The 58,562-nt window shown below is 41.2% G+C and overlaps 1 pseudogene; it reads right to left on the bottom strand.

Moving 5' to 3' along the window:
• Positions 1 to 1,011: 1,011 nt before the first annotated feature.
• LOC133824942 (probable LRR receptor-like serine/threonine-protein kinase At1g56130) lies at positions 1,012 to 37,551 on the bottom strand (annotated as a pseudogene).
• Positions 37,552 to 58,562: the final 21,011 nt, after the last annotated feature.

Genomic DNA, 58,562 nt, shown 5'->3' with positions numbered 1-58,562 from the left:
TCACAGTGAGTTTCATTCCCATAGCGTTCTCGAGAACATCATCGGGAGTACGTTCATCCATGGCCCTAAGATCCTTGACATTGGCTCCATATGCATGGCACACCATATGGCTCGCCATCTCGTATACATTCCCCCGAAACACTTTGGGGATCTATGCTAGCTTTAGTGGCATTACCGGGATTTGATCAGTTGGGACCTAGGCGGAGGAAGCATCGCCTTGGATCACCTAAGGAGCTAAAGGAGGTACATGTCGAGGGAGAGGAGGAGGAACCTCAAGAAATGTGACCACTGTTACCGGGGCTGAGGGTTAAGTCTGTTGTTGCTGATCCCGGGTGAAGCTGGCACCTTTGCCTTTAACAAGAGACCTGATGGAAGTTCCAGTCTTGAAAACATGTTTCTATGGCACCCTGGGCCTTTTCACCACGGGCCCTGCTCTGATTCCGTCGGCCTTGAAGGTACCCCTTAAACCCGAGGCATCTGGAAAAGCCATATCTTCACTTGAAAAGGAACGAGCAGAAGATTCAGATGCAAGGAATAGTTAGTCAAAATAATGCAAAGACAATAACAAAGCAAGAACCCTACCCTCTGACCTAGGGGAGGAACCTACTATGATCAGCTCCGGGTTATGAATCAGACTAAGTATAATCTATAGCTCTTGGACTACTAGAGGTGGGGGAGAGTCTAGAATTATTACATCCTTGGTCCTAAGTGGTTCAAGCTCTTATTCTGAACTAGATTCATCTATGGACTGCCTAAAGCCAGGGGAAAATACACCCTGACATAAGGAAGGCCATGTCCTGCGATTTGTGCCATATTCATAAAAAATGGAGGACCTAAAGTCGAGGGTGTTGTCAACAACAATGGTGCATCTAGGGTAGCTATGGTCATATCGTATCGCCAGATGATCCATGCACTAGAGAAGTGTTGTGTTCATGTCCAGTTCAAAAGGATGTCGACTAACGAGCTGATTGGAGTTGAAATGACTTAGCCAAAAACTTGAAGCAACCTGATCTAATTTTCTATATTCGTTACCTTGCCCGGAAGTGCCAGCTGCCACCTAGACTTAGCTCGCTCTGGGTCAGTTTCCTGGTTATCCTCAGGAACTCTCCTCTGGCGCATCTGCAATGCCACATCCTCTTCCTCCTCGGTGTCTTCAGTGGCAGGCATGACTTCTTGATGAGGAGGAAGCTCGGGAAGTACGGGAGGTGGAACTCGAATCCTGATAGCCAATGTTTGGTCTTTGCGAATCAAGTTGCAGGCCAGCATGGTAGCACCATTCACTACCTGTCGGAAGTCTTTTTCCTTCGAAGGAAGATGGGACATCGTCTCGTATTGACCCCCAAGGTTCTCAGACCACTCTGTCCTCTTGAATATAGCTGCACAAAGAATGAACTCTGTTAGAAGGATTAATCTAAAAAAAATATGACAAGAGAGTTCGCGTACAATATTCATGAAGTTAGGAGACTTACGATGGTGGTTGAAGTATCGGTGATAGCAATTCTTGAACCCATTTTACATAAAGAACTAGTCTTTATAGTCATTTGGGTGGCGGGGAGGTCAATAACGGAAGTCGAGTTGGGGAAGCGAGTGAGGTAGTAAAAGTCGTCACCTCACCCCTTCTGATCATGACTGGCCTTAAGGTGGAGGAAGTGCATAATATCAGCCAGGGTGGGGACCTCCGACTCATTCCTCAAAAACAAATATTTTAACCCTACCAAAAGTCGATACGAGTTTGGGGGAAGCTGGAACGGTGCTAGTTCGACGTAGTTCAAAAAATCCATGAAGTACTGGTCTAATGGGAGGAAAGCACATGCCTTTAGGTGCTCATCACTCCAATCCCCAAACTCATCTTGAAGAGGGGTGCAGCTCCGATCTCCTTCCAACGGAGGTCGGGCGAGGAGGCAATCAATTCCCATCTCGATCCCATGGTTCAGCAGTATTTTGATTACTTTTCCCAATGACGTTATTTGGGACATGATGTGCTCGGCCTCAAAAAAGGCGTTTGGATTGTCAATAATCTCCCTCTCCACCACTGGGCTGAAGTGAGGAATTGGAGATTCAAATTCGATCTGTTTGTCCTTATTCTTGTTCTGAAATGTTTTTCTTTGGTGGGGACATGATCTAACTCGCCTGACCATAAAGTGGCCTATTAGTGGCGTCCTAGGACAATGACTAGCTATGGAGATAAAGGTACGGTGACCCAAGGGTTTGAGTGCTCTATTTTTGGGTATTCAAAATTTACATTAGCTAGGATATGTCCTAGTACCAACGCGTGTTTCCACGCATAGTCCTTTTCCACGCGCTATGAATTTGGAAAATATCCTGTTACTTAAGGATTCACATGTCAGATCCATCAGACCCACTACTTTTCTTTTGAAAGCGGTTTAACGCAAATCTGCTTAAGGAATTGTGTCCCTTAAGCTACCCAAAGCCAAACCTAAAAATCCTCTCAACTTCTACATCCAAACAGGTGTCCTAATCAAATCATCAGTGACATTTTTCTCGCAAAACCCAAAAATTTTGACCAGATTTTTAATACCTTATTTCTAAACAAGTATTGTATCATTCTTTTAGCCTAAACCGAACCCTATGTAAACTCAGACATGGCCAGAACACGAACCAACACTGAACAAAAAATGTTTTTCAAAGTAAAAATCTCATTGAAAAATAAAGAAGTGAAAGATTCAAACTAGATGAGAAAATATTTACATTTTATATGTTTGTTCGATGAGAATGTTGATGCTTCCATAGGCAGAAGCTTGAGAGCTTTCTGAGAAGCTGAAGGGCGATGAAGGTTTTTGGAAAATTTTTTAGAGAAACAGGGGATTTTTGTTTCTGAAAGGAAAGTTTTTTATTGTAAAGGTGGCAAGGTTCAAGTCTGATCTCCATATTTATACGTAAGCTTTGGGAATTATTTTGGTTCATCCGATTGGATTAGCGCGAGATCCAAAGGCCATGATTAAATGACCTGTGTGGCTGCAAAAAGTTTACAGGACAGTTGTCACAGTCCTCGAAACCTGAACAGAGGGCCACGTGTTCAACACTCGAGTAGTAGGCAGGCACGATTTTACATGAGAGAAGCTTAAAAGCCTCTGCTATGCGTGTCAGAGAGTGATGATGTCAAGCATGAGTAGGAGTTTGGGGGGCAAATGCTGTACCTAAAAATTAGCATGGGTTTAATCACACATCTCGAGGTACATTTGGCAGATGACTATATGGAAAAGGAAAGTGAGTAGAACATAGAGCTAATGAAGATGTGAGCAACTCGAGTCAGGACTTGGCAGTACGACATCCAGGTAGTTATCAAGTTGCCTCTTAGGATGACTAAGGATCAGATTCTCTTCGATCCTCAGCTTGATGAATATGCTCAGCACGTGGAAACTTAGTCATGACGCACATTGAAGGATCTCGAGAGACTCTGAGTTAGTCTATACGCTCATTAATTTCCAGGCTGTATTGCACATTTATTGTTCGAGATAACAGGAGTATACTCTGTTAGGCAATCGTATCCCTATTTAAATGGGAATAATCTTTATTAAATGTTTACCATATTTATGCACACGGTTACTGTAACGACCCAGAACTACTAATAAGGCTTAAGGGCCTTTATTAGTATGCCAGGAGGGCATAATTGGAAGTTATGTGAATTAATGGTGAAAATGCATGATTATGTGACATTCATGATCCTATAATTATATGAATATGTGGAATGCATGTTTATGAGTATTAGCTAAGCATCCGGGCCCTGTTTAGTCTGTAAGGGCATAATTGAAATTTTGGCCCATTAAGGCATAAATGTGATTATTTGTGATAACTGTTGAGACCACATTATTATGTGTATATATATTAGTAGCCTTCGGCACGAGGCGATCCTAGGGAGCAAGTAGCGGGAAAGTCACAACAGGACCCGGTACCCGACTCGGGGCGAGTCAAGGGGTATTTTGGGTAATGGATATTTATTTGGGTTATTGAGTTATGAATATAAATAATTGGAGATATATTTGAGGTTAGGAAGCCTAGGGGACGTTTACCATTTTGTCCTCGGGGACGTTTTCGATACCCTGAGCCTTAGGATTAACTTAAGAGGTTTAAGTTAGATAATAAAAAGGAAAAAGAAATGTTTGGAAGAATGCTAGAACCTACTCCCTCTTTCTCTTCCCTTCTCTCAAGGAGTTCCTCAAGCTTACCATGGAACCAAGGGAATTTGGGCTGGAAATTCAAGAATTTGAGCTGGAGTTGTGGGAGGATTTTTGTAGCAATTTGAAGGTTCAGACCAGGAGTTTAGGTGAGTATTGAATTGTGGTTTAGCTGACTTAATTCTATAGTTTTGGCTGGGTTCTAAGAGTTTTTGGGTTTTGATAATTGAAGATTGAATTGGGGCTAAGGCTTGCGAATTAACTTAGCAACTAGTTTGTGGGCTTGCTCTTCAGCAAAGGTAAGCTTTTGATAATAGTTTAGCATCTGAATTCTTGGAATTTCTGGTTGTTCTAAGAGGTTTTGAGTTTTTGGGATTCAAGGATTGAAGTGTGATTTTGATGAGTCCTTAGGCTAGTTTTCTTGTGGGTTTTGCTGCTAGAAGTATACTTGAACTGCTGTGATAACTAGAATATGTTATTGGGATGATTTTGGGTTAGTTTGGTTGAGATTGGGTGGATGAAAATTGAGTTTTTCTGGGTTCGAAGGGGTTGGACCGCGGCTCAATTCTTGGTGTGCCAGGAAGAAGGGCGGGCCGTGACATGGGATGCTTAGGGCTGCGACCCGTGTCTATTGTCTGGGGAGGCTAAGCCTCTGGTTAGAGGCGGGCTGCAACATGGAGGGCTAGGGCCGCGGCTCATAAAGGCATTTTTGGCCTTGAGGAGGTTTAAGGTGCGGGAACTTGACCTAGGGTGCTCGGGATCAATCCCACTACCGTGTTTGGTGGAATTCGATGTCCCAGATGCTAGAACTTGATCTGGAAACCCTTAGTCATTTAATATTGATGGAATCCTTTATGATGGTTTTGACTAGGTGTACGCTTGGGCTTGGGGCAGGATCGTGCTCGGGGGTCGTCTTTCTTAATCAAAGCACTTGGAGTTAAAGGAAAGAAAATTGCACCCGTTTGTGTGGATAGGATGGGACTAAGTGTTCCCTATATTTGTATGCGTTGTTAGATGATTATGATAAACCATGTGAATATGTTGGGACTAAGAGCTCCCTATAATTGTATGAATGTCATGAGATGGTATTATGCCATAGGGACATGTGATAAACAGCCTAAGAGTGCCGGAATCAATACTTGCGTACAGGGCACAGCTCAGCCACTGGTATCTGAGGATAGCTTAATAATCACTGAGCTTGGTTTAAGCGGGCCGGAGTCAGCGGGGTGAACACTGGGTTTGGCCTAAAAGAGCCAAAGAAGTGGATTATTACAGAGGGTGCGGCCTAAGGGCGTCGACCCTAGTTATTCAACGACATGTGTACTGTTGTTAGTTTAATGTATATGATATGCTAAATATTTGGATGCTGGGTCATGACATGTGTTCTTGATTAAGTTAATGCTATGGCTTACTGGATAGTTGATTAATGTCTTGTGAATCATTTGGTTATGTTTTGTGATCTATTTGATTATCGATCTTGATTAGGCTGCGATGTTATAGTTTTCTTGCTGGGCCTTGGCTCACGGGTGCTACGTGGTGCAGGTAAAGGCAAGGGTAAGATGAGTTGACCATGGGTTGGAGAGCTCTGGAGGTGATGTGTACATTGTCAGCTGCTCGATCATCATGGTCGAGGGTTTGTACAGGGACAGAAACCTAAAACGTGTATTTTTCCATTAGAGTGGCTTGATTATTTTTTAAGATGTGAAAATTATGTAATTATGTTGTTTAAACCCTGATTTGGGATCCCATGAACCAAACATTTATCTTAATGAAAATTATTCGTTTATAACTAAAATCTTTCAAACCTAATCTGTTTGTGTCATTAGATTCACATTTTTATTTAAATGACTTGATTAGCAAGTCTCGCACTATTTCAAACATACAGTGTAACGGTCTTGGTTATCTAGGGCATTACAGTTACCCAAACCTGTCCAGGAAATTCCACTATAAATATCACGAATAATGGACAGGATAAGGACTACTTTTTGTAATACTGAAACTCTGCATAAATTTTGAGAGAATAATAATATTGTCTCGTGGAATAGGTGGATTTTAACCATTTAACCACGTATAATCGTGTGTATGAGAAATTGTTCATATAAGTTCATTAAGGTTAAAAAAGAAGCACTAATATCCTTATTAGATTTCTAAATATACTGTTGGCGAAAAACTACGTCAACAATTTCCATTCCATAGTTCCAGTATGAGAGAGGAAGTGAAGATCAGAATAACATAGACCAGACCATGTCCAACAAGGTCTTGTTTCTTCTTTCAGAAACACCATTTTGTTGTGGCATTCCTAGTGTTGTGAGTTGGGATAGAATACCATGCTTCAGCAATAAATCTTTGAATTCTAAATCTGAATATTCTCCACCTTGATCAGATTGAAGTGTATTAAGAGTCTTACCTAACTACTTCTCAACCTCAACTTTGAATTCTTGAAACTTACCAAAGGTTTCAAATTTCATAAGCATTAAATAAGTATGACCATATCTTGAGTAATCGTCAATAAAAGTGACAAAGTACTCATACCCACCTCTTGCTTGTACATTTATTGGACCATAGACATCGCTGTGTGCAAGCTCTAATGGTTCTTTGGCTCTATTTCCTTTCCCTGGGAAAGGACGTTTGGTCATTTTTCCATCTAGACCAGATTCACAAACCAGAAGAGTTCCAGCTCTTAGTTCTCTCAAATGTCCATCGATTGTTAATTGGTTTATTCTATCTAGACATATATGACCAAGTCTAAGATGCCAAAGATATGTGTCATTCTTGTTTGATAGTTTTTGTCTTATGTTACCTTGTTGTTTTGCTACTTTAAATAATTCTGAATTATTGAACGTTCGTTCAATTGGTTTGAGCATCTACAGTCCGTTATTATGTTTTTCTTGATATATTTTGAAACCATTCTTCGAAATAATAATCGCATTATTACTAAAAGAAATATCAAAAAATTGTTCATGAAACATAGATAACTCCAGGAATAAAATAAACCTTGTTCAAAACTAAAAAATTGTTCCCAAAAATTAAATGGACTGTTCCCTTTGCTCTTGCTGAAACGAGCGCTCCACTTACAACTCTCATGGTCACCTCGCCATCTGCCATGTCCCTTGATGACTCAAGTATCTACATAGAAGAACAAATATGGTTAGTGACTCCTGAATCTTAAACCCAGGATGACATATCGTCTTCCATTACACAAGCTTCAAGCACAGACAAATCATATTTACCTTTCTTTTTTTGCTAGGAGAGATACTTCTTATGGTTTCTCTTCCAGTGACATTCAACTCCACAGTGAAAACATTTTCCTTTTGGTTCTTTCTTCTTAGTGTTGTTGTCATTCTTGTTCTCCTTGGCTTTTGGTGCCTACTTGCTTTCCTTGGACTTCTTTCCCTTTCCTTTTTCCTTAACATTTTTCTTCTTTATCTTCTTGGATTTCTCCTCAGAGTTTGAAGGTTTCTCCATTACAACATTTGCCTTAGTCTCTTTGGTAATGGATTAAGAGACTTTAATGTCTACAGTTCATTCAATAGCTGGGTCATGTTGAATTTCAAATTATTCATAACATAGTTTCTTGTGAATGCAAAAAAGGCAGGAGTGAGAGGTTCTAATATGATGATTACTTGTGTATGCTCATCAATGATGGCCCCATGTATTTCTGCTTCCTGCATCACGTTAATCATGTGCAAGACATGTTCACATACATAAACACCTTTCTTCATCTTAGTAGTCATGTAGGTTCTAGTAGCCTCATGTGTACTTTGATCAGATTGCAGCCCAAACATGGCTTGCAGAGAATCCATTATCTCAAACACAGTTTCCATGGGTTCATGCTTTGTTTTCAGAACATCATTCATGCTCACAAGCATGGAACACTTTTCCTTATTATTGGATTGAATCCAGGCATCATACTTGTCTCGAAAATTCTTCGGGGTAGTGGTTGTGAGCTCTTTAGGACATTCCTTAGTGAGGACAAATTTGTGGTTCTCACAGATTAACATAAGATTTATATTTGATTTCCATCTCATAAAATTATCACCATTAAGTTTTTCAAGTGATAGTAAAGTAGTTATTGGATTTGCACCATTCGACATTACTAAAATAAATAAAATACAATAATATTATCATTTGAAAAAATATCAATGTTTTGGAAAGTAAACATGATGGATGAATGCAACAATTAAAACACATAAATTAACATTTAATTTTTATGTTAAATTCAGTTAGGTTATAAGACAATCTTATCTTTATAATTTGAAACTTAAAATAACTCTTTATTTTCACTTTTAAATATAAAGTACTGTTGGTTTTTTAAAGATGTAGTTATCCATTGCAAAAGCATAATTGCATCTTAGTAAGTGTAACCCATTATTTTTGTGCGTTAAGTTAGAGAGTGTCGCCTTAGGGTCGCTAAAGCCAAGGCTGGTGCATGCGACTAGGCTTGGGTCCTTCTCATCTCTTGTGTACAGAATTATAACAGACATGTTTCACAAATAAAATTTACAAAAAAATCATATTCCCTTTATGGCTTACACAAGATCTAGAAAAAAAAATTCTTAACCCAATAGCACCATATAATTAACAATTCATCATTCAACACAAAAAACATATCCATCCATTCTATATACATATAACAAATGCATGAAACCCACACAGTATTTAATATATATATAGACTGCTCTGTTACCAATCGTTGGTATTAAATGATCAAATCAAAGGTACATATTTTAATAAAATATTAATACTAGCCAAGAAAATATACATATATATAAATTAAATCACATACAAAATAAATTATGGATTACCTCTTGTAGCCTATCAAGTTTCCTTGAATCTTTTTGTATAATATCAACGATCTTCCATTCCAACAATCTGAAAGTAAACACCCTGATCTTCTAGACCAATCCTCAAACACACAAGGACATGTGTGGGCACGTATAATTCAAAAAATTGATTTATGTGACTCTCTAGATGTACTCAACATATGAGATCTAGAGAGGTTTCACAAAGAGAAGGTTTAGAATAGATTTCAGGTTTTGGGAAATTATCGCTTTAGAGAGAGAGAGAAAGTCTATATTTTTATTCTCAAAAGTAATAATAAAGTTTATTCTACAAGTCACATACTATTAGAATTATATAAAGATATTTAATAAAATTAAATAATCTTTATTTTATTAAAAATATAATTCAAATAAAGACTGATAAGATATTTAGATTTAATTATTTATTTAAATCATATTTAAAAAGAATAATTAAATAACAGATTAAAAAAATTTATTTGAAATTCAAAATTAATACCTCAGAGATAGAATTCCACGAGGCACCACACACTATGCTTCACAGTGTGTGTCGCCCAACCTAATCAGGGTTTTCCTGATTTTCTCATTTGTTTGTTTAATCAATCTTTAAGACAATATATTTATCCCAACATAAATATGAGTTAATTCAAAATTAACTCTATCTTAAAATATCAATTTTAAATTAAATAACTAAATATCATATTGTAAATAAGCTATTTACTATTCTCTCTCTTCATATTAATCAAAACAAGATTAATAATAATTTTAACCTATAGTTTTTCAAAACAAAAACTATATAGTTAAATAGTTAATTAATTCATAATTAATCAATTACCCATAATTATCACATAATTATTTCCTTGCCCTGGAAAGTTAATTTCATTGCAATTTATTCCTTTCTCTTTACAAATCTTTCTTTTAATATCCTTATCCTTGACAGTGTAGGACATAGGTGATTTGTGGACCCTGGACCTATAATACGAAGCTCCAATGAACTAGATTATTAATTAAACTCTTTAATCTAATAATCTTATTTATTAATTCCATGATTACTCCACTATAAATATTGAATTACACTCTAAGTATTTATAGAATTATATTTACAGAGTTTTCTCTTGTATTCCATTGATATAATCAATATATGTAGTTTTGTCCTTCATTATTGGTTCGTTAATTAGAGTTGGTCAAAATTACTGTTTTACCCTTCTAATTACCTTATGATCCTTAAGTACCATTAATTCACTAGTGAATAATTAATCTATAGTCTAATTATAGAGTTGAGCACAATAACTATTCAATTGAAGAATTAACCCTCAAGGGATCCAATCTTCGATCTGTTAGGAAAGCATGGATTTATTATTGTAATTCATGTTTCGAGCCATTCATGATATTGAATCTCCAAAAAAAAAGTAAATAGCCTCATTATTCTAAGAGACCTTAACGAGCAAATCGAAAGATCCAATAAACAAAAACAGGAGTTCATGAATACTCAGGATTTAGACTGATCTACAAATGATCTTCTATTATGATAAGAATTAAATCTTTACGTCAAACGACTAGTTTATAAAGATAATTAATTCTCATCATTCTTGTCATTATAATCTCTATTATATACAACATCTTTACTAAGATGTATATCCACATCAGTAATCTGAATCTAGATTAATCGCATCTTATATACTTAGCAGACCGTACTAGTAATCATTCATTAAAGATTCCATACTTTAATGTATTACTGACTATTTTATTCATTATATATGATCTTAATTCTCTCGTACTAATACAATATCATATTCTCATAAATGAATATGAAATTTTCTTGATATTATTATAGAATTAATTCAAACAATAATTATAACATTCAAATATAATAAAATTGTACTTTTATTTAAAACCAATGAAATGTCTATACATGCTTTTAGGACGTCAATCCTAACAAAAGCCACAACGAGCACGATCATTTCCCTCACAAGACTTGCGATACTCCCAGTCACAACATATTAACGGATAACCATCAAGAACTAAACCAATTAAAACCTTCAAGATTTGTTTGTAGCCTTCTCGACCACAAATTCTACTAAAATGGGTAGTAGAATCCTTCCTGAACCCTTAGGTTTGAGTCCCCGCAACTCAAAACCTTTTTTGGCCGATTTCCCCAACTAGCGTTGTGGTGCACCCATGAAGGGCCACGGCACGCGTCAAGTCAGAAAGTCCCCCAAGCTACCTATCTTAACACGAGTTGCGGCACCATGGAGGTTTAGAGGAACCCCTCAGCGCCTCTGAGTTCATGCGAGTCGCGGCTCTCCAAGAATAGCTCAATCGTGCAACCTCACGAACCCATAAATTTCAGCGATTCCAAATATTTTATCCAAACCAAAACCTCTAAAATTAGTCCCCAAACCTCAACCAAACCAATAATTGAGTTCTAAACTCATAACAACACATCATAGGTGGCATATTAACATGAAAAACTAAACCAAAACCTCACCACAACTCAAAATCCAAACCTTGAGTATAAAACTCAAGAACACTACAACCAAGCCAAAATTTTCCCAAAAACAGAGTAGAACCCTTGCCTCAAATAAGAAATTACGACTCGAAGCAACACCTTAATCCAATTATAGGTCCAAGCTCCTTCAATCCCCAAGCCAATATTTCAATATTCTAAACTTCACCAAGTGCCCAAGGGAGAAAGTGAGTAACAAGGGAGAGAGACAAAGTTGAGTGTTTTTGTTTTTTTTTTTTGGTTTTATCAAGGCTTCTAAGTGACTAAGGTGATCCAAGGCTAGGGAAAAATGGTCATTTGCCTCCATTTGCCACTAATCCTTAATTAACACCAATATTGCCCAATTTTGTCCAATATCCCAAAATGATAACCAAATAATTCTCATTTCCCAATAAATCCTGTTAATGTACTAAATTACCAAAATACCCCTAGGCTCACCCCTAGCTGAGTATTAGACCCTGTTGTGACTAAACCGCTAACTTGCTCACTAGGATCGTCTCATGTCAAGTGACCCAAAAATATCCACATAATAATGTGGTCCAAATCACAAACACATACATTTAAAAATATACCCTAAACGGGTCGTATTTACGAAAATACCCTTCTACTAAGAAACGGGCCCGCATGCATTCTTAATACAGCTAAACATGCAAGCATAGTCATATCATAATATAACTCATAAAATTCCCACATATAATCACAATTAAATCATATTAACACATAAACATCAAATTATTCCATCTTGGCATAGTTTTCAAGGCACACCTTATTAGCGAATTTGGGACGTTACAATAACCCACCTAACAAACACAATAAGATGGGAGCAGGTAACCAGCTTCAAAATAACCTATAGACAATGGATCCAACCCTCGAATGCCTGGCCCTAATGGAGGAGCAAATGAAGAGGCTCCTATCTTGGAAAAATATAAATGATGGTGATTCTGATGAGGAGCTCGAGCCTTATGCCCCACATTACGCAGTAGCTCCGCATCCTGTTGGCTTAAGGGTACCAACTATGCTAACATATAGCAGAACCACCGATCCATCCAACCACGTTGGGACCTTCAACACTCTGATGATGGCCCACAATGTGAACGTCGACCTATGGTGTGTTTTATTCCTAGCTAGGTTGACCGTACCAGCCAATCTGTGGTTCAAAAAATATAAGAAACACTCAATCACCTTTTGGAAAAAGCTGTCCTCTATGTTCAAGAGACAATTATGAGTTGCAAAAGAAGTTCGAGTAGTGGCCGAATCACTGGCCAACATTAAGCAACAGCCCAGTGAATCCCTGAAGGCCTACCTCAATGGATTTACTAATGCAGTGACCCGAGCAAGAGACACTAATGATAGTGCCAAGATCATGGCCATGAGAACAAGAATCACTATAGAGGGAGATCTATGGAAGGAGCTCCAAAGGAAAGGAGTGAAAAGTGTAGATGAATTCTTGGCTCCAACTCAATAATGGATAAATCTAGAGGGGGCAAAATCTTCTGTTGCAGGAACCAAGCAAATCCTTGTTCAGCCTGCTGGAGTGGTGGCGGATGTTGCAGCTACAACTCAGCCCGCTACCCAGAATAACTAGGTAGGGGTAATAAACCAAAAGGGAATGGTGAGGGCAGCAAGAGTTGGCCTAAGAAGAATAAGCCTGGGTAGAAACATACCTCCATCTACATTGCATATATCGATCTAAAAGTTATGTGAGAGCGTATCTATTTAGCTAATTCAACTCGCCTTCCATGGTAAAGACCAAAACCTTCGAGGCATCAAAGGGCAAAGAGAGGCCCGACTAAATTTTTCCGATACCACAATGATATCGGCCACAACACAAATGATTGTCATCAGTTAAAGGATCAGATCGAGACTCTCATTCTAGCTGGACCGTTAGCCCAATACGCTCAGAAAAGGGTAGATCGTAACCAACATGCGGGGTGGAACCCTTAACCAGGTCCAGGTAACCAAGTCAATCCAGCATAAGCTCAACTAGCTCATGGAAATCAAATAATCCCTCCCCTTGTTGATGGGAGGGACATAGTCACCATTTCATGCAGACCTCATCCAGCAGAATAAGCAATGGAGCCCAGAATAGATATATCCATGAGATGAAAACACATGATAGCACTAAGTTTGTTTCGGAGCAAAGGTTTTCTAAACAACAGTGACTGGATAAATAACCTATCATTTTTACAGAAGAAGACATTAGCCATGTCCAATGCCCTCATAATGATTTGTTGGTGATAATTATTCTACTAACTAACTAGAGGGTGCATAGAGTACTGATTGACAATGGGAGCTCCGTGAATGTGCTAGTCAGGTCAACCCTTAAAATGATGGGGCTATATGTAGCCGATCTTAAGCGACCTCTACGACCCTCTACAAATTTTCAGAAGAAATAATGGCAGCAATAGGAATAATTAAGCTCGTAACATTGGGCGATGAGGCATGAGCTGTCACCAAGATACTCATGTTTGTGGTAATTTACTGCCTGGCTAACTACAATGCAATTTTGGGGAGACTAGCATTGATGGCGTTTGAAATTATAAATTCATTTCGCCATATGGCCATAAAATTTCCATCATCCTCGAGAATATGTACCGTGAGAGGAGATCAGCTTACTGCCAAGGAATGCTATATCATTTCCATAAAAAGAAAATCAAAACCCAGATAGCAAGCCATGGTAATAATCGAAGAAAATGAGGAACCTCAGGCAATGGTAGTTTTCGGAAAGGCGGAAGAACCTCAAGAAGCTGGAAATGAGGTCGCCCAACCCAGGAAAATTGATCAAAGATTAGGCGAAGATAGATCTGAGCTCCAGGCTTTAGAAGACCTAGTGGAACTCGTTCTCTACCTAGAAGTACCTTCGACGGTAGTAAAGGTTGGAAAAATCCTCTGAATGGAAAGAAAATAGGAATTGGTCTAGTTTTCAAGCAAAAACCTTGACGCCTTTTCCTGGTCGCATAAGAATATTGTGGGAATCAGTCTAAGTGTAATGATGCATACCTTAAACCTAGACAAAAACATGCCTGGGAAGGTGCAAAACAATAGGTTGTTGGGAAAAGAGCGAGGATAAGCTCTGAAGGTAGAGGTAGCTTGCTTATTGAAATGCAGGTTCATTAGGGAGACTAAATATCTAACCTGGATTGCCAAACCTGTATAGGTCCCGAAGCTAAATGGAAAGTGGATGACCTGCATTGATTTCTTGGACCTCAACAAAGCTTGTCCTAAAGACTGTTTTCCCACTACTGAGAATAGATGAACTGGTTGACGCCACAGCCGGCCACGAGCTCATGTCCTTCATGGAAATGTATTCTGGATATAACCAGATCGGGATGAACCATGCAGAGCACACCAACTTCATGACTGAACATAACGTATACTGGTACAAGGTCATTCCATTCGGGCTAACGAGTGCTAGTGCAACATATCAAAGGCTGGTAAATGAGATGTTCATCAACCAAATTAGGAAGAACATGGAGGTGTATGTTGATGACATGCTCGTCAAGTCAAAGACTTCCAATAACAATGTATCTCATCTGGAAGAATGTTTTTGCGTGCTGAGAAAGTACAACATAAAGTTGAACCCCCAGAAATGTACCTTTGGGGTTTCATCAGGGAAGTTCTTAAGATTCATAGTCAACACTGGAGGATCGAAGAAAACCTAGAGAAGATCAGGTTTCTATTAGAAATGCCTTCACCATGGTCTCAAAATAAGTACAGAGCCTAACTGGAGTGGTCACGGCCTTAAACTAGTTCGTATTGAAGTCCACATACAAATTAATTCCCTTCTAAAATTGCTTGGGGGAAATAGATGGTTTAAATGGAAAGAAGAATGAGAACAAGCATTTCATGATCTGAAGACTAATTTGGCTGAGCCCATGTGTTATCACACCCAGTTGATGGGGAATGTTAGTACTTATACCTAGTTGTAACAGAAAACATGGTCAGCGTTGTATCAGTTCACGAAGAAAATTGAACACAGAAACTAGTGTATTATTTGAGTAAGAGGCTTGTGGGAGCTAAATCCAGGTATCCACTAATTGAAAAACTCACATTTTGTTTGATTCTGCCTCGAGAAAGCTCAAGCCATTTTTCTAGTCCCACACTATACACGTCTTAACCGATCAAAATTTAAGGAACGTCTTGCAAAAGCCCGTGACATCGAGACGTTTGTTAAAGTGGGCCATCGAACTTAGTTAGTTTGAGATACTATATAAACCATGAACAAAAATCCAAGGCCAAGTGCTCGCTGACTTTGTGGCTGAATGTACGGGGTTCCAAGATTAACCGATGAGGGAACCAGACAAGAATTATGGAAACTCTTCATTGTCGGATCATCAAACCAAAGTATTATGTGGGTAAGAAGCTACTGGGAGCTGAATCCTGATATCCTCTAATTGAAAAACTCACATTTTGTTTAATTCTGGCCTCGAGAAAGCTCAGGTTGTATATCCAGTCCCAAACTATACATATCTTAACCGATCAACCTTTAAGGCAGGTCTTGCAAATGTCTGAGATATCGGGATGTTTGTTAAAGTGGTCCATGGAACTCAATCAGTTCAATATACTATATAAACCATGAGCAACAATCAAAGGCCAAGCGTTCGCTGACTATGTGGCTGAATGTATGGGGTTCCAAGACGAACTAATGAGAGAACTAGTACAAGAATTATGGAAAATCTTCCTCAATGGATTGTCAACCGAGAATGGATTTGGAGCTAGAATAATCCTAATCTCACCTAAAGGACATATCTTCCATACGACTCTCAGATTCAGTTTCGATGCTTCTGAAAATGAAGCAGAGTACGAGGCATTATTGGTTGGAGTTTGGCTAGTGAAAGAGTTGAAAGCAAGAGCAATTCAATGATTTAGCGATTCTTAGCTCATGGTTAATCATGAATTAGGAGAATAGCAAGCTCAAGGAGTCAAAATGGAAGCTTATCTAGGTAAGGTTATAGGGGAACCGTAAGAATTTGAGTTTTACACCATCGAATAGGTACTATACGAGCAAAATACAAATGAAAATTCTTTAGCCAGACTCGGCGCAGCCAATGAAGCAGACAAATTAAATTTGGTCCACATAGAATTCTTGGATAAATCATGCATCAATAAAGAGCCAGTGAAGGTCGGAGTGACTTGTGAAGAACTGGCCTGGATGACTCCCATAGTAGAATACCTCACGATCGGAAAGTTTCCAGAAGATCAAAAGAATGCATGAAAATTGTTGTATCAAGTCTTGCGGTACGTTATGGTCATGGGATTATCTACAGTCGAGGTCATTCTTTACCCCTCCAAGGTGCGTTTTGCCCGAGGAAGCACTAGCTATCCTCTGAGAAGTCCACAAATGATATTGTGGGCACCACGCTGGGGGTAAACCTTGGCTCTAAAGGTACTAAGGCAAGGTAATTTCTGGCTCATGGATAAAAAGGACTCGGTCTCGTATGTCCACAAGTGTGAGAAATGGAAACATTTTTCCACCATTTCCTAAGCTGCACCCATTGAGCTAACTAAGATTTCCTCTCCTTGGCCATTTGTTATATGTGGGATTGATCTAATCAGCTCATTGCCTACTGGAATAGGAAGAGTTCGCTACACAGTTGTCGCATTTGGCTATTTGTATAAGTGGGTTGAGGTTGAGTCTCTGGCGAATATAACCTCGAAGAGAGTACAAGATTTCATCATCAATAGTATAATATGCGTTTCAGACTTGCAAGGAATATTGTGTCTGATAACAGTTCTCAGTTTAACAGTGACCTATTCATGACTTTATGCGAGTAGTACGACATAATAAAATTTTTCTCTTCAGTGGCATACCCTGAAGTAAATGGGCAAGTCGAGGCACTAAACAAAACCCTAAAAGAGAGCATAAAGAAGCTACTAGAAGGTTCTAAATGTCTATGGGCTGAATAGCTCCCGCAAGTACTCTGGGCCTATAAGACCTTGCATCGCACCTCCACTAGACATACTTCCTTCTCTCTGACTTTTGGAAGCGAGGCTATGCTCCGTGTTGAGGCTCTAGTGATGTCACATAGTCGAAGGACCTTCAACCAGGATCAGAATCATGACCTACTTACTGCATCCCTAGACCTAATTGAAAAGCAATGGGAAGAATCTTAGTTGCAGCTTTCCCATTATCATAAAAGAGTAACATGTTATATCAATTCATAGGTCAAAGGAAGAAGATTAGAGCTAGAGGATTTGGTGCTCTGAAGGGTGTTTCTAGCTAACATCGACTGTAATGCCCTACTACCTTAGAGTTGTTACCAAGTGATTTATAAATATGCCATTAACTCGCTAATCGAGATTTTAGGTTAATTAGTGTGATTAAATCGAAATAAAGAGTCATTTAATGAGCATTGAGTATAAAGAGTTGTTCATTCATTGAAATTCATAAAAATGTTACATTGGGATCCCAAAGTATTGTTTTAAATTACATTTACAATCCAAAGGTATGGTATAGTTGACCTAAGTGACAAAATCGAATGTTTGACACGTGCTCCTCAAAACAAACCCAACCGTAGCGGCCAGGTGGGCCAGACATGTACACAGCGCGTTATGCCCTCCAACTCATGGTTGTTAGACCTTTTCCTTGCCCTTACCTGCACCACAGAGCACCCGTGAGCCGAGGTCCAACAAGAAAACTTCAAGCACAACATACAATATATTATTTCAACAAATACATACTTAATCAAAACAACAAACAGTTACCAGTTCCTATTGGAATGCATGACAACACAGCAGTATAATAGCACAATGGCATAACAACCTAATAGTACAGTAGCATAGCAGTACAGTAACACAATAGTTCAGTAATACAACAACAGCACAATGGCATAGCTGCACAGTAACAAAGCAGCACAGTAATATAGCTACGACCTTAACTGATAGTAATATAGATCAGGGTGCGCTATCAGGCACCAAGTCTGTGGCCTTAACTGAAGTGGTGTGTACAACACCCTTAGAGGATCTCGCCGTGGCGGTCTGCATTCAACATGCTTACTATGGATCTTGAACCTTTGCCACTCCCAGCTCTTGCTGCTTCTGACTCTTGTCACTCATTACTCTTGCTGCTTCTCACTCTTGTCTCTTTTGGTAATTGCCACTTCCCCCTCTTGGCTTATGGCTCTTGTTACTCAGTGACAATCACATGTATGACATATTAGCTATAACCAATACATACAACACTATACACCACATAACTTTACGAGTACAAATAGTTCTCTTACCTGGTCTCCCGAGCTGACAATCCAAAGCAATACCAAACATGACTCCTAATCCCGAGCCTGAGTAGTAAAACCTAGTCACAACTCTATAACAAATAGATATCCATCAATCTCTAATCAGTTTACAACTTCAGGTCAAAATACCAGCCTTCGAGACCTCGAATCGTACTAAACCGAGTAGTAGAATCCTTCCCAAGCCTAAAACCTTCATTTGGCAAACATTGCCCATTTGAGTCGCAGCCTAGCCTTAAGGGTCGTGGGGCGCTCAAGACAGAGATCACGACTCTCTCTGCTAAAGGACACGGGCCGCGACACCCCTCAGCTTGCTCCGTGATGCCTGGGCAGACTTTCGAGGCCCTAAGGCCTCTATGTTCAAGCGGGTCGAGCCTCAAAACCCAGAAGTCTCACCATTTTCCAACGTTTTTGCTCAACTCAATTCACCAAAAATCCATCCTAGACATAAACTAAAGCCAGAATTAAGCCTTTCAAGCATACCCTAATACCATAGACAATACAACCACACTAATAGCTAAGCCAAAACTCCAACATAGCCCAAAATTCAAACCTTGAGTTTGGATCTCAAGAACACCAATACCGAACTCACAGTTCAATAAAAAAACATAGTATTTTACTTACCCTTTCTGCCAATGATGACACTGAATTAATCCGTAAGTGAACCTAGCTTGATTCCTCAGTCTTCAAGCTTTCAAATCTTCAATATTTTGCACCAATTCTCTAAGATCCCCCACTAGCTTCTATGCACACCAAAGGGGAAGAACAAACCGACTAGGAAAAGGGAAAGAGAAATTTTGTCTTGCTTCTTTGCTTCTACAGGATTCTAGTGCCTAAGGTGTTCTAGCCTTGTTTCCCTAATTATCCAAGGTTGAGTAACTCCAAATTTAGGTCTATCCCTAGCCTAAAGGACCAAAACACCCTTTAAGCATACTTTTATCCTTTAATGACCCTAAGGGAAAAATTGTCATTTTCCACATTTCCCGCTAATCCTCAAATTGTCCTATAAATCCCCATCTAATCCCGACATGCCCAAATAATAACCCATTACCCGGTAAATCCTAGGCTCACCTTGAGCCAAGTATCTGACCCCGTTGTGACTATTCCGCTAATTCGCTCCCTAGGATTGTCTAGGACCACACATCTCAAATCTATCCCCATAACATTGGGGTCTCACTCACAATACACACATAATTACAACAAAATTAAAAACATGCCCATATTCACATAAATGGACCCACATGCATATTTAATACACACAAACTTGCATGTCTAATCACATTACGACAAAATTCATTTATATCATATCATCGTGCATGTAATCAATTACTCACTCATATAATCCCAATTAGGCCCTCCAGACACTGTAGTCAAGGCACTCAACCTTAATATCAAATTCGAGACGTTGTGAAGACGCTAAAGAAGATGTATTGGAACCGAACTAGGAAGGACCCTATCAGATCGTGGAGATCTGACGGGAAGGAACGTTTAAACTAGCTCGTCTAAGTGGAGAATTTTTCATTGTAAGGTTTATTTAGAAAAGCCATTTCATTTTCTTTGAATTAGAATAATAAGATATTTCATTCTACCCTCGCAATTGGGCAATGAATCCTTCATTCTTGGCAAACGGTGTTGGCATGTCGCATGATAAAATGTTTCGTTCGATCAACCCTCAAGTCAAATACTTCTTTAACTTAACCTTTAATTATTTTTGCTGAGCTAGTATCATTCTTGATAATGTCCCTGATCCCATTGCACGCTCAATTCTCTAAATGCGACAATTATCCCAACGAATCCTCATGAACCCATCTAAAACCTTAATGACCGATCCAGTGTTCATCTAGTCTAAATGATATAACCTCAGTGGTATCTTCCTCAATAGCTAGGCACCCTGTGACTGCAACCGGGTCTTTTAACCTCAGAGTCACCATCTTATTTTACAGTCCATGGTTGTCCCTTATTTGACAGGAAAATCTACAATCAAGATTACCTTGTATACCTCATATAACTAGTTCAATCAATTACTACCAATTTTCCAAGAAAGATGTTGAAATGTCTAGCCCTATGGCGTGACAACCATATAGGATGGGCCACATATCGATGTCTCTCCTAAAAGGTACGTAGTACCAATCTCAATCAGCTTGTAGAGTCCAAGAACTTTACTTAGCTAAGATAGATAGTAGTATTATAGTATTTATAGCATTATCTTTGTAACTGTGGATTTTTGGTTCAGACCGAGATTTATTTGGACACTCATAGTAGTACTTGTAGATTTTCTATGTTTAACCTATAGTTTCAGAAAATTAATTTTAACCTAAGGTTTGATTAATATGACTGATATTTAGGATAATATTTATTATACTATAAGGTTTAGATAAGAACCAATAGGATTTTAAAACATGTTATGTATGGGTGATTAAGGATTAAGTATTTTGAGGATTAAATTTAATAAGGGGTAAAATTTGAATGCTATAAGGTCAGTCAGCAGCTTTGAATACGTTGAGGGCTTAGTCAAGGTTGTTTACTCCATTCAAATTTAGCTAAAAATGTGTAATTTCGTGTTTAAATAATCAGCGTGTGCCGATATATCACAGCTATAGGGGGCGATATATCGCAGCACGTAGATACGGAAAACACGAAGCGATGCATGACTGCCTCAGGCATACTGGCCCAGACGATATATCGCCTACAGGGGGTGATATATCTCCTCCTTCAGTATATTTTGAAAAGTTTCGAAATCATATTCCATTCAGCCATTCAACCTCTTGATAAGTCTAGAACCTTTTTGAACAAGTCTTCAGCCTCTGCTGAACAACAATTCAAATTATTTTCACCTAAAAAGCCATTATTTTTATTCAAGTTAAATTAAGATCCTTTCATTCCTAAACTCTATAAATAAGGCCTAGCACCCAGCCATTATTCACCTTTTACTCTAAGTTCAGAGGCTGCAAGTTGCTAGGTGAGTGTGAGAGTTAAACACTTGGGTGGGGAAATCATAAGCTTGATCATCATAAGCTTATCAAACACTTGGGGAAGTAAGGTTTCATAGTATTTCGGTTCGAGGTTTAGATTGGTCTTACAAGTCTTCAAGGTATTTCCACACTCTAGTTCATTGGTTTTATTTTCTTTAAGTTCTCATAATCTTCTACCAGCCTTCTAACCTTATTCTTATTTTGGTTAAGAAATCTAAGAACTTGCACATAAGATTTTGGTAAGTATGTTTCTCAAAGGTTTAGTCCTTCCATTCCTTTCATTTGCCTTTTTCTTCTATAAACTCACCCTTTCATAATGGTTAATAGGAGTGTTCCAAAGTCCCAACGCTGTCCTCTTATCCCGGTAACTTTGGTAAGGAAAATAGGATAGAATTTCTATGTTATATGCTTATTATATGTTATCTTATGTTTTCTTATGTTATGATATGTATGTTGTAGGCTTGGGCATATGACCCATATGACTAACAAGCCCCAAATAGATTATGGGCATATGACCTGCTTAGCTAGTAGGACCCCACTAATCTAATGGCATATGACTTGTTTAGTCTATGGGACCCCAAGTAATAATGGCCATTATAGTATGTGTATGATATAAGTGTTATGTTAAGTTTTTATGTTTCTTGTGAAATTTATGTATATGAACTATGTGGTAGATTTTCCTTGCTGGGCATTAGGCTCATTCCTTTTTGTTTATATGTGTAGGAAAATAGCTATAGTGGCGGTAAGGTTCGTGGGTGCTTGGGGTTTGTGTATCGGTGATGAACGGATTCAAGGAGTCGAGAGTTCGATTTTCGAGGATGTAGTCTTGTTTTATGGTTTTACATGTATTTTTCCACACTTGCTATGTAACTCCTTTTATTTTAAATTATGTTTTGTTTTTAAGACAATGGGATCCCATATCCTACTTGATATTTTATGTAAGTAACTCTTATTTGTACAAGTTTTCTAATAAAGTTATGGTATTTTCGCAATGTAAGTTTTATTAAGGGTTTGTATGTATAGTTTCGTTAATGGTCCAAAAGTCTAGAGTAGTTGGGTCATTACAGTTGGTATCAGAGCAAACGGTTCCTTTGCATGAAGTTCTCCTCGATACACACGCTCAAAGCTCTGAATCTGACCGCCAAGTATGTATTTAAGTTATAAGTTATGTTGCTTATGTATAGCTAACAACTTTAGTGTTTATGTTTTCAGTTAAGTATGAACGGAGCTCTAACCTATCAGAATATCCGAGCCATTAAGGCTTTAAAAATAATAAGGGAGCCCAAGAAACACTGTAGGAGCACTAGAAAGAATCACTCGAAGATTGCTCTTGTTCCACCAAGAGATAGGTCACCTTCAAGAGTCTAAGCAAATAATGTTTAGATCAATGGAACAATATGTACTAATAATTAGGCTATTTAAAGATTTCCATCCTATAATAGCAGCCTTAGAAGAAATATGGGAAACCATGAATGATGAGGATGAACTGCCATTAGCAATGCCTTATTATTTCCTCTTAGTTAGGTTCACTGCAAAATTCGAGTTTCAGTTCACAAATGAGCAAAAACATAGGATTCTCACAAACCTTCCTAGAGGACATTTTGATGCTCATGACAATGATGATTATGAGGAGGTAGATGACGATATGCTAGATGAAGGATCGGATGTAGAAGATCCCGATTTTTAGAATAGTAGTTTTTGTTTGTTTTATTTCTTTCTTTATTTTATGATTGTAATAAGTGAATTTTTTTTTCCAAATGAATAACATGCTATTTTATTATCATGTATGAGTTTGATTTTATTTTCGCAATCATAATAAGTAATAAATAAAATGAATAATGACTAAGTTCGGTGAGGGTGGAAACAAATCAATGAACCAAGTTTCCTTATTGAGAGTTAGGGGGCCTTAGTAGTGGGAACGATTTTACTGATTCCAGCCCTCCCTCAATATGGTTAACTTTGGAACAAAGATAAGTTTCGAGCCTGAGAATTAAGTCATATAGGATGATTAGAAACACACTTAGAAAATAAAGATGACTTGTTTTTCTAAGTATAGAAACCCACTCTAAATAATAAATAAAGACTTATATAACTTTTCATAAGAAGTCATAATAAATAGGTCCGAGATATGTTTCCTTAGAATAAGTTTTTGCCTTAGAGCCTATTAGGTAAAGTTCTAAGATGTTTCTTTCAACTGTTTGAACTCTGCTACGATGTCACTCCGAAGATCTGCACGCACTAACGGAAACGCCTCCAACGCCGTCCCAGCAACCAATGAAGCCCCTCCAGTTCGCAGAAGGGGAGTGCGTGCTACTGCCCGCTGCAACGCGCCGGCACCACCAGCTGACAACACTGCGGAGATCGCTAGACTGCGACAGCAAGTCGAGGAACTTTTGAAACAACAACGCCAACAGGCTCAAACTCAGCCTCAGCCTCCGCCGCAGCCGCAGCCGCAGCCACAACAAATGGCCCCAGCACCCCAACAAGTTGGTCCATATGGGGGACGGCCAATGACGAATTATGCACCGTATCCAGTACCAAACATGGAGCCAGTGTATGAGAGGTTCCGCAACAGCACGCTCCGAACATCGAAGGGACTACAGAACCCTTTGAGGCAGAAGAGTGGCTAAGGAATGTGGAGCCGATTCTGACGCACATGAACCTCGGTAATGCGGACTGCATATCCTGCGTCTCAACTTTACTCAAGAAGGATGCCAGGATATGGTGGGACTTGGTCCAGCAATCGCATGATGTCGCCACCATGACATGGACTCGATTTGTGGAGCTCTTCCACAAGAAGTACTACAATTCGGTTGTACTCGCTACAAGGGTTGAGGAGTTCGCCAACTTGAAGCAGGGTACTTTATCGGTGGCAGAATATGCTCGTCAGTTCGACCGCTTAGCTAAATTTGCATCTGAGATGGTTCCAACCGATTTTCTGAGGGTGAACAAGTTTGTTAGAGGACTTCGACCGAAGATCGAGATGGGGGTTAAGCTAGCAAACCCGGGAAACACTACATATGCCGACGTTCTTGAGACGACAATTGAAGTAGAAAGGTTGCAGGCCAATGTAAGCAAAGAAAAAGCCAGTAAGCTTGAACCGAGATAGCATAATCAACCGCAGACCAGTCAGAGCAACAACCATAACGGCAACAATTAGTCCAGCAATTACAATGGCAACAATCAATCAAGAAACAATGGTAACGGCCAGAAAAGACGGCATCCTGATAACAAGAAAGTCGATAGCAATAAAAGGGCACGTATGAATAATGGAGGAAATAGGCCGAGCTACGTGGAATACCTGCCATGTTCTAAGTGTCAGAAGAAGCATCCTGGATAATGCCGCGCAAACACCAAGGAGTGTTTCAACTATGGTCAAGAAGGGCATCGTAAAAGAGATTGTCCTCAGCAAAAGCCAGAAGGGAAGAAGGACGAAAAGATGGTTCTTACTAGGGTTTTTGCTTTAACCCAAGGAGAGGTTGATGCTAGCAACAAGGTGGTCACAGGTCAGGTTTCTATCCTCAATAATTTATGCTATGTATTATTTGATTCGGGAGCCACTCATTCGTATATCTTGTTAGGAATGATAGAAAAACTAGACAAACCTAGTGAAAGATTTAGAACTAGGTTTGTAACCGAGTTGCCTTCGGGCAAAGTAGTTCTATCATCACGAATAGTACGAGGCGTACCGATCAAGATTGAGGATATAGAACTAGAAGGAGACCTAATAGAGCTAGTGATCAAGGACTTTGACGTGATACTAGGCATGGACTGGCTAGCACGGCATGGCGCAACGATCGACCGCAAACGCAAGAAGGTGATGTTCGAGACTCCTGACGGCCAGAGACGATGCTTCATGGGACAAGCTTCAGGATTGTGCACCCCGTTAGTATCATCTCTCAAAGCTCAACGAATGATGGAGAAAGGATGTCAAGCGTTCCTAGCCAGCATCACGAATGTGGAAAGGGAGACACCACTTAAGGTTGGAGATGTTCGAGTTATACAAGAATTTCCAGAAGTATTTCCCGATGACTTGCCAGGATTACCGCCAACTCGAGAAATAGACTTCACGATAGAATTAGTACTAGGCACCGAGCCTATCTCTAAGGAACCATACCGGATGGCACCTACGGAACTCAAGGAGTTAAAGACGCAGCTACAAGAACTCCTAGACTTGGGTTTTATTAGGCCAAGCCATTCCCCATGGGGAGCTCCGGTACTATTCGTGAAGAAGAAGGACGGAAGTATGCGGATGTGCATAGACTATCGTGAGCTGAACAAAGTAACGATTAAGAACAAGTACCCGCTACCTCGGATCGACGATTTTTTTGATCAACTCTGAGGCGCGACTGTATTTTCAAAGATCAAATTACGGTTCGGGTATCATCAGCTCAAGGTAAAGGGGGAAGATATTCCTAAGACAACCTTTAGGACTCGTTATGGACATTACGAGTTCTTGGTTATGTCTTTTGGTCTTACTAACGCACCAGCCACGTTTATGGACTTAATGAATAGGGTCTTCAAGGATTACCTAGATAAATTCGTCGTTGTGTTCATCGATGACATTTTGATATACTCCAAGGATGAAGTAGAGCACGAGGAACATTTGAGGATGATTTTGACACGATTGAAGGAGCATCAACTCTACGCAAAGTTCAAGAAATGCGAGTTTTCGCTTTCGTAAGTGGCGTTCCTCGGGCACATTATAGTGAAAGACAGAGTTGCAGTAGACCCATCAAAAGTAGAGGCCGTGAAGGATTGGCCCAGACCAAAGAACGCATCAGAAGTAAGAAGCTTCTTAGGGCTAGCAGGTTATTATAGGAAGTTTGTAGAGGGCTTTTCAAAGATAGCCACTCTGCTCACCAACCTGACCCGGAAGCAACAAAAGTTTAACTGGAATGATAAGTGTGAAGAAAGCTTCCAGTTGCTTAAGGATAAGCTTTGCTCAACACCAGTACTCAGTGTACCGATACCCAACGATAAGTTCGTTGTCTACTGTGATGCATCGAAGCAAGGATTGGGTTGTGTACTAATGCAAAATGACAAGGTGATAGCCTATGCCTCACGACAGTTAAAGGAGTACGAACAGTGTTATCCAACTCATGATATGGAGTTGGCAGCGGTGGTCTTTGCGTTAAAAATCTGGCACCATTATCTTTACGGAGAACGGTGCGAGATTTATACGGACCACAAGATTTTAAAGTACTTCTTTACTCAGAAGGAGCTCAACATGAGGCAGCGCAGGTGGTTGGAGTTAGTAAAGGATTACGACTGCGAAATCCTATACCACGTGGGGAAGGCAAACGTAGTTGCCGATGCACTTAGCAGGAAAAGTTATGGGAATTTTGAAGCTTTAGCCGGAATAGAAAAGCCGCTACAGCAGGAGCTGATAAGTGATGGAATAGAATTAGTTATAGGAAAGCTGGCTAACTTGTCTATCCAATCAAATTTGCTAGAGGACATACGGATTGGTCAGAGACATGATGACACGCTAGCAGTACATATGGATGCTGTCGGAGAAGGCAAGACTACAGATTTCTCAATATCAAGCCAAGGCTTATTGAGATATAAGGATCGGGTATGCGTGCCAAATGATCAAAATATTAAGAAGACGATTCTAGAAGAAGCGCACAGCACCCCGTACTCAGTTCATCCAGGGTCTACCAAGATGACTCATGACATCAAGGCAATTTATTGGTGGCCAGGGATGAAGAAGGACATAGCGGAGTATGTATCTAAGTGTCTTGTATGCCAGCAAGTGAAAGCGGAGCATCAGCGGCCTGCAGGTTTATTGCAACCGCTTAGCGTACCAGAATGGAAGTGGGACGATATAGCTATGGACTTCGTGACGGGTCTGCCAAAGATGAATAAGCAGCACGATTCCGCTTGGATAGTAATAGATAGACTAACCAAGTCGGCTCATTTTCTGCCTGTTAAGACTTCATACACGGCAAACCAATACGCAGAGATCTACATCCAAGAGATTGTACGGTTGCATGGAGTTCCCAAGACGATAGTGTCAGATAGAGGGTCGATATTTACATCAAGATTTTGGGGAAGTTTACAGCAAGCTATGGGTACTAAGTTAAGTCTTAGTACAGCTTTTCATCCTCAGATAGATGGGCAGTCCGAGCGTACGATTCAGATTTTAGAGGATATGCTACGCGCGTGTGTACTTGATTTCGGAGGATCATGGTATAAGTAATTGCCGCTGATCGAGTTTTCCTACAACAACAGCTACCAGTCGACGATCGGGATGGCACCTTATCAGTTGCTATATGGAAGAAGGTGCCGATCACCGTTGCACTGGGACGAGGTAGGAGAAAGGCATCTTTTAGGGCCCGAAGCTGTTAGACAAGCTCAAGTAGCAGTAGCGCTTATTAGACAGCGTATGCTTGCTGCTCAAAGCCGTCAGAAAAGCTATGCGGATGCCAAGCGACGCAATGTGGAATTCCAAGTCGGAGATCAAGTCTTCCTGAAGATATCTCCTATGAAAGGTGTCAAGCGGTTCGGGAAGAAAGGCAAGCTTAGTCCCCGATTCATAGGTCCTTTTGAGATATTGGACAAAGTGGGACCAGTTGCGTATAGACTAGCCCTACCGCCAGCACTAGCCGATAGTCACAACGTGTTCCACATCTCGATGTTACGCAAATATGTGTTAGACCCATCTCACGTCCTCAAGTACGATACAATAGCACTCCAGAAAGACTTAAGTTACGAGGAACAACCAGTTAGCATCCTAGATAGGGGGATGAAGTAGTTACGGTCCAAGAGCTTTCCTATAGTCAAAGTCCTATGGAGTAATAGTTCTGAACGAGAGGCAACGTGGGAGTTGGAGGAGGACATGCAAGGCCGGTATCCGGAATTATTTGGTAAGTAAATTTCGAGGACGAAATTCTTTTTAGTAGGGGAGAATTGAAGAGTCCAAGAACTTTACTTAGCTAAGATAGATTGTAGTATTATAGTATTTATAGCATTATCTTTGTAACTGTGGATTTTTGGTTCAGACCGGGATTTATTTGGACACTCATAGTAGTACTTATAGATTTTCTAAGTTTAACCTATAGTTTAAGAAAATTAATTTTAACCTAAGGTTTGATTAATATGACTGATATTTAGGATAATATTTATTATACTATAAGGTTTAGATAAGAACCAATAGGATTTTAAGCACATGTTATGTATGGGTGATTAAGGATTAAGTATTTTGAGGATTAAATTTAATAAGGGGTAAAATTTGAATGCTATAAGGTCAGTCAGCAGCTTTGAATACGTTGAGGGCCTAGTCAAGGCTGTTTGCTCCATTCAAATTTAGCTAAAAATGTGTAATTTTGTGTTTAAATAATCAGCGTGTGCCGATATATCGCAGCTATAGGGGGCGATATATCGCAGCATGTAGATACGGAAAACACGAAGCGATGCACGACTGCCTCGGGCATACTGGCCCAGACGATATATCGCCTCCTTCAGTATATTTTGAAAAGTTTTGAAATCATTTTCCATTCAGCCATTCAACCTCTTGATAAGTCTAGCACCTTTTTGAACGAGTCTTTAGCCTCTGCTGAACAACAATTCAAATTATTTTCACCTAAAAAGCCATTATTTTTATTCAAGTTAAATTAAGATCCTTTCATTCCTAAACTCAATAAATAGGGCCTAGTACCCAGCCATTATTCACCTTTTACTCTAAGTTCAGAGGCTACAAGTTGCTAGGTGAGTGTGAGAGTTAAACACTTGGGTGGGGAAATCATAAGCTTGATCATCATAAGCTTATCAAACACTTGGGGAAGTAAGGTTTCATAGTATTTCGGTTCAAGGTTTAGATTGGTCTTACAAGTCTTCAAGGTATTTCCACACTCTAGTTCATTGGTTTTATTTTCTTTAAGTTCTCATAATCTTCTACCAGCCTTCTAACCTTATTCTTATTTTGGTTAGGAAATCTAAGAACTTGCACATAAGTTTTTGGTAAGTATGTTTCTCAAAGGTTTAGTCCTTCCATTCCTTTCATTTGCCTTTTTCTTCTAAAGACTCACCCTTTCATAATGGTTAATAGGAGTGTTCCACAGTCCCAACGCTGTCCTCTTATCCCGGTAACTTTGGTAAGGAAAATAGGATAGAATTTATATGTTATATGCTTATTATATGTTATCTTATGCTTTCTTATGTTATGATATGTGTTACGATATGTATGTTGTAGGCTTGGGCATATGACCCATATGACTAACAAGCCCCAAATAGATTATGGGCATATGACCTGCTTAGCTAGTAGGACCCCACTAATCTAATGGGCATATGACTTGTTTAGTCTATGGGACCCCAAGTAATAATGGCCATTATAGTATGTGTATGATATAAGTGTTATGTTAAGTTTTTATGTTTCTTGTGAAATTTATGTATATGAACTATATGGTAGATTTTCCTTGCTGGGCATTAGGCTCATTCCTTTTTGTCTATATGTGCAGGAAAATATCTATAGTGGCGGTAAGGTTCGTGGATGCTTGGGGTTTGTGTATCGGTGATGAACGGATTCAAGGAGTCGAGAGTTCGATTTTCGAGGATGTAGTCTTGTTTTATGGTTTTACATGTATTTCTCCGCACTTGCTATGTAACTCCTTTTATTTTAAATGATGTTTTGTTTTTAAGACAATGGGATCCCATATCCTACTTGATATTTTATGTAAGTAACTCTTATTTGTACAAGTTTTCTAATAAAGTTATGGTATTTTCGCAATGTAAGTTTTATTAAGGGTTTGTATGTATAGTTTCGTTAATGGTCCAAAAGTCTAGAGTAGTTGGGTCCTTACACAGCTTAACTTATAAAAAGGAACAAGAACTAGATAGCCAATCGGTCGCCTCTGAGGGGCTAGCCTTGGACTCTAACCGTATCGGGATGGTCACTTAAATTAAGGTAGAGCTATCTGTACTCTTTGGTCCTCCCGCCATTGACTTTGGGCAACCCCTCTTAATGTGCCCCACCATTCTTCATTGAAAACATGCCTTTGCTCGAAAATCTCCCACACGATGTCTCTTGCACCTAACACGCACTAAATGACTCCTCCAAACCTCATTGCTGCTCTAGCGTCTATGCTGAATACTATGGCCACTCCCATCAGGGCCAAGAGTAATACAACTTTCAGGGGTTTTTCTTTCCTAGTTATTGGGCCTCCACCCCTACCTAATCCCACAAATGGGATACAATTTCCTCAACTTTCCACCCAACAACACTCTTGCCACATCTGTCGGTACCAAATCAAACACGAATTTGGTCGATCTACCAATCTCACTAACAAACTTTGTCACTGTCTTACTATTCTGAACTGATTTCATAAACTCATCGGTCTTTGGAATTCAAACTGCTTCTGGGTCTGGAATACAACTTCCCACCACGTTCGGGCATCCTCCTGCAACACGTACGCGGAATAAGCCACCCTATCATTTCCTTTCTCCTCTATATAGCCGAGGACGGAACTAACCATGCTCGTCCACTATTCAACTCTAAAGAGGTCTAAACCTCCATCAGAAACTGGAGGATAACACTTCTAGAATCTTTCATACAATATTTCCCATCTGTTTCCACCCTTAGGTTAAATCGAAACTGGTGCTATTGTTGCCATCACACATAGTGTAGCATTCCCTGACGGAACCCGCTGTCGCAATCACCTAATCTCTCCCTCTTGCCTTTACAATCGTGCTTGCATGCCAGCAAACACCTCTCACCAATCTCAGGGCCGACGGATGATTCTGGCCTCAACTGCCATCATTCACACTTCCTGATCCAGTTGGCTGCCATGAATACAAAACTTCCAAATCTATCTGCAGCCGAAAACCTGGCCTACCAGCCTTGATACTGTTATCCAGCACTATACCATAGCAAGGCCAAACAACACAATAGTCATATATTACACATGCTCGGATACAAATCCACAATGCTCATGCATTAATCATTAAAACTCATTCCCACAAAACACATACATATTCATCATGCTCCCTATTGTAGCAGATAAGGCAACTAAAATAAGCAGTTAAACAAATATTGCATTTAATACCAACCAATCTTGAATCGAGCTTGTCTCTAGAAGTGAGCATACATGTTTGGTCAATCTCCAGGAACCATAAACCTTAGCATGCTCTGATAGCAATTTGTAACGCCCTACTACTTTAGAGTCGTTACCAAGTGATTTATAAATGTGCCATTAACTCGCTAATCGAGGTTTTAGGTTAAAAAGTGTGATTAAATGAAAAGAAAGACTCATTTAATGAGCATTAAGTATAAAGATTTTGCCATCAATCTAGTCACAATGCCATAACAAATAGATATCCATCGATCTCTAATCAGTTTAGAACTATAAATACAAACACTAACCGTTGGGACATCAAATCCAACTAAACCGGGTAGTAGAATCCTTCCCAAGCCTTAACATTTGGGTTCCCAAGCCTAAAACCTTCATTCGGCCAACATTTCCCATTTGAATCAAGTCCCAGCCCTTAAGGGCCGCGGCGCACTCAAGTCAGAGAGCAAAACTCTCTCTGTAACGTCCCCAAATTACATAATATGGCTTAGGGCCTTGATTAGGGGGGAGGGATGGGAATATATGAAATTACGTGTTTAATTGCTATCTTAATTGTTAATATGTGAATTATGTGATAATATGATTAAATGCGCATATTTAGGGATATTAAATATGCATGCGGGCCCGCTTCTTATTAGAAGGGTGATTTGGTAATTTCGCCCGTTGTGGGCATAAATGTGTATTTGTAAGCACATATGTGACTTGTGGGAGGCCACATTATTATGTGGGCATATTTGGATTATTCTGCACGAGGTGATCCTAGGGAGCAAGTTAGCAAGAAAGTCACAATGGGACCTGATACCCGACTCAGGGCGAGTCAAGGGGTATTTTGAGTATTAGATATTTATTTGGGTTATTGGGTTGTGAAAATAAATATTTGGAGATATGTTTGGAGTTAGAGAGTTTAGGAGGGAATATTGGGGAAATTTACCATTTTTCCCTCGAGGACGTTTCTGGTACCCCGAGCCTTGGGATTAACTTAAGAGACTGAAGTTAGAAACAAAAGAGATAACAGTAGAACAATTTGGGAGCTGCCTAAATCGACCCTTTATTTTCTCTCTCAAGCTTTCCTAAGCTATTATCATTGGAAATTAAGGAATTTGGGGGCTACAAACCAAGGAGATTTTGGGCTAGGATCACATGAGTTGAAGCTTAAGGTTTGAGGGATTTAATCTTCATCAGAGGTAAGCCTTGAATTTGATTTCTAGCATTTAAATTCTGAGTTTTCATGGCTGATTTTAGTGTTCTTTGGTCTTTCAAGTTAAAGATTGAATAGGAGTTTTGTTGCTAGGAATATTTTAGAACTACTGTGATAGTTAAATTGTGTTTTTGGATTGATTTTGGGTTAAAATGGCTGAGATTTGGCTGTTAAAATGTCAGATTTTATGGGTTCGAAGGGGTTGGGCTGCAACTCTGTTCTTGGTGAGCCGCGACCCTCTAGAGCAGATGGGAGCCAAGGAAGGAGGGCGGGTCGCGGCGCGTGTCTGCTGGTTGGGGAGGTCAGGCCTCTAGTTGGAGGCGGACCGCGGCATGGGGGCATAGGACGGTGACTCTTAAGGGGTTTTTGGACCCCTAGAAGGTTTTGAGAGCAAGAACTCAACTTTAAGGGCTCAGGATTGTTTCCACTACCCAGTTTGGTGGAACCCGAGGTCCCAGAGGCTAGGACTTGGTCCAGAAGCCTTTGATCACTTGATGTTAATAGAATCCTATTTTCATGGTTGTGACTTACACTACAAGAAAAAATACTTTCAATAAGACCGGAAAATTGTTATCGAATATATACCATAACATTTTTTTTATTGTTTAGGAAAGCGGTGTTATAGTAGGTCAGAGCACTTTGGATAACACTTTTCCATAGTTATAGACATGTGTTATGGTATAGCCTATGATAACACTTAAATAGATTATAAAACACTTTTTTGTACTTATAAAGTAGTGTTATGATACCCTTTATAATAACACACTTTTTGCATTATAGAAAATAGTTTGCATAACATAATTTTATGCTTATAAACCAATGTTATTCTAAAAGATACAATAACACATTTTTTGTTTATTCTAATATTTGGATAAGCTTGAATTATTATTATAAAAATCTGTACATTATAATCATTTTTTATTGCTTTAATTCAAACCCGCTTCATTTAATATACTTAAGACACCCTTAGCATTGTACAAATATATTTTTGAGTACCAATTATATGGTTCATAACACATATAACCAAATAATTGTGTCAAAATACATTCAAGATTATCTTAAAAACAATCCAAAAGTCTTAAGATATTCAACACTACCTAAATAACATAAACAAAATATTCTCACAATAGTCAATAAAATAGTCTTAAACAGTTGCATATTCAAAAGTAAAGGTAGGAATTCATGATCTTCCAAATGTCAGCACACCAAAGCCCTTGAACTTGTAGCTTTGAAGAATTAGACGAGTGGCACCTTTGGCAGGCGATGGCAATGCATCCCCCCCCCCCCCCACATGCTCAGACTAGCAGGCAAATCATAGTAGGTAGAATCAGTTCCTATAGTTGCAACATCACTTATTATGCTGCTTAGAATATCCAAACTCCAATCTGCCAAGTAACCAGGCCTTGAGATTTGAGTGCTTACTTCAATATCTCCTTAAAGCATTGCCACAACTCTAGATATTGATGGCCTTGATGTTGGTGATGTTTGAGTGGATAAAAGGGCTATTCTTATGAGTCTTCTCACTTCATCTTCATCAAATTCAGATAACTCCGAATCCACAAGATCAACTTCATTGTTTTGTTCTTGTAAGTTCCAAGCCTAGAGAAGCACAAATTAGTTAGAATTGGGCCTTGTTGTGTTGTGAATCCATAGCTAAAACATATACATTGAATAGTAAGGAATTATGTACCCATTCAAGAAGATATATTTGTTCTTCTTCCAAATTAGGAGTAGAGTTCGACCTGCCACTGATAGTCTCTAGCGCCACAATACCAAAGCAAACATGTCGACTTTCTCTGTAAGATGTCCGCGCATGGCATATTCTGGTGCAAGATAGCCACTACATCATCATCATCATCATCATCATCATCATCCATGGTTATTTTTCGTTACATGATCATGCATAGAAGTAGGGTGACTAAAATTATCTTACATTGTTCCAGCAACATGAGTACTAATGTGAGTCTTATTGTCATCATAAAGCTTGGCCAAACCAAAATCTGATATTTTAGGATTCAGATTAGAGTCTAGCAGAATGTTCAGGCCTTCACATCTCTGTGGACGATTCTTAGCCGTGACTCTTTATGAAGATAAGCTAGACCTTTTGCTATCCTAAACAAATGTCGAAACGTGTTGACCAATCTAGCTTAAAGCTATTGTTCCCTGATCATGCCAGACATAGACATTATTAGCCTTCTTTAGTATATGTAATTATATAAGCATCATGAGTGTTATTTTCATACCAAAAATTTCTTGATCAAGACTCTTATTTTCCAGATACTCCTAAACAAGAAGTTGTTTGCCTCCCTCAATACAACATCCATGCAATTTGACATGTGTTTCGATGTTGGACAGCAGATATTGTGGCAATTTCAGCCACAAAATGGCTCTTTCCTTGATGAGAAGTCATAGACAGTTGCTTCACAACTATCACTCTTCCATCATCAAGTGATCCTTGTTGAGAATGGAGTTGATTTAAGGGAATGAAAATAATGAATTTGACACAGTAATATATAGTGACAAACAACCAAAAATGCTATTCTACTTTGTCAAATTGTATGCTTAAAAAGTACTAACATTTCTTGTTCAAGTGTTATGAAAACTTTTGCAAACAAAATGAAAGTGATGAAAACAATGACTTACCTTATAGGCAGGTCCAATTCCACCCTTTCCTAACTTATTAGCCGAATCGAAATTGTTTGTCGCCATCTTTAGTTCAACATAACTGAAAGTGAAAGGTCTAACATCCATTCCCAAAAACTCTAAAAATGAAAAACAAGGCACTATATGTCATGGCTCTTGATGTTTATGTAGTAGACTATGACGGTTTTCTATTCTATTTCTGAAATTTATAGGATTATGCAACATGTTATAGTAACATTTTACCATCACTGTCAATCATTTGAGACTTCTTTCTTCTCTGAAAAGTATAGAAGACCATGAAAATCACCAGGAAGCTTAAAATTACAACACCAACATGAATCCCCACAATCAAACCAGTCCTATTCTTTTCACTGCTTGGAGGCTTGTTACTAACAGTAGGATCAAAATCTGTACAAAACTATAGTCAAAACTTGATACAAATCTATATACATGAGAGGAAAACAAGTACATATCAAATTTTTGTTTAATTCCACATTACCTGCAGTAGCACTGATGGCTGAAATAGAAGGGCCACAGGTACCTTGCTTTGGTATGCAACAAGTCGCTTTCCCAGCCCAAAATAGATGAACTTCAAGGTAGTTTTCTGATACTTGAGCTGTGAATACTTTCTCCACAGCGCAAAAAGAGACATGGTCTGCCTCTTTTCTGATATAAAATTTTTTCAAAACAAGACTTCCCTAGAATAGAAGAAGCATAAATGATTAGAAAAGACACTGCTAAAGCTTATTTGCAAAAGTGTGATGTATATTTACCTGGATAAAGATATCGAAAACACGTCTCCCAAGACTTTTCCATGGAGGAGGATCTAGAATAGCTATCTCAGAAAAGAGGAGTTTGACTGTGTAGTTGCCATTTTCAAGTCCCAAGCCATAATACCTCAATGATGAAGCAGAAAGCCTTGATGTCTGGAACATCTCTCTATATAAAGTCCTTGTAAATTGAGACAATGAGTTTTTTGTATATTGAGCATTGTTAATCCCAGTGAAAAAAAAAAGACAAGCATAACTATTAATAGCACAGAAACCATGCAAAGAAAGAAGCACCAAGCATTAAAACCAACCGGTTGTTTGAGCTTTCAATTTTGAAGTTGTTCCCAACTAAGTTGCTTCATATTATCCAAAACAAAATAAAATTAATTAATATTAGTATCCATATTAGCTTATTCATTGAATGAAAAGAAGAGTAACAACAAAACTAGTAAACTACTAACCTATGGAAGTAAACAAAAGTATCAAGCTAGAGAGTTTTTATCAAAAAAGAAAATTGTTTTTTGAGAATTAAAAGAAATATAGGTGTAGATCTTGTTTATTGATCCAAGAAGGAAAACTCCCTACTAAATTTTTGAAAGACACATCTCTGCAGGCATAACATAACAACAACAACAACATCAATTATGAGTAGGGAAATTGAGTAACAATAATATAAACTAAGTACACATGAACTTTTGATTTTGTTTTAGGTGATCGATTAAATAAATTAATGTCAGACCCTTGTAGTTCAAGTTAATTAGTAGGAACTTACATATTGAGAAGAGAATGAACTTTTTGTTTAGGCAAAGTACCATTTATTTTGTTGTTCCCAAGAAACCTGATTAAGGAAAGCATAAACACCTACTTCAATAACCTTTAAGACTAGCTATTAAGGAGGTATGTGATACAACTAAATGGATATTTCATTTATTATAGCTTTGACAGTAAAATCAAGCTGAAAAGAGAGTCTGGAATCTGTCCAATTAAGTTGTTGAAACTCAAATCCCTGGAAAAATAATAGAATGTTGTAATTAAAGGATAAAAGCTTTTAAAATACAACACATGATGAAGTGTTCTATTGGAGTAAAAGGGTAAATAGTTAAGTTGTTTTTATTTATTTGATGTCAACAGTGTAATAGTCTAGTTACTTATCTTTATGTCAAAATATCATACAGTGTACTGTCATACCATATTGCTCGATCATTATCTGACTTAGACTAGCCATGTTTAAATACAAGCAGGGTTTGGTGTGAAGAGATTGAAACTTTTCTTACAAGAAAAATGTTCATTGTAATGTGATTGTTACTAAAATGATTTCCATAATGTGAAGTGGACAATAATAGAAATTTTTGTCAGAGTAAATTTTTTTTTGAACTTTTCTATCCTGAAGTTTACACTATATGAACTTGTTTATATAACTAACTAAACTGCCATATAGCCAATTCACTTATCGGTGATTCATTGAGAATCATCACATGCTTTAATCAACTTATGAAATATATCAAAATATGTAATCATAGTAAACAAACACATTGACTGTACAACTCTTTAAAAACAAATAAACAAATGAAATATTGAGTGTCTTTGAAACAGAATACTTTCCTAAACAAAGACTTTTGTTCAAAACTGAGCTTTTGTTTTCTCTCTTTTCATCTATTATTTGTCATAGAAAGCTTTTCAAGAAGAAAAACCATGGCCGCTGCAGTGCTGGCTACTGCTGTTCTACTAAATGATGCTGAGGAGAAAGAACTCACAAAGCTTTATGATGCAGACCATGTGATGGACAAGATCAATTCTGAAGCTTTGAGACTCAAGTTGGAGAAAGGTCAAATTGGATCAAGAAAAGCAAGTTTTTGAACATTGTCCTAACTATTTTTAGTCTATTTGAGCATAATGTAAAGCTAGAATTAAAGGGGATTCTTGGTGCATTAAACTTTCTTTTAGAACAAACAGTGTTCCTTAGTTTGAAAGAAGTTGACCGAAAAAGACCACCACATAGATTATATTCCCCTTTGGTAGAAGAATATGGTGTTTTTGGAAGGAAGGAAGAAAAACTATCAATTGAATTTAAATGACCCTTAAAACAAGAGATACAAAAGAGAACAAAAGAGAGAAGAAACAAATTTGTCAATTTCAGTAATGGGGTTGAAGCTATATAACTTTTTGTGGCTGTTATGGTGTCCAGAGAGGAAAATATTGAAGAAAAAACACTTAGCTGGCTATAAAGAAGAAATGACACAGAGGTTATAGCATCACTAGCCAATAAATTGACACAGAGTCAATTGTATTAAGGGGCAAAAAAAAATCTTACCACAGAAGTGTTACCATTTAAATATTCTCTTTTTTTTCTAGTTTGTCAACCCTCAAGGAAATATATATTCTATTTCCATTTTCATCTGTATTTCTATAAACCAAATTTCATAATTTAAAATAATTAAAAATATATGCAAACACAAGAAAATCCTATTTGGACTGTAATGCTTAAATCATTCTAAATAGTACTATCTCTACCTTTTTTTTTTTAATAACATATGCCACATAAAACCAGAAATGAAGTCTTAAGGAGGCTACAATATTGACAACCATTCTAACTTGGTCAACCCATTGTTCTGTACTAGTAATTTTTAAGGAAAAAGAAAAAAAATCAGAAACATAGTAAGATCAAAATACTGGTGTCACATTTTATTATAATGATTCTTATTTCAGACCAAGTGTTATATGCCTCATCATTGTTTAATACTTCAACCATAGAATTGAAACCAACCAACCTAGTACAACATTCAACGTGATAGCTTACAACTCCAAAGCCTTTTCTTTTCTCCTCATATTTTCCTCCCTGTCTTACTTATCTCATGCATCAGATACCCTTAAACCTAGAGAGACTTTGAATTTTTTGATTAGTCTAATAATAATGAAGCTCATGAATTGGAGGTTGTATATTTTATATAAGACTTATTAAGACTTCAAAATTATATTAAACCAATATGAAGCCAAAAAAATCTTAACACTACAAGAGACAAAAAATATACTACACTACATGAAGTAGCCAGAATGAGGCATAATAATATAACCATGAAATAAAATTGGAGAGTGAAAGTTAAAGTAGGTCTCACCATTGCTACTAAAACTATAAGTACACAAATCTGCATAATATAAAATTAAATTTACCATATATCAAAAGCAAGAAAGTCATAATAAGGTATGAGCATTGAAAAAAGAGAAGACATTGTTCTAAAATTACGTGGTTCAGCTTTATAATGCATGAAATATAGTCAAGAATGATGCATCAATGACACAAGTATAAATCAATAAATAGATGCAATTTGTGGTTCATTCATTCATGAAATATTAATTCATAAGAAAGTTCCATTAGAATATTTGTATTAAAAGTAATCACCTTTAGTAGCTATACTAGAAATGGTAACTTATTAGGACAATAATAAAAGATAATGGTGGTGTTAAAGCAAGATTACACAGTGCGCAAACTCCCATGCTTACACATATATATGTTATATATTATGTGTTTCAAAATGGCTAATTGTACAATTACAAATAAGAATGAAGAATGAAAACAAAAGAATACTAATTTTAACTCAGACTTTTCCTCAAACAGATGGTATGCAACAAAACTTTGAGTATACTTTAATGACTTAATAGATGTTATAAACTTAAACACTAGTTGTGCCAAGTCAATAATTCAACAAGCAAGCAAAGATCTAAAGACAATATATATATACATATATAAATTCATAAGGATAGCTTTGCCATCTTTTGCTTAAATAAACCCTTTTTTTTCTTCTTCAGATTTCACTCATAATGCAAAACGGGGGCAGCAAGTGGAATAAGAGAAGAAACTTGCAAATGGCATAATCTTAGGAACATGGAATTGATAGATTAGTGCACTTTTCAAACAGCTACAATGACTATTTGAACGTAGTGTTCATTTTCATCAAAAAGAACATTCTAGGTTCCAATTCCTTCAAAACCCAAGTATATGATTTCATGTTCTTTCAAATATCAAGAATTCCATATTAAAATTAGTATAGATATATACTCTATGAAAATAAGTAAAAAAAAAATTTGATAATTCAAACTACCACAAAGCCCTCAACAATTTTAAGAATATCAATAATAATAAATATGTGTTCATGTATATATATGTGTGAGAGAGAAACAGGGGAAAATGATAGAGAAGTTAAACAAAATTTACTTACAATACTAATCCAACCACAATAGTGATAAAATTATTGAGATTAGCTTATGGGACATAGTAACAATAAAAATGAGATAGTAATTATCATAATATTGTACAAATTAAAGGCACCTAAATCACACTTTCGTGAGTCAAATTTTGTGCTCAATATATGCAAGGGATAGTGAAATAAAGAATTTGATCACTTGATTGTAGAGTGCAGAATAATAAAATAACAGATCCCATAAATTACTATAAAGTAAAAAACAATTTACAATCACAAAAGAATACAAGATTTTGATCCCTAATAGAAAAGTTTTTGTCACAACAAACCAAGTATTAATGATACAATAAGAAATATTACTGACTATCCTTATGGAAAACAGAACATAGAAATTTCAAGGTAAACCCAAATCAATTAACAGCAAAACCCACATACAAATATCCAAAATAAAATAGACGCTACAACAAAAGAGCCCTAAAATACCAAAGATATAAGAATAAATTGAAAAGAAAGACTACCAAAACTAGTAGCTCCGTCTTTGGGGTCGGGAGCGTCGGAGGCTAAAGGTAAAGAAATTCGGAGTATTTCTATGCTCCCTCGTTTGTCTTGTCAAGCTGCAAGACCAAAGGTCGCCTCCTCATGATCCCTGCAGATTTTCCAATCCAAATTCCATTATATATCCTTGCTAAAACAAATTAGTAAATAAGAAGAAAAAAGATACAAGAAAATTAAATGATAAAAATAGTAAATAAGAAAAAAAAACAAATACCTCACAAAGTTGTTCTTTCTTCAGCTGGGAAGATACCGCCATGACTTGCGTGAGGGAGATAGAGCACGGTGACTTGTACCAGCATGACTCATCCCAATGTGCTCCAGCGACTAAACAAAATGGAGAGAGTGCACCTCTGGCGTGGTGTGCTCCAGCAGCTCGCGCAACGGAGAGAGGGTAGAAAGACTCTGGGAGAGAGAGAGCGAGAGAAAGATCAATGGAGAGGGAACTGAGAAACCAAGTGTGAGAGAAATAGGCAGAGGCATCATTAGGGATTGGGTTTTGAGAGAATAAGGCTAGGCAGAAATCGAGTGGGTTTCCCTCCATTTTAACTTTACGCAGCCATTTTTTTTTGTTTCCCTCCATTTTAACTTTAACGCTTTCTACTTTTTAGGTTACCTATTATAATACTTTTCCAATTAGCTTATAATTATATATTATAGAAAGAGGTATTTGGTGTAGTGTTTGGCTATCGCTAAGGGCTCAGAACCGGGATCATGCTCTAGGGTCGTTCTGGTTTACGCTTGCTTGGACCTAAGGTAAGAAAGTTGTACCCAGAACATGTTGTATATGATTAGGGCTTGACCCATCTGTTGTATATGACTGTGATTAGGGCTTGGGCCCCAGGATTGGTTATGTTAGCTTATTGTTTTAAATGCTTCTTGTTAGATGCCTAAGTGCTTATATCCGTTATGTGAATTCTATGGTAAGGGCAAGTGGCCCCGTTATGTGAATGTGCTTAGTATTATGAAAATGGTTATTCAATGGGATTATATGATTAGCATGAATATGTGCTTAATTTTTGGGATTTTTTTATCCACATCTATTTCCTATAAGTAGGATATGTAATCCTGGATCATGGCTTGACTTATAAGTCAGGGACGGCAATAATGTGTGGTGCGCTGGTCGCAAAGCATTGGCCTAACCTAAAAACGTATTATTACGTTGATCGACTCTAAGGTCAAAGATGAACCACGGGGGTTGGGCTAGCTCTATGGCTAGTGAGACAGAGCTAAGGGCGAGGCCCCAGGTGACTCTATGGTCATGTAGCTAGGGTATAGGCCCGAGAGTTGGCTTAAAAGCCAACTGAATAGGGCAACAGCCGCAGGTCGATCCAATGATCGTGTGTTTGGACTAAATGACATTAGCTATGAAATTAATGTTGTTGATTATTGTTGAATGATTATTTAGAGTTATTTTCTCTGTTGTTATACGTTCTGTTTTCTTACTGAGCCTTGGCTCACGGGAGCTATGTGGTGCAGCTAAGGGAAAGGGAAAACTTGACCAGCCATGAGTTGGAGAGCTTCGGTGGCGGTGTGTACATATGTGGCTGCTTGACCATCATGACCTGGGTTATCCCAGAGGAACTAGGGTTATAGCCCTGTTTTGCCGCTTAGGCTGTGTTGATGCTCATAATCTCATCAAGGGAAAATGCAAGGTAGTCACCTAGGCGTACTCCCCCCCCCCCCCCCCATTTCGCAAGACCGTCCTATGGCGAGGCCCTCCTGATCCGCGAGATCGTCATATGGCGAGGCCCTCCTGATCCGCGAGACCGTCAAATGGGCGAGGCCCTCCTGATCCGCGAGACCATAGGGGCGAGGTGCCTTATTTAGCGAGGCCACCATAGGGGCGAGGTGCCTTGTTCAGCGAGGCCACCATAGGGGCGAGGTGCCTTGTTCAGCGAGGCCATCATAGGGCGAGGCGCCCTATTCAGCGAGGCCATCATAGGGCGAGGCGCCCTATTCAGCGAGGCCCTTGGGCCACTCCTACCATGCCCATGCGCGGGGCCGAGGGAGGCTGCGAGGCCACCAATGGCGCCCCATGCGCAAGGCCGCGCAAGGTCCCACGCGCGCGCGCCCCGGGAGGTCCACCGGCCCACCATCTTCTCAGGAGGCCGACACACCGTGACTTGATGCGCATAGGCCCAAGACCCCTATTCAACGCCACGGCCAATACGGACACCAAAGATCCCCTTTTTCACGACCTCAAAGTCCCTATGCTTAGTAGATCCAGAGCAAGTCGAATGAGACATATTTGTACGACCGGGTACTAGGTACGGATGCCAGTGCCAGCGAGGATCGTGGTTCATACGTCTACGGCCATGGGTCAGAGCCGACACCACTACCTCCTGCGCCAACACGCCTGCTACCACGCCTCAAGAAGGAGTACAGAAAAGTAGTGGAGACATCCCCCTGACACCTGCTCCTGTACGGGATGTACAGCCACAACCTCTGAAGCCACTCCCCTAGTACAGTACGTTTGTACCGTTTGGTCCCCTGGACCACTATGTACCTAAGGCCGTTAGAGCCTACTATAAATTGAATTCCAAGGCCACCTGAAGGGGGGTTGGAAATTTCACTGTAGCAGAGACATTAGTGTGAATGAGATACTGAATTCTCCATTGTTGTTATTCCATTGTTCTTGAGTTATTGTTCAAGTTTTCATAGCTTTCCAATTAGCGATTTTAATTCGATAATTTTTCCAACTTAACTTCGTTGACGAGTTCTCACCGTCAACAGTTTGGCGCCGTCTGTGGGAACGTTAGTTTTAAGCTACTGTTCCACCATTATTTCCGACAAGAAGAAGATGCCGAGACGCTCGAAGCGACTAAGGGAGACGCAGGAGGTCGAAGTTCACTTAAACGGAGTCCAGCTGAAGGCCTCCATGAAGGACGCTCCTCCACCCAGGGACGTGGAGCCCCCGAAAGACCCTGAGGTTCAAGGAGGAGACAGGGTGGCCTCATCACCGGCTGCTCCACCTGGGGGGAGCCCTCCCAGAGCACCACCGGTGCACGCTGATGAGTTCCCTCCTCCAAAACCACCGCGGGCACCGAACTCCGGCCAGCAAGACCCGGGCCCTTCCGCCCATAGGCCTGACAAACACCCCCGGGTCCACTCCGTGAGCTCGAGTTCAAAGTCCCGATTTTACGAAGAGGAGATACGTGAGCTCCACCGTAAAAACCAAAGGTTAGAAACTACCTTGGAAAACATGCAAGAGGTCCTTAACGGCTTACTGCAGGGTAAGTCCAGCATAACCTTGCCTAAGAGAAAAGAGAAAGGCAAAGGTGGGGTGGAGACCACTTTGCCAGTGGATGATGGAAGAACCCGACACTAAACTAGCAACACCCCCCACGCGAAGCAACATGATCACCCCGAACCGCCTAAGCAGGCCCAAAGGCCAGCGCCGAGAACCACCGCTGCCCCTCGACGTGAGGATGAGGTCACCTCCAAAAGAACGCCCTCAGACTTGCGGGAGGAGATCAACAAGAAGAGGGCAGGCAAAGGGACCACACCCCCTGAGGCGCCTCGAGAAGGCAAGGGAAAGGCAGATCCTAGCCCATCCACTCTAAGGGACTCCCTCAGCAAAAGGAGGCAGGACTTAGACACGGAGATGCGGAGCTTGCGGAGCAAGATTGTCACCGCGTCGGGTGGCCAGGCCTTTGAGGAAGACTTCGACCATGAGTCACCCTTCGTGCGTGAAATTCAGGCAATCCGGCTCCCTGCCAACTTTAAGGAGCCCACCATGACCCCTTACGAAGGGAGCACGGATCCAAAGTACCACTTGGATGCGTTTAACGATCTCATGAAATTGAGGGGGATTGGAAGTGGTGCCAGGTGCCATTGCTTCACTGTTACTCTGAAAGGACCCGCCTACAAATGGTTCAAAAGGCTAAGGTCGGGGTCCATCAGGTCCTGGCAGCAGTTCTCTGACGAGTTCCTCTAGCAGCACCATGCCGTGCGGGACTACACGATGCCAGGTACCAGCTTGGCCAACGTGAAGCAAGGGGAAAAGGAGAGCCTAAAAAGCTACATTCACCGGTTCAATATGGAGGCCGCGAAAGTGGGGAGCCTGACACGCCGGGAATTAAAAATGGCCATTACTGCTGGAGTGCTCCCAGGGAGCAAGTTGTGGGACAACATGCTGAAGAGGGAAGTCACCGACTTGGATGACTTCTATGAAAGGTCACAGAAGTATATCCGTGTGGAGGATGGCCACGCAAACCTGAAGGCCAGAAAGGAGGAGTCCCACGCAAAGCCCCCAATTAACAACGGGCCGAATATAGCTAAGAAGAAGAGGACGTATGAGGGGTCGAGAGATGACCAGCAGAGGAAAACCAAACGAGGGGGTGATCATAGGCCAGCGGCCTATACTTACTATACGAACCTCACTGACACCAGGGAGCATATTTACGTCACCAACGAAGATCGAGTGCCCTTCAAGAAGCCCCCACCAATGAGAAAGGATCAGTCCAAGAGGGACCCCAGTAAATACTGCCAATACCACAAAGACATTGGACACACCACGGCAGAGTGTATCCACTTGAAGGAGGAAATTGAGGAGCTCATCCGCCGGGGGCACTTAGGCCGTTATGTCAAGAAAGAAAGGCAAAGGCCAAAAAACGAGCCTAGAGCGCCCCAGGCACAGGAGCGAGCCCCAGAGATACAAGGGGAGGTCCGCACCATTTTTGGAGGCCCAGGATTTGGAGGAGATTCTAGGAAGGGACGAGATAAATATGCAAGAGAGGCTCGACGAAGTCCGCCCCCCTGCGTCATGAGTTTAGAACAGCGACCCCCGAAGAGTTTCAAGGGGGAAAACGACTCAATAACGTTCACTGAGGAAGATGCACGGGGGGTACACTTCCCCCACAATGATCCGCTGGTGCTGACAGTCCAGTTGGAAAATATGCGTGTGCATCGAGTCCTGGTGGACAACGGGAGCTCAGTGGACATCCTATATCGCCCGGCTTTGGAAAAAATGGGACTGGGCATTCGTCACCTAAAGCCTTGCCAGTCGCCACTATACGGATTCACAGGGGATTCAGTGCAACCCCTTGGGATGATTGAGTTGACACTTACCATGGGGGAGCAGCCCCGCCAAACCACAATTATGTCTAACTTTGTTGTTGTAGATTGCGCATCAGCTTTCAACGCGGTATTAGGGAGGCCCTCCCTGAGAGAATTGAAAGCCATAACTTCAATATATCACTTAGTTGTCAAGTTCCCGACTGCAGGAGGGATCGCGAGTATGAAAGGAGAACAGAAGGAAGCAAGGGAGTGTTACAGCACATCACTCCGAACGCCTGCGAAGCCACGTGAGCCGATGGCCATGGTGGTACACGAGGCGATAAGCATGCCCACAGGGGGTCCGCAGGAGCTGGACCCTCGGGTCGTGGATGAGGCAAGAGCAGAACCGGTAGAAGAAGTAGAGGAGGCTACGGTGACGGAAGAGCCTTTAAGGAAATTGAAGATAGGGAGAAGCCTACAAGGTGGCGTGAAGGAAGAATTGATAAGATTTTGAAGGATAATCTGGACGTGTTTGCGTGGAGTCATGAGGACATGGTGGGCATAGACCCCAGCGTAATGTGCCACCACCTGAACATCTCCCCAGGAGCAAGGCCCGTCAGGCAGAAGAGGCGGGCGCTCGATCCAACAAGGTACGCAGCGTTAAAGGAAGAGGTTGACAAATTGAAGGCCAACGGGTTCATCCGTGAGTCTTTCTATCCTGTGTGGGTATCAAACCCAGTACTCGTGCCGAAGCCAAACGGGAACTGGAGGACTTGCGTCGATTTCACGAATTTGAATAAAGCTTGTCCTAAGGACAGCTTCCCACTCCCCAGGATAGATCAGTTAGTAGACGCAACAGCGGGGCATGAGTTACTAAGTTTTATGGACGCCTACTCGGGATACAACCAAATCCCAATGAACCCTGCAGATGAGGAACACACGTCATTCATTACAGACAAAGGGCTCTACTGTTATAAAGTGATGCCCTTCGGGCTCAAAAACGCGGGAGCCACCTATCAAAGGCTGGTGAATAAAATGTTCGCAAATCAGATAGGAAGGAATATGGAAGTGTATGTGGATGACATGCTAGTGAAGACCAAAGTAGCAGCAGAGCTCAACAAAGACCTTGGTGAGATGTTTGACACGCTCAGGAAATATCGGATGAAACTGAAGCCAGCCAAATGCACCTTCGGGGTATCCTCAGGAAAATTCTTGGGCTTCATGGTCAACTCCAGAGGAATCGAGGCCAACCCCGACAAGATAAAGGCACTCATAGAAATGATCCCGCCGAAGAATAAGAAGGAGGTACAATGCCTAACAGGAAGGGTGGCGGCCCTTAACAGGTTCATCTCAAGGTCCACCGACAAGTGCCTCCCATTCTTTGACATCCTCAAAGGGAGCAAAAAGTTCGCTTGGGATGAAAGATGTGAGGAAGCCTTTGTCAGGTTGAAAGAGCACCTGGGGAAGCCGCCCCTGTTAGCAAAGCCAGAGAAGGGCGAGAAGCTGTACCTATACTTGGCGGTGTCGGAGCATGCCATCAGCGTAGCCTTAGTTAAGGGAGAGAAGAAGCAACAACAGCCTGTATACTATATCAGCAAGCGTCTGGTGGACGCAGAGAGCCGGTATCCAGAGATCGAAAAACTGGCCTATGCGCTAGTAGTGGCGTCGAGGAAGTTGAAGCCTTACTTCCATGCGCATACGATTGATGTCTTAACGGATAGTCCTTTGAGACAAGTCTTACATAAGCCAGAGACCTCAGGGAGGCTAATGAAATGGTCGATTGAGCTAAGTCAGTTTGATATTGTCTACACCCCAAGGGCCTCCATCAATGGACAGGTGCTGGCAGATTTTATAGTAGAATTCACCCATCAGCCGAATGAAGGATAGAGTGAAGGAGGGGCGCAGCCTGTTGCGGAGGATGAACTGGGAAATGTAGAGGAGTGAAGTTTGCATGTTGATGGGGCGTCAAATGAAGGAGGATCAGGAGCGGGCATCATGATGACTGGGCCCGAGGGACACAGAATGTACTGCGCAATCCGGTTTGGGTTCGAGGCCTCCAATAATGAGGCGGAGTACGAGGCGCTCTTAGCTGGCCTACGCCTAGCCCAGGAATTGAAAGTAACGCGCCTCCATATTTTCAGTGACTCGCAATTGGTGGTATGCCAAATAAAGGGGGAGTACCAGGCAAGGGGGCCCAAGATGGCAGCATATTTAGAGAAGGTGAAGGGCTACCTGGGGCGAATGGTGGCATATACTATAGAGCAAATCCCCAGAGAAAAGAACACCCATGCCGATGCACTTGCAAAGCTGGCATCCACCAAGGATGGTGACGTCTTGGAATCAATACCCGTGGAGTACTTGCCAAAGCCCAGCATCGGAGGCGTAGATTTGCACATGATCAGCGTCCCAAAGAAATCATGGACCGAGCCAATCAAGAAGTACCTGGAGGAAGGAGTCTTGCCTGCGGATAAAAACGAATCTCGGAGGTTGGTGTACAAGGCCGCGAGGTACGCCTTGGTAGATGGGGTCCTTTACAAAAGAGGATTCTCCATGCCTCTCCTGCGGTGTGTATAAGGAGAGGAGGCGTTGAAGGTGTTACAAGAGATCCATGAGGGAGAGTGCGGCAACCACGAAAGTGGACCCTCCACGGCTAGGAAGGCCATAAGACAAGGATACTACTGGCCTTCCATGGAGAAAGACGCGCAGGACTTTGCCACGAAATGCGACAAGTGCCAGAGGCACTCCAATTACCCTCGAAGACCCCCAAGCGAACTGACCAGCATGCCCAGCCCCTGGCCCTTCGCCATCTGGGGGATAGACCTAATCGGCGCTCTTCCTACAGGTAGAGGTGGAGCAAAGTACGCGGTGGTGGCAGTAGATTATTTCACCAAGTGGGTAGAAGCGGAACCCCTTGTGAAAATAACCGCTAAGCACATCACCTCTTTTGTCAACAAATTCATTGTGTGCCGGTATGGGGTACCCTACAAAATTATTTCCGACAATGGTACCCAATTTGAAGGAGGAGCCTTCGATGAATATTGTAAGAAAAGAGGTATAAGGAGGAGCTTCTCCGCAGTGGTACACCCCCAGACCAATGGGCAAGTGGAGGCCATCAACAGGGTCCTAAAGAAGAACCTAAAGACAAAGCTGGAGAAGATGAAAGGAGCCTGGGCAGATGAGCTACCAAATGTGTTGTGGGCTTACAGAACCACCCCGCGCACGACGACTGGGGAGTCCCCATTCTCCTTGGCCTATGGGTGCGAGGCTGTGCTCCCAGTCGAAATGCGAGTCATATCCCACAGGGTGCAGGCGTATGAAGACGAAGCCAACCACACAGCCCTGACCGAAAGCAAAGACCTCCTGGAGGAAAAGAGAGAAAAAGCCCAGATGAGGGTGGCAGTATACCAGCAACGCGCCGCAAGGTACTACAATTCGAGGGTGCGAGAGAAAACTTTCAGAGTCGGCGACCTGGTGCTGAGGAAGGTGCTCCCAAACACACGAGACCTAGGTGCAGGAGTGCTGGGGGCAAATTGGGAGGGACCCTACCAAGTCGCTCAGTGCATCCCCCCAAACACTTACAAGCTGGCGCGCATGGACGACACCATCGTACCCCGGGCATGGAACGCGGAACACCTGAGGAAGTACTACCAGTAAGACGCCCATGCCCACGGATAAAAGCACAAGTGTAGCACGCTGCCTTGATATGGTGGGAAGAAATCAAAGAGGTTACCTAGATAACCTCCTAAGTAGGCGTGAGCCATTTTATTTTGTTTTATGTGAAAATCACCTATGTACCGTTGCAACTACGTGTATGAAACCATTATGTTACGAATATAATGAATGAACCCACGTATTATAAGTAAAACTGTTAGCCTCTTCGTGTGTTATTTTTTCTTCAATACCAGGGCATCAGCCAAAGTGTCCGCCGAAATAAATTTCACCAAACACTTGGGGGGCAGGACAGGGGGCGATAACACAGCTAGCAAGGGAGGCCTGAAAAGGACCCTCTAACGGAGGGTCTTGGAAAGGACCCCTCGCCCTCCTAAAAAAGAGGCTCCTAAAAAAGACCCTCTGATAAGGGATCTTGAAAAGGGCCCTCAATTAGGAGTATCCTAAAAACGACCCCCTATGCATCAGGAGGACCCGAGAAGGACCATAGCCCTAAAAAGGACCGTTCAATGGGAGGCCCTAGAAGGACCCCTTGTATCGGGGCCCTAGACGAAGTCCCTAAACATAGAAAGTAGTAAAAAGACCTTGCAAGGCCTCCCCTGAGTTTACGAGGATTAGCTACCCTCGTGAACATCAAGGAGGCCAAAAGGCCTTACGAAAGAAAAATATATATATATAGTGACAACACTAATAAGTCTAGAGCGGCCACCAAGCCGCCTAGCCAAAAAGGGTCCCAAAAGAGACCCTTGCCGAAATAGTACTATGCAAAAGGACGAGAGGGACGCCTCTCGCAAAGAAATAATAAGCGCGTGCAAGAAAAACTTAAAAGGATAACTAAGACCCAAGGGGTCAAAATATCCTTACAGAAACCACCAAGAGGCACCAAAAGAGGTCCCAGTGAACCCTCTCACATGGGATCGAAAGGACCTCCAGCCTGACAAATAAAAGAAGGGAACCAACCAAACCGCGTCATACAGGCATAAAAGGGCCTCAAATGCAATAGAACAAGAAATAAACAGCAACATCACGTGTACTCATACATTAAAAGAAAAAAAAGGAGTTCTCAAGATAATACAAGGATTACTAATGGAAAAGTAGCACTAGTAATGACGCTACATAATAAAAAACAAGAAAGGAGTGAGACTATTTCAAGGCCTCCTGTAGTGGGCACTCCACCAGGCCGCTCGGGCAACAGCTTGCTCGCCGAAAGAGGAGAAGTCAAAGTTGGGATCCTGCCTCCACACATTGTAAAGAGCCCGGTCTATAGACTTGCGCTCGGTTATGACCCTCTCCGCCTCCAAGGAAGTGACCTTCTCCTGAGCCGACTGTAGTTCAGCCCTAAGGGCCTCAACTTCAGTCCCCATTTGGATAACCATCTCATGCGACCCGGATGCAGCGGCCTTGGCCCCCTTGAGCTCGCGCTCCAAGCATTTGGCCTTGCCCCTCAGCTCCTTGATCTTAGTCTTCAGCTTACCATTCCTCGAGTCTGACTTGGCATACTTAGTCTGAGCTTTTGACAATTGGACCTTTGTTGCGCTAAGCTCATTTTCGAGCTCCTGGACCTGGACTATGAGGCCGTCCCTTTCAGTGGTAGATGCAGAAAGGATGCCAGTCGAGTCAGCATGTCGAAGAGACACGATATAGACCTGCACAAGAAAACAAATGGCATCAACAATAAGTAACAAAAAGAAGAACGCAGGTGCATCTGTGCATAATGCTAATCAACGCAAGGTGCAAAGCCTCACCCAGGCCGCGGCACGCCTTAGCATCTCCCCGAGGTCTGATTGAGTCACGTTCCCCAGGCCCCTCCAGTCGGAGACAGGGAGACTCGCAGCTATTGGAACGAAACGCTGCCCATAAACTGAGGCCATCCTGGTCACCCAAGCTTCTGCCTCCACGCTAGGAATATCTGGTTGGACCGGAACAGACGACCCACTCGCCGAGGCAGGAGGAGGCACAGCAGAAGAGAAAAATTGAGATTCTGGTGCATCAGCGGGGAGCTCCGCAAGCCCGACAAAATCAGCATCCGGTACGCCGAGGTTATGAGGGGTCGGAGGGAAGGCATCGCCGCCATCATGGCCTGGAGGGGCGTAGCATCCTGCCATGGCCTGCGGGTCCAGATGGAGAAAGGCCGTGTCCTGGACGTGAGGGTCATGAGGAGGACATCCCCCTGGGGACAGGGGGGCATCCTCCATCTCCATCTCAACCGCATCCTCATGCAGTGATAGCCCAGCCGACGTAGCCGCAACCTTCTTAGACCCGGTGATCGACCATAGGAACTTAGAGTTAATGACCGGGGACAATTGGTGGCGGGTGAGATTTTCCACCGTAAAAAGGACCGTCGCCTTCTTCTGAGCGGAATCTGCAGCAATGAGTTTGGCTATGGCCTCCGCCTCAGACCCGATGACCGAAGGATCCGCAAAGTACCCTACAAGAACCACGTCAATGTCAATACAAGCGAGAGTGCAAAACAGTAAGTTCTAGTAAGAGAGAAGGAAGGATCAGGATACTTACTGGGATTAGCACGGAAGCTTTCACGAACCGAGAGAGGCCCCTCTACCCAAAAAAAATCTTGCTTCCATGGTCCGGTATTGGACACCGAGCCCTCTATTAAGGGGAGATCACTGTTGGCCGTTTGCAAGTAGTAGAAGCCTTTACACCTGGGCAATGCTATAAGGTTATACAAAGTATGCACCTCCTGCTCCGTCGGGGCACGTTTCTCATTGTCCTTAAACCAGACGAAGAGGCAACTTAAGGTCAGCCAACTGTTGGGCGACAGTTGGAGAGGGGCCAAATCAAAATAATTGAGAACCGCCACGAAGAATGAATGCAGAGGAATGGTGCCACCCGCCTTCAGAATTTGTTCGCTCAAAGCCACAAAGCCCCGTTTAGGGCGGTCAGCCCGGCAAGTCTCTTGAGGAGCGTGCAGGGCATATTCCGGAGGAGCTCGGTAATGTTTCACGATTGCCTTCAATTTATTCGGAGACACGTGAGACACTAGGCTGGACGCCAATAGAGGGGTGTCGTCTTCTTCCTGGACGGACACCTGTCTGCGTGCCTTCGACATATCTGCAAAATCAAAAGAAGCATGTGAGGAAGAGGCAGAGCACTTAACCCTCCATTTTCTCCTCCTAGCAAGGGTTTTCCATCGGGGGAGCGATGGCGGAAGCGCTAAGCCAGGATCAACGGAGACTAGGGGCTGAGGAGAGGAGTCGATAGCCCCGTGACCGTCATCAGGCGAAGGGGGAGTGGGAGGTTCTGGCGGAATGTGTCCCTCCATAAACTCTAACTCCCACCGCAATTCAAAAAGAGCCGTCCTAAGACGCGCTATATGGTCACTAAGGCCCGGGGGTGAAGGTCCTCCGTCTCCCCTCGACGCCGAGTCGATTTCGCTCTCTACCACCCAAATTTTATGCCTAAGATCAGCCATGCACTCGAGGTGGCGAATGCGGGCATGCCTCAAAGAATCATAGTCCTGATAAGGGTTGCCCTCAGAGGACTCGGGGTCTGAAGACAGGTCGATAAACTCAGCCCTCGAGGGTATGTCGGACGGGCCCTCACTGGCCATGAAGCCACGTCCCAACAGCAAAGAGGGGGTCACGTTTAAACAAGGGGAAGACTACAAAACACAAAGGAACAGGCTTAATACCCCTAGGTGCAAACGCCCTAAATGGACTACTATAAGGTGTATGTGTAAAAAAAGGAGGAGGGGCGCGCATATGGTCAAAACAAGCTCGGGCTAATGTACCCCATCCCAAGTGTTGTTGGTCTGAATCCGATAAAATAAGTAAATAAACGGGAGAAGAAAAGAAAATCTACCTCAAGCGATTGAAAGAATGAAGTCGGAGTCCACGGAAGGTCGGGAGGCGAAAAGCACCAAAGTGTTGAAAATGCGCGTCTGCAAGAATTAATCAGAAATGTGTGTTAGTCCAAAAATATACACACCAAGAAACTAGCTAAAAAAAAATGAAAATGATGATGAAAAAATGGAAAAGTGATAAAATAATAGAGAAAGTGTGGTTGTGGGGGATTGAACCCTTTACCCCTTGGAAGGAGCAAGGGTCTAACCACCACTAAGCCAAGGAGGTAAGATGTAAATATTAAGCCATGCATGAAGGCCTATTTATAGGAACCAAGATGAATAGTCTACAAGAGCACCTTAAGGCCCTCTCCTAGACTAGGGGGAAAGTGTTGATGCTCATAATCTCATCAAGGGAAAATGCAAGGTAGTCACCTAGGCGTACTCCCCCCCCCCCCCCCATTTCGCAAGACCGTCCTATGGCGAGGCCCTCCTGATCCGCGAGATCGTCATATGGCGAGGCCCTCCTGATCCGCGAGACCGTCAAATGGGCGAGGCCCTCCTGATCCGCGAGACCATAGGGGCGAGGTGCCTTATTTAGCGAGGCCACCATAGGGGCGAGGTGCCTTGTTCAGCGAGGCCACCATAGGGGCGAGGTGCCTTGTTCAGCGAGGCCATCATAGGGCGAGGCGCCCTATTCAGCGAGGCCCTTGGGCCACTCCTACCATGCCCATGCGCGGGGCCGAGGGAGGCTGCGAGGCCGCCAATGGCGCCCCATGCGCAAGGCCGCACAAGGTCCCACGCGCGCGCGCCCCGAGAGGTCCACCGGCCCACCATCTTCTCAGGAGGCCGACACACCGTGACTTGATGCGCATAGGCCCAAGACCCCTATTCAACGCCACGACCAATACGGACACCAAAGATCCCCTTTTTCACAACCTCAAAGTCCCTATGCTTAGTAGATCCAGAGCGAGTCGAATGAGACATATTTGTACGACCGGGTACTAGGTACGGATGCTAGTGCCAGCGAGGATCGTGGTTCGTACGTCTACGGCCATGGGTCAGAGCCGACACCACTACCTCCTGCGCCAACACGCCTGCTACCACGCCTCAAGAAGGAGTACAGACAAGTAGTGGAGACATCCCCCTGACACCTGCTCCTGTACGGGATGTACAGCCACAACCTCTGAAGCCACTCCCCTAGTACAGTACGTTTGTACCGTTTGGTCCCCTGGACCACTATGTACCTAAGGCCGTTAGAGCCTACTATAAATTGAATTCCAAGGCCACCTGAAGGGGGGTTGGAAATTTCACTGTAGCAGAGACATTAGTGTGAATGAGATACTGAATTCTCCATTGTTGTTATTCCATTGTTCTTGAGTTATTGTTCAAGTTTTCATAGCTTTCCAATTAGCAATTTTAATTCGATAATTTTTCCAACTTAACTTCGTTGACGAGTTCTCACCGTCAACAGGCTGGCTGATGTAACTTTTGTTAAGTATTTACCCTTTTTAACAATTGTGTTATAATATTTTATGATCCCATGTTATATAAAGCTTTTGGAATAAAAGTCAATGGTCCTTTGACCAAAACTTTTAACGCTAACCCTTGTCACTAACCTCAGTTACAGGTTTTAAGCCAAATGACCTTATTAGCAGGTCTGACATAATTTTAAGTACACAGTGTAATGGTCTTAGATTAGGAGGGCGTTACACTCTCTGTTGAAGGACAGGGCCTCAACGCGCCTCAGCCTGTGCCAAGGGGCCTAGGAAAACTTACGAGGCACGCAAGCCTCTGTGTTCAAGCGAGTCGCAGCACCTAATTAACAAGGCCACGACTCGATTCTAAAATCCCCGAAATCTCACCATTTTCCGTGAACTCAATTCACCAAAAATCTGTCCTAGACATAAACTAAAGCCATAATTAAGCTTTTCAAGCGTTTCCTAATACCATAGATAGCACAACCACACTAATAGAGAAGCCAAAACTCCAACACAGCCTGAAATTCAAACCTTGAGTTTGGTACTCAAAAAGACCAATACCATACTAACAATTCAATAAAAAACATAGGATTTCACTTACCCCTTCTACAAATGACGACTCTGAATTAATCCTTAAGTGATCCTAGCTTAATTCCTTAGTCTTCAAGTTTTTAATCTTTAATTTTTGCACCAATTCTCCAAGAACCCCCACTAGCTTCTATGCACACAAGAGGGAAAGAGCAAACCGACTATGAAAAGGGAGAGATAAATTATGTCTTGCTTCTTTGCTTTTACAAGCTTTCAGTGCCTAAGGTGTTCTAGCCTTGTTTCCCTATGTATCTAAGGCTGAGTCACTCCAAATTTTGGTCTATCCCTTGGCCAAAGGACCAAAACACCCCTTAAGCATACTCTTATCTTTTAAAGGCCCCAAGGGAAAAATTTTCATTTCCCACATTTCTCGCTAATCATCGAATTGTCCTATAAATCCACATCTAATCCCGACATACCAAAATAATTACTAAATAATTACCCTTTACCTGGTATATCCCAGGCACATGCCAAGTTCTCAAAATACCCCAAGGCTCACCCCGAGCCGGGTATCTGACCCCATTGTGACTATTCCGCTAATCCACTCCCTAGGATCGTCTTGGACCACACATCTCAAATATATCCCCATAACATTGGGGTCTCACTCATAATACAAAATATAATTAAATTTATGCCATCAATGGGCCAAAATTACAAACATGTCGCTATTCACAGAAATGGGCCTACATGCATACTTAATACACACAAACATGCATGTCTAATCACATTACCACACAATTCAATTATATCATATCGTCATGCATATAATCAATTACTCGTTCATATAATCCCAATTAGGCCCTCTAGGGACTATAGTCAAGGCACTCAGCCTTAATATCAAATTCAGGACGTTACAAAGACCCTAAAGACAATGTATTGAAATCGAACTGGGAATGACCCTATCAGATCGTGGAGATCTAACATGAAGGAACCTTCAAACTTGCTCGTCTAAGTGGAGAATTGTTCTTTGTAAGGTTTATTTATAAATTCCAATTCATTTTCTTCGAATTAGAATAATAAAGGGTTGCTACATATTTTAAACATGGTACTATTTTTTTTCATCTTATTCTTGTAATTTAGCATATGTTGATTATGTAAAAGAAATCTAGAATATTTATAAATTCTGATCGCATGGGGAGCATATAACCCTCGAACAGTCTTTGCAACATTCAAAAAATTTAGGTTAAAATTTTTGCAACTTAGAATTTGAAAAATTGATTACTCTATGGCTTCTTAAAGCTCTAGTTTTTAAAGAAATTCTGAATACGAACTAAGTTAAGAAAATTCAAAGCATAACAAACAAAATCCAATAATTTAACCAAGTACAAAAATTCTGGATCTAAACCATGTCCAAGGCTTGATCCCTAAAAGGTATACACGAATTGGTGATCAAACTCTTGGAAATAACCATGTTTAAACATATATCAAAATATGTAAATTTGGACGAGCCATCAGGAAAAATATTTCGATATAAATTTTCCCTTATAACTATTTGGTTGTAAAAGGACTTTGTAGTGTTCACAAACATAAATTCTTGATAGAAAAAGTAAGTGAACAAAAATTATTATATATAACACGTTTAAACATATATCAAAATATGTAAATTATATTGAGGAGAAAATAACGTCGAGGTAAAGCCCAAAGGAAATTGTCTTAGCCAAAAAGGCCCCAATACAAAGGGCTCAAATAACCCAAACAAAGAAAATAAAACAACAAAAGAAACATAAAAGAGGGACCCCATCATCCTTGAGCTCTCATAACTTGCTCTCGAGATGACACCCCTTCCTCCATGCCTTCTGTTGCAGCTCCCGAAGTCTCCATTGTCTCCGTAGGCTCTTTTAATAATCGGTCCTGGAACGAACCCAAAGTTTTGTGTCCGGGAATAAGAAATCCCCTTCCTGGCGAGCCTAGCACTGATAGAATATTTTTTCATAGAGCTCTTTGCTTCAGCAGCGTCCTCCTTGGCATTGGCCTCGACCTCTGCAAGCTTCTGCTTAAGATCGTCTACCTCGAGCTGAAGCTGGTCCCGCTGGTGGATTACCTCCAAAACTTTCTCTTTGGCAATTCTCTCATTGTCTAGGCAATTCTTCATGGCATTGTTGAGCTTGTCTAGGGCAGCCTTCATGGCATTGGCCTCCTGTAAGGCGACCTTCGCCTCCGCCAAGGCGGTCCTTGCCTCGTGCACCTCAGCTCAGATCCAAGCAATACAATGGATCTGAGCCATGCAAGACTGCAACCAATGATTAGATACCCATCTCAGCCACTCCCCCTCACTCACACGGTGAGGAATCTTTTGGGGCAAATCACAATTAACTAGTGGACAAAGGTGGAAGATTGGTGATGGTTCACAAGTTTCTTGTGCTAGAGATGCTTGGCTACCAGGGACATCTTCCTATAAGCCTTTTTCTTTTATTGGGGATGATCCAAATGTCAAGGTTACAGAGATGATTACGCCGACTAGAGAATGGGATACATTGGCTCTTGCTAGAAATTTTGGGCCAATCGATTGTGAGTGTTTCCTTCAACTTCCATTGAGCTCCTTCCCATATCCAGATAAACTTATATGGCACCATACTAGTGGTATTTATATTGTGAAATCTGGCTATCACCTAATTTCTACTCAATCCCCATTCACACTAAGTTCTAGCACCAACACTTCTGCTCGTTGGTGGTGCAAAGTTTGGGCTCTCCTGCTCCCTTCAAAGTTAAAGATTTTTGCTTGGAGGGCTATGCATAACGCATTATGAGTGGCTACAACACTTGCTACGCGTAAAATTATTGACTCAACCATGTGCTCTCTATGTAGAAGTGCTTTGGAAACTATTGGCCATGCTCTCTTTGGATGTTCACATGCAAAAAGGGTGTGGCGTGCCTCTCCATTCCATGTGGATTTCCTTGTAGCCAGTTGAGTTTTTTTTTGGAAACACTACAATCATTTGCATCTTCTCTT

Source organism: Humulus lupulus, chromosome 3 (assembly GCF_963169125.1).
Source record: "Humulus lupulus chromosome 3, drHumLupu1.1, whole genome shotgun sequence".
NCBI classification, from domain to species: domain Eukaryota; kingdom Viridiplantae; phylum Streptophyta; class Magnoliopsida; order Rosales; family Cannabaceae; genus Humulus; species Humulus lupulus.
The sequence above is the reverse complement of the archived record's forward strand: the minus strand, read 5'-3'. Positions and strand labels throughout refer to the sequence as shown.